At 36.2% G+C, this 70,838-nt stretch overlaps 3 protein-coding genes across 7 annotated transcripts; 2 read left to right on the top strand and 1 right to left on the bottom strand.

Annotated features, from left to right (window-relative positions):
- The first annotated feature begins 16,223 nt into the window (after positions 1–16,223).
- On the top strand, positions 16,224–18,929 carry LOC145771129 (integumentary mucin A.1-like). The gene is made up of 4 exons (XM_082582867.1): positions 16,224–16,365; positions 16,747–16,905; positions 17,794–17,955; positions 18,811–18,929. The coding sequence occupies exons 1-4, from the start codon at positions 16,224–16,226 to the stop codon at positions 18,927–18,929; spliced, it is 582 nt and encodes a 193-aa protein (XP_082438993.1).
- A 651-nt stretch (positions 18,930–19,580) lies between these two features.
- Positions 19,581–49,677, bottom strand: LOC145771368 (polypyrimidine tract-binding protein 1-like). Of its 5 annotated transcripts, none has more exons than XM_082583124.1 (16): positions 49,504–49,604; positions 38,658–38,735; positions 27,994–28,053; positions 27,698–27,826; positions 27,396–27,554; positions 26,756–26,921; positions 26,432–26,490; positions 25,931–26,108; positions 25,216–25,317; positions 24,719–24,825; positions 22,970–23,003; positions 22,516–22,608; positions 22,251–22,366; positions 21,865–22,040; positions 20,934–20,997; positions 19,581–20,810 (listed from the first exon to the last, which is right to left on the bottom strand). In XM_082583124.1, the coding sequence occupies exons 2-16, from the start codon at positions 38,682–38,684 to the stop codon at positions 20,742–20,744; spliced, it is 1,539 nt and encodes a 512-aa protein (XP_082439250.1). In that variant the 5' UTR covers positions 38,685–38,735; positions 49,504–49,604; the 3' UTR covers positions 19,581–20,741. The 5 variants fall into 5 exon arrangements, with proteins under 5 accessions (XP_082439250.1, XP_082439249.1, XP_082439252.1 ...); XM_082583123.1 differs by lacking the exon at positions 49,504–49,604 and adding an exon at positions 39,380–39,469; XM_082583126.1 differs by lacking the exon at positions 49,504–49,604 and adding an exon at positions 39,380–39,425 and having other exon boundaries at positions 27,698–27,779.
- Positions 49,678–54,078: 4,401 nt separating this feature from the next.
- On the top strand, positions 54,079–56,016 carry LOC145771128 (serine/threonine-protein phosphatase 2A 56 kDa regulatory subunit gamma isoform-like). The gene is made up of 2 exons (XM_082582866.1): positions 54,079–55,196; positions 55,669–56,016. The coding sequence occupies exons 1-2, from the start codon at positions 54,231–54,233 to the stop codon at positions 56,014–56,016; spliced, it is 1,314 nt and encodes a 437-aa protein (XP_082438992.1). The 5' UTR covers positions 54,079–54,230.
- The last annotated feature ends 14,822 nt before the right edge of the window (positions 56,017–70,838 follow it).

The raw sequence follows: 70,838 nt of genomic DNA, 5'->3' as shown, positions 1-70,838 counted from the left end.
GAAACTGTTAATTGCAAGATATCTTTTGTGAAGCGAAGTGATAACACCACTCTTGCTTGGCGATGAATATTCTAATGAAACCGCTCGCCTCGCTATAAGTGCACAAAACAAGTGGCCTCGTTTATTAGACATTGTTAAAGAAGTCAAAAGTGTTGTGAAAAGAGCTTGGCCTAGCAGTAGCGTTGTTCGATTAATTTTGTTGCTGCGGAGTTCTAAGATAAATATTAACAACATGTAACGCTGGATACTGGGTACGAAATGCGTTCTTTTCTAGCATAAGAGTTAACCTACCTAAATTTTTATTAGTGCGGCCCACCACAGCTCTCCTGAATGCTAAAGTGGCCCGCATGCAAAAAAGGTTGGTGATCCCTGCTTTAGATTATGTCACCATTAACCATTTTCTCAAGTTTTAATGAGCGCAAACATTGTACACCTTTACTGTACGAGGTTGACAACAAGCGTGCCATGTGTAAGCGGTTAGGTTAATAAAATGTGATTGAAAGAGCAAAAAAGAGTTTCTAAAACGGAGAAAAAATGCAAGTTTTTTCTTTGGTTTTGGGGACTATGTGAGCTGTACGGAGTACGTATACCTACCCCTGAATCTGACGCAAGTTCAGTCGGTGAGGTTGACAGAAAAAAAATACTTCTAATTTAACTTATTCTTGGCACCCTTAAGCTGTTTTTTTTTCGGTCATTTATCGATTTTTTAGCAAAATGTCCGAAAAAATATATAGGCTAGTCAATTTGGTCAAAATGTCCCTTTCGAGATAAAACGTGACAACGTTGCTCAGCGAAACTTAATGTTGTAGCTAGCCAGAAAGTACAAATTTTGGTTTGTATCAGCTACTTGAAAGGAAATATTTTCATCAGAAAAAATGACCGAAATAAATAAAAAATGACCGAAAAAGCCTCAGCGAAAAAAAAAAACCAGCGTAAGAGATACTAACTTCAACCAAGCTCACTTAAAAACACTGACTGAAAGACGGCAAGTGAGCTTTAGCTTGCGCAGTAAAGTTTTATGGTGAAACACAATGTACGCAATCCTGTCCTCACTCTTTTAACACAAAGTTCATCTGCCCGGGCTTAGCATGCTGAGAGAACAGCGAGGTCCTTGAGTGGTTGGTTTTATGTCAAACATCAGCAAACAAAACTCAGCAACAACACGGTAATTTTACAACCAAACCAAAATAGCAATAAACAAATCAAAAATAGCAATCATTTTCGGCTGTACCTCTAGCCTTAGTCAAGCCATTGAAAAAAACTAGGTTCTACATTAAATAAAGTTTAAAAAAAAGTAACCTCTTTACCTTAATTACATCAAACTGTCCTTGCCTTAGCTCAGTGCTTCTTAACCTTTTCTGACTCCAGCACCCCTGTAAACAGGCCTGACTAGTCTAGCACCCCCTAACTATCGTTAACATACAACTACTACAGTGCCGACCAAAAGTTTAGTAGAGGCCGAAATTTTGACATGCCTTCAGATCGCTGGCAATATATTTTGTAACGAAGTCTCTTGTTGTTTAACAAACTGTGCAGTTGTTTTAACGAAGTTGATTGAGGATTTGGTATTTGACTTTCATTCACCAACAGAAATTCAATTATAACCATACGTAAGTGAATCAACTATCTTAAAACAACAACGCGTTGGGCTCGCAGTCGAGAGCCTGCATGTTCGACTCCAGCCACCCGCACTTGCTGTTGTTTCTCTGGGCAAGAAACTTTATGATAATTGCCTCTACCCAGTGACCGATTTCGAGTAATGGGTAGACTAGCAAATTTAAGTCATAAGTAGAGTAGACAACCGGAAACAGACATTGCAGTCGGCTGCAGCGTGGGTCAGGTGTACGTCGGAAGGCGTACACCGATGCATAGCGCTCAAGTCCGCTTTCCCGCAATGCAGGATAAAGATAATAAAACAAACAAAAAACAAACACAGTTTGTTAGGCGACAGAAGAATATACCGCCAGTGATCAAAAAGCATGTCAAAACTCAAAATTTCGGCGCCGCCATTAAACCTTGGCCTGCATGCAATATTAAAAGGAAAGCAATGTACAAATTGATCATTTTGTTTATTCTTCAAAACTACTGTCGTCATTGGTAGTAGGCCTATAAGAAATAGGAAAACCCAAGAATAGTGAAAGACATTGGACAAACTTAAGCATACTTAAGTTACCCAGCTGGGTAACTAGTTACGCATGTATCAATGTGATTTCTGTTGTTGCTTATGTGTGACCAATTTCTCTATTCGAGGCTTCGTGTTGGTCAAAGTCACTCTCATATCGTGGAGCAAGGCGGTTCCAGACAATTGTTTTGATTTGGAGCATGATGGAGAACGCCTTTTCACACAGGTAAGTAGTCGGAAATTGAACGATCAATTCCAATGCTGCTCTGTGCCAATCCAGGATATACTGTCAACTGATCACACCAAAAATCAACAAGCGGAAGGACGAAATGTTGTCCGACAACTCTGATTTACCAGCATGTCAATCAGCTCCTCCTTTAGCCTATTATCATCACTCATGTCTGCCAAGAAGGGCTGCTGTATCCATTCTGGATATGAGTGATTTCTGGTAATGTATTTTGCCATGGTGGTTTCTAGAAGTGAGAGGTGAGCAACAATATTACAACAAAGCACCCACCAGGTAAGTTCACACAAACTACTCAGGATCAACTTGCATTCATGACTGGTAGATGACTACAATAACAGCAAACCATGTAGGCTACTTTGAAACAGGAATCATTGATATGACAACTGCTGATACTGGTAGAAAGACGAAAAAATGCAGAAAAGTAAAATGGCATTTATGCATTTAGCACCCCCTACAGTCTATTCCAGCACCCCCAAGGGGTGCTAGCACCCCCGGTTAAGAAACGCTGCCTTAGCTTCTGATTCAAATTAAACCAAGATACTGACTAATTGTTGTTTTAATGCACAACATATCAGCTTATGATACATAAAAGTCTGTGGTGGAACCAGGGCCACATGACTGCAGGAATGACATCATAGACTAGAGAAAATCATACTCATAGGGCTAGGCATAGCGTGAGAACCTTTCAATCTGATTGATGTAATTTGTGTAAAATACGGGAACTTCTGTCAACAAGCATTGTTTTTTTTCCACTTAGGTATGCTGAGTGGACACACCATTAACCCGCCTCTTCTGTCAACAGAAGGTGACAAATACTAAGCTGGTGTCACAGTACATGAATTAACATTGAATTTATCTTCATCTTTCGCTAAATTGACAACATCAATCAAATACCAAAGATAAATTGATTACAACATAATGACCTAACAGGTCTGTCGCTGACCTTTGATAAGCACAAGCAGAACCGTTTGCATTGATAGTACTTTCTGGTTACTCAGTTTTCAATAATAAATAAGATTTATTTTTCAAAAAAATGTGAACAATTGATTTTCTCATTGACAGGTAAGTTGTGAAAAGGGAAGAAATATCTTCCGATAGATGTCAAACCCACAACGACGCTATAATAAATATAAACGACTCAGTTGCATGTCTTGTAATTCAAATAAATTTGAATAGGCCTGTATTCAGGGGCGCCGGAACGATTTTTGACTGGGGGGGGGGCAGGATTATGAAAAAAGGGAACTTTTTTTAAATTTTAAGATAAGTCATAACGATAATGCTGGGCAGTTCGTTAATCGTTTTTCCCCTATTAGCCATATAAATTGAAATGTGAGACAGATGAAGATAAATAAATGAAATATATTGAAATAGGTTGAACAAGAAGAAACGAAAGATAAATTTCACGTTCATAGCGTCACAATCTGCTGCAAAGTATAAAATGTGTCTACGGGATAATTTGTATAACCTACAGTATATAGACAAATATCAAACCAATCCAAAGTGCATTTTACGCACGTCGGTTGCTCGAATGAACTCATTTGCAACAGCTTCTAAGTTAATGGTCTCCATCACCTGTTTGTGAATAGTCGCAAACATTCAGTTGTTTAAATTGTTGTCTGTCATTTTGGTACGAAGGCACATTTTTACTCGCCTCATGGTGCTAAAACTGCGTTCAGCATTCACCTTTCCTAATTTGACCCTATACCTTAACGGCTTACTTACACTTTTCCTTCTAAAAAATTTTAACTTCTATGTACTCACACTTTTTGCTATGCTAAGACGTTTATAGGCTACCATTCCTTAACTTTCCTACAATTCCCTATCACTCAGATCTTTTTTTCTAACTAAAACCAAGACCACGAGAAACATTTTCTTTTCTCATAAGTCTGCTATCAACAATATCCCGGCCATCTGGCCCTAACTTTGGTCCTATGCAATGCAAAACGGTCGTTCGTGGTGCCTCGAATCATTGGTGTTTGATTTTCACAGCTGGTGGTAACATCAAAGTTGTGACAAAACCGTCTTTGAAGAAGCATAGGAGTGGTAGACTTTCAATAAATTACGTTTGTGACCTACACAATAGCTTATTCTCGAGTACTGTAATGACACAACAGCTACATACCGGTATACAAATAAGAATGGCACGGAAGGGCATCATGTAATCTACTGTGATGTAGAATATTGTGTGTGAATATTATTTTGAGGCAAAAATGAAAGATTGTAATTAAGCTAAAAGCGAATAGCAGAAATTGTTATATTGAACAATTTGCAGTAGCTCACATGACTTTAAAAGGGCACCATTGCTCCCCTTGCCCCCATCCAGAGAAAATTTGAGGGCAGGGGGGCGATCGCCCCCCCCCCCCCTGCCCCCCCGCTTCCGGCGCCCCTGCCTGTATTAGATCAAACTGATTCGCACGAAAATAAATTTATTGTAAGCAAATCGTTTAGCAAACAACAGCTTTTCGACGCCAGATAAATATGGAAAGCTTTTGTAAACAATTTGAATTCCCATTTACCATCATTATGACATCACTATCAGCTGAATACAGGGAACGCTGAGAAGCACACCATTGAAAATTGCTGAGTCATTTCTGATAGTGGTGGTCAAGTCCAGGGGAACAGATTTTAGCCTGCTGTCCGGGAGGCAAATTTTTTTTCCCACGAGATTTCTGTCTCGTTGATTCTAGTCACTCTAAAAGTAAGATTTTCCGAAAGTGTTTTGAGAGATTGGTTGATTCAGATTGCGAAATAACTATTTGCCAATGAAATTCTGCAATGATAATAAAATATAAGCTTTCTCTAACCCTACTTTAAATGAAAAGCTCTTGTGCACCGCAAAATTTAATTTATAGAAAAAAAAAGTTTGAATTCGACGGGCGTCGAACCCTCGTTCGTCGAACCCTCGTTCTCACGATCACTACGCAGAGGATAAAACCACTGAACCAACCGTGCCAACGAGAAAATGTTGCTATCACACGATTTTATTACAAACTTTTACCAAAATATATAAATGAGACAGAAATCTCGTGGGAAAAAAAATTTCGCGACATCTACGAAATGTATGTAAGCCTATAAGTTGTTCAAGTCACTGGCGGATCCAGGAGGGGATTGGGATGACTGCAAGGTCGGATTAATGTAGTCATAGTCATACACATCATAGTGTTTAGTTGAAATCGCCCCTAGCCCAAAGCTACTCGCTGAAACCGCCCCTGATTCAAGTACAGTATAGACAAGTTGCCACTCGAAAACTTTAGAAAGGCCGGTTGTTACATCGTTTTTACATTGATTCAACGTCTGCTATGAACAACAGCAAAAAGTAAGGTTCCACCCAGCAAACCAGTCCTTTTGTACATTCATTCAACGTCTGTAGGCGTTGAATCAATGTAAAAAAAGACTAATTTGCTGGCTGGGGCAGGTTTTGGCGTATCCACAACATCTTAATGTAAATAATGTTTCATTAAACGATTTAGGGTCACACTTGGTTTACAATTTTGGTAGAGAAGTGATTGTTTTTAACCATAGACAAATAAAACCTAACAACCAGATGGCTTTTAACATAATAACATAAAAATAAACTAAAAATTACAAACGTTTTCGGCCATACTCATGTTAGCCCTTTTCAAGTAGGCTAGCCTACTGATTGATGTTCTTCATAAATTGAAATTACAGAACTGATCTACATACACAAAAAAAAATCGAAAAAAGAAACTTGGTTTAATCGAACATTTTACAAGGTTATTGTCAAGTTTTAGCAAGACAACATACTCGAAATTACACCGCGCTTCATCATTACTTACTTTTTAACTTGTTAAATTACCTTTTCATATGTTTAAGTTTTATAATTCAAAATTTCCTCGTTTACATTCTTTTAAAATCGAAGATAGTTAGCTATCAAAACAAAGACATATTTTCAGCTTTGCAAGGAACTTTATGAATAAGTGATAAATTGTCAACAATTGGATGCTAATACAGTGATATGCTATCTTTTTCTCGACTGCATTTTTGCAATTTTATGAGTTTTCTTTCATTGAGGAAACACTTGCAGAGATTTCTTTATTTATCAAAACCATACAGAATGGCCTAATGATGCAACCAACTTCCGGTTGGAAAGTGTTTTACCAACAAGAAACAATAATAGATGGCTTTGATAAATAGTAAACAATGATGGATAAGAGGAAACGATTAAGACGATCGTTTTATTGATGCAAGCTTTCCGTATAATAAAAACAAATAATCTAAACTAATCTTCATGAAAAGGAACCCCTCAACTGGGCAACGTTTTCATGAAAGAAAAAAAAGGCTCTCTCATCTTTTGTAGAATTAAATTGGTTTGTTAGTGTCCTAGCTTTGACTTTGAGTCTTGGTGGAGTTGGCTACTACCATGTACGTAGTCCTAGAGGCTATGATCGTGTTGCTTTGTTTAAAAAACAACATGGTAACGCAGAAACAATGTTGGATGGCAGCCTACTACAAAGCGCTCAATGTGGTCAGAACATTGAAAAAGTGCGGTTGGGAAGGACTTAGCTGCAGTCTGGAGACAATAAATCATCATTATCATTTCGCTACCACATACATAACAACGAGTTGTTTGAAATAAAACAATCAAAATACAATTTGTGTTCACATCTTTCAAAGTTTGCATAAGATTTCACGTTCATTATTCAAAAAGCCAAGGCCTCATACTTTAAATAAAAGCAGAAAAATATGAGCAGCTGTGGACACACATGTCACGTTACAGTACAATTGAATTCTAAAGCAGTCAAAGATACAGTTGCAGCCAAATATTGTCAAATGCAGTAATGAAATGGTTTTAATAATGAAATGATTTCCTCTATCTTTTCTAACCAAGGTTTTTCAGCAACTATATTTTTCAATGGAGTATTACTTACCAATTGTATGTACATTTTTATCCAACTTTCCCTAACTGCACCACAGTAGAAAGAACACGATTTAAACTATTCTTACACCTGGAATCGAACCGATACATCTCAGAGCCGAATGCGTTGACGCTAACGAATTGGCTGTTGCGCCAGTGCCAAGAATATTGTTGGCTACTTCGTGAAAAACATTCTTTTTGTCGCAACTGCAAATGACTTTCCAGGCAGCAAATGAACACCGCCTACAGACGTTGAATCAATGCAAAAAATAACTGATTTACTGGCTGGTTTTTGCAGCTAGGTCAACAAACATAAATGGATTGCTTGCCTTATCATATTCCTTCAGTGACACAGGTACTATCTGCAGTAGGCTACTTTCACCTTTGATTCTGAGAGTAGGCTAAACCCTTGAAGCAAATTCAAAAAGCTTAGCCTTACTGCTTTCTGAGAACTGATAGCAAACATTCATAAACAAAATACTATTAGTTCTTTGAGCAGCACCGCTTGCAACAGTCGCATGAAATGGCAATGCACCATCTTGGCACTTCATGATCGATAGTTTAATTCTTCTGCAGGCTGCTTGACCATTCACGCTTTTTCTCGCTAAACTGTCTGGTGGCTCTTGCTGAATACACTTTTTATGAACGTGGCTTATGAATAATTTTTGAACGGTTGGTTATGGTGAAATTGCTACAACATTCTTATGAAGAAACTATTTCAACTTCACTGTCCATTTTGCAAAATGCAGCAACCGTGTTTGTTCAAACACAAAGCAACGACAGGTGTCAATTTACCTTCTCATAGTTTAAATACAGTAACTCGTTGTATTTATGTCCAAAAATACGTTGAAGTTATTTGCTTGAGCAGCAATGCTATTGAACTTATTTCTAATTTCTATTATTGTGCAACATACGGAAAATAACAACTCTTTACAAGTCTACAGCAGATGTTTATTAACATATTTCGTGTGCTACATTTTGCTGAGTTTCTCTTCTAGCCCAGACAAACTAAACTCTCAAATTACTGGTTGCAAAACGCCACTCGTGGGAGAATGCAGAAAAATGTAAATTAATCCTACTTGCTGTGACCACCCAGATGAAGAAGTTATGCTTAAAAAGAAAGCAAAAACTTGCTAAATTTTTGGAGTCGTTTGATAACAGTGTAGTGTTGTTTCAAGATTTGAATAAATTCTTATCGGTTGTTTATTTTTGTAAAATCATTTTCACAAAAGCCAATTCAGTTCAATTGCTGTAATTATTGTGTTCTTATCCAAGCATATATCCGGACGTTATCTTTGAAGGTAACTTTGAAGTCAACTCCATTTGTCTGCCCCGTTAGCTCAGTGATTATGCGCCCGGCTCAAGATCACGTGGCGCTGGTTCGACTCTTGGGGTGTGCGCTTGAGCAATGCACTTCAGGACTGCTCTTCATTCAGTGGCACATAGTGAATGGAATAATTCCCTGGCAACAACACTTCAGCAATCGGAAAACTTCACTCTGGCAATCTCGGTAACCGGCCCTGCGTCAAGAGCCTGTACATTGTACAAGTATGCGAAACTACCAGGAATACCAACCTATCAAGGCTTTGTCAGTCCGAGGATAAAGATTCAAAACCAACCAACCAAGACATAAATAATTGAACTCGAAGCCTAGTAAAGCGATCTTCATCACCTTCAAGGAATTGATGGAACGTCCACTCAATTGCCTGCTCTTAGTGGTGATGAAGCAGAGATTTCTTCCATTTACAGCAAGTCGACTTCAATTGACTGAAGAACTTGCATACTATCAATGCATGACTTTTGTAGCGTCCCTTGAGTGATGAGAGAGGTCCAATGACGTCTTTACCTTTATCACATTATCGTGTGCTTATATTTTGACAATGTTCTGCAATTGAGCTCAGTTGCTTAAACGCCTGACTTCACAAACGAAGAAACTTCAGATCAAGCAGCGCTGGCTCGACTCTTGGGTAGTGCGCTTGAGCAACGGATGTCAAGAACAGCTCTCTATTCTGCGGCACCAAGTGGATGGGATAACCCACACATGAACCGGTAACTTCACTCTGCCAATGTCAGTGACCTGGCCTGCGTTAGTGGGTCAAAGCCTCTACAAGATTGCAAAACTGCCAGAATTAAGCTTGAAATGAATTTTTTTTAGTCCGAAACTAAAGAATTCTCGTATCACCCAGATCGAGTAGGAAAGGAAGATAGCCTATAATAATGTGTTTTGTAACGAAATTAAAACGCTCATCATTGCTCTGAACATTGATCGTTCTCTAGCGCCACCTGCCGCTTATTCTTTGTGACATTGTCTGAAAGAACTAGATGGCCAACAAAGCATTCAGCTCATTATGCGGAAGCAGCTGTCTACCTGGAAGTTTGCACAAGACAGAGTACTCAGCACTCACTAACACAATGAGCAACTGATGAACCTCATGGGTGAAACACGTGTCTATCGCTGTCAATTCTTGCAAAAATCGGCTGCTGAGAAAAGTATTCATTTGAATTTATTTATATCTGTCGAAATGCAAAAGAGAAAAATGTAGAAACAACAGCGCAGTAATTACAATAATAATGGAACAAACATTAATGAAATAAAACTTAAAAAAACATACAACGTTTAAAAACGTGCATACAATGTAGACCAAACGTTTTAGGTCTACATGAACGCATGTTTAGCCCGATCAGCTGATCTAACGTTGCAAGTGAAGTGATGCAGCTATTGTTTGAAACAATCAGCCAATCAGCTCTCCTAACGTTGTCAGAATTAGCTCAATGGTGCGCGAACAGATTTTTTTTCTTTTTCTTTTTGAACCTTGCGATATAAAACTTTCAGGATTAAGCTTTCGAAACAGCTTTCTCAGTCTGATAATAAACATTTCCACAGTTAATCAATGAACCAAATATGACGTCATAGATTGAGCTTGATGGCCTGAGGTTCAACTATCAACAAAAGCAGCTTTTTCTTACCGCTGATAAGTGTAGTTTGAACTGTAAGTGTAATAACTTGCGTTCACTCTTCAGCAGAAGAAAAGTAAGTCTATGTTCATATCTCGAAAACAATCTAAGCAGAGCTTTTGGCCCAAGTTGTCAACTTTTGATTTGCTGTTTGTCACATTATTTTTTACCGCAAAATCAAACTGGAATAGCTGAACATATTTGGACATCTTGTAATGATGCTGATCAGTCATTTAAACGTTGACATAGACAAGAAAAATGGGGTCTACTTCTATTATGAGCAAGCAGATACTTTTCAAACTGCCAATATTGGAGATGTTCCTTTTTGCAACATACGCCATTAAAAAATTATGGTTTCATTCAAGAAGCCCATAAATACAATACTGGATTTCCTCATCTCCATAAATACGTAATTTAATCCTCGACTATACGTGGATCACGTGTTTAACGATTTTATACAACTATGAATTGCTTGTGTGCGTAAATGGCTGAAACAAGGCATCTAAAAGCAATTGAGAAATGAGCATGAAAGTACGATGATGCATTAATAGAGAAGCGTAGACTCTGTTCACTCTGAGATGACGCCCAACCGTACAGTTGCAACTGTTGCAATCGAATAACCAACGTTTCGGTTGGTCAGAGCTTGATTTCGATTACAGCAAGCCGAAGCTAGATAATGGTATAATAATAATGATAAGGTGGTTTTATGTTTGCTGGCAGCCGATTGTAGCAAGACTTGACAGCGATAGACACTGGCGGTAAACACTGGTGTCTATCGCTGTCTACTCTTGGTCCAATCGATAAACGCTCGACCGGTGAACGTTGACCAATTTTATGTGTTTCATTTTGTTGTAGTTTTTATCAAGCGACAAACGCGCTGAACATAGTTAGAGGTGTCAACTCTCCTGTAATCTGGAAAAACCTAGTAAGTCTGTTGAACACAAATTTGAGAAATCAAAGGTTTTTCTAGAGCATTATACATCACTCACATGACTTGCTAGGTTCTTTCAGTTGAAAATCTGTTACTGTCCACGGTCAGACAGTTAGTGAACTGTCCCCAACTGTCTACTGTCATGACCACGGTCTGTCACTAGGATTTTCGTCGTCAACTGTCAGCCACCTGTCATTTGCAAGGATGCAAGGATTATGGCTGTTCGAGGTTCAGACGTACTTGATGGAGATTGATGGTAAGAAAGATGCACGATTCGACCCACTGGAGTGGTGGCGCTCTAATCGTAACAGATATCCAAATGTGGCTCGTACATCGCGAAAATGGCTATCGGTTTCTAGGACATCTACGCCAAGTCAGCGAGTATTTTCAATTTGTGGAATAGTAAATACTGCTAAACGTTCCCGCATACTTGGAGAATCAACTGAGAGCCAAGTATTCGTGTATAACAACTACTCGCAATGTTTAGATCTAAAGATATAATTAATGACAATTGAACGACAGTTGGACCGTTGCTACCACTGACGCTTCAACTGTCTGACCGACCGTGGAGGCTTCTGCCTGACCGTTGACACCTCTAGACATGTGGTCACAGCGGTAAACCATAATCTCTTCGTGGGAAAATTGTAACATAAGATTCCCGGTTCCGTTCGTCTGTATGTAATGACCGAAAGAAACACTCTTTTGAAAGCGTCTATTCAACATTGAATTTCTGTAAAATTAGCCACCTGGCTGTCGAAATTGGAGTGCAACACCGTACACCACTAAAAACTTGTCACTACAACAAACTACTAGAAGACGGAATTTTCGTCCAGCTGGCAAGCACTAAGCAAACAGTTAAATATGCGACCAACTTTCAAGCAACCATTTTACGAATGACTAGAATAAATTACGATATCTCAAACTCACGTACGCAGTTACTGTGACGTAATAGTGAAACATTGTGAAGCAATTCTCAACAGGTGTGATACAAGTCTTACGAACGATGGTGCAATCTTGGCTCATTTTTTAGGAAAAATTCCATGACGTAATACGCTAAGATTCAGTAGACCTGAACGGTTTATATGACGTTTGATTTGGTGAACCATTGTCGGGAACAACATGATATTTATACACAGGCTGAAAGTCGAACTATTGTCATTTGTTTTTTGCTACTCCTTATTGCATTCAGCAAACAATAGGCGTGAAAGGAACGAAAACTTGAATACGAAAACTAAGCCCAGTTGTAAGACCGTTAATTACGGTTAACATACCGGTAGCAAGTTTTAATATTTTCGTGAACTTGAAGCTAAAGTCTTTTGCGTATGTTTCGGTTTGGATAGAGAAACTTTTAAAGAAACTCGGCCATTACCTGGAAGCACTTTATTGAACTCGTTTAGAAGGTTCTAAAGTGTTCAACAACGTTCACGAAATCAACAGCGAGTAGTCACGTGACCTAAAGCAATCTGTATAAAAAGCATTTTCCTTCTGACGTCATGATGCTTTTGCAAGTTCCTTGGAAACAAAATGCAATCTTGCTAGCAAGTTAGCTGGTAGCTGTAGCGGATCTAGAAAGAATTTTAAGGGACACCAGAAATCAGCCAAATGAAAAAATGTTTAAGATAAAAGAACAAAAGCCAAACTAGTTTAAGGTATGTAGAACTCTAGAAAAAGAAGCAGTGGGTCTGGGAGTTTCTATTCAAATAAAATTGACAAATTTTTCCTTTTCTTGGTTGCTTTTTGAGTATGTTTGCTCCGAAATTGCTTCTTGTTTGATACAAACACTTTGAATTTAACCGTAATCTTAAGTTTGAGTTTAACCGTTGAGTTTAACCCACTTTGAGTTTAACCGTTGAGTACGGCACTACGGCAACCTTCGCTAACCAGAGGAAGGTGGGGACTGTTCCAACAAAGATGTAGGCCTACTATGCATTTTTTGCCAGTTTCTTAACTTCACGCAGTTGAATGAAGGATTTTTTACATACAAAAATAGCATTAATCTCATATTTGGAAGAGCTTGCGACCAAGTTTCTTTCTTTTAAATCTGTTACTGACTTCAAATACGTAGATGCCGTGAGTTGCTTGTTAATGAAAATAATAATTAAATGCTTGTTTTTATGTGGCGCTGTAGGCCTATCTGTCGCAGAATGCGTTGCTCTTTAGGGCTTTGCAAATCAGACGCTGTCAAATCAGAAGTCAGAAAAAATAAATTTGCCACTGAAAATGATTACAGTACGTCCTTTTCTCGTTTTTGATTTGGACAGGCACATGATCAAGTGTCTCCCCTGAATCCGTGACCAGTTGGCAGAGATATAATTAGAAACGCTTTTATTTCAGACATATCAAAATTAGATATTTTGTGTGTTCTAGGACGGATTTACTGATGAAAGTTCTAGGTAGCTTAGAGAAAAGTCAGCATTTAAATTAAATGCTCGTATCAACAAAATGTAAGAGAAAAGCTGAAAACAGGGGCGCCGGAACGATGTTTGACTGGGGGGGGGGCAAGATTATGAAAAAAAGGGCACTTTTGTTGTTGAAAGGCCAATTTTTTTTAAGTTTTAAGATAAGCTATAGCGATAATGCTCATCTATCTGCTCACTATCGAGTAATGATAAGCGTCCGGTATACAAAGAAGGGCATCATGTTATGCTATAATGATGTAACCTACTGTGTTGCAAAATTTTGTGCCGTGAATATTATTTTGAGGCAAAAATGAAAGATTATTATTAAGTTAGACTAAAAGCGAGCAGCAGAAATTGTTATACTGGTATTGCAAAATGTGCAGTAGCTTACATGACCTTAAAAGGGCACCATTGCCCCCCCTGCCCTCCATCCACAGAAAAACTGAGGGCAGGGGGGCATCCACCCCCCTGCCCCCCGCTTCCGGCGCCCCTGGCTGAAAACTTACCATATCTCACTTGAAACAGGTGTCATGGTAAACACAAATAAACTGGTAACGACTAGAACATCACACAACTAAGGCGAAAAAGCCATGTCCATTGAGTCCTGTCTTTGTCATGAGTTACCAAGGGGGGTAGGGGTACTTATATACCAGTCCGAGGTATACAAGTCCCCTTCCACCCCCCTTGGTAACTCATGACAAAGACAGGACTCAAGCTGCGTGGCTCTTTCGCCTTAGTTGTGTGATGTTCTAGTCGTTACCAAATAAATTAGGCATCATTCTTCAGCATTGGCTACGCATGAAGAATAAGTTTTTGTGAAAAAGTTGCAAAAGACACTCGACTATGTAGCCTGTTAGAAGTGCCATTGGCATTAGACATAATGAAAGCTGCTGTGAAAGTAGCCTACTATTAGATCAACTAAAAAACTTTGCGAATGGATATTTTGCTGAGGTGTTTGAATCTCATGTTCTTTACCTTTACAGATCACAAGATGCTAAGATTGTTAATCATTGTTCAATGCATCTACTTGAGGCTTATTATTTCGTATTATGTTAATCCCTTCAATTATTACAGAGTTCTATCAAGTGAGTGAGTATTTCTCAAATTTGAAACAATTGGTGTAGGCCGACTGTAGGTGATATGGTAAATCACGGTAAGACATTCAGTAGCCAGGCCAGCACCAATGCTTGAAAACCTCTACACAAGTACGCGAAACTACTAGCATCAGCCTAAGCTTCCATACAGGCTTTCTCAGTTTGAAAATAAAGATTTTCACAACCTATCAGTCGGCTAGCTTGAAACAAAATTGAAAGTTTACAAATCTAATACCTGTTTTTGTAAGGGTCCGATTGAGATACCGCCCTTTGAACGTTTGGTAAAATGCGTGATTTCAATGTTATATTTGTGGCGGTCAAAACACGATTGATCTTCAATCTTGTAGGTCAAAAACATAGAGTCATGATGAATAAGTTATAGCTTACAGCCGGGAAAGGATTAAAATTTGTTAAGAGTACCGGTAACAAAGTTGTAGAAAAATTTAGACAATTGGAATCATTTAGGTGCCGTAAAAAAGTAAAATAAGACAACATAGTCTGTTACAAAAATTACAGAAACTTAATGTCTGTAACTGTTTCGATTTCTCGTGGACACGCTGAGCTATTGATGCAGTTTCGAGTAATGAAAACGGCAGCGCGATGTTTTGCTTGTTGCTTAGAAACTATAGCCAGTATTGTACGCGTCATTGAAATAAATTGACGGCGTCAGCGTCAGCGCAAATTGCCTAAAAACTTTACGGCGTAAAGTACTGCGTAAGCTCTTAAAGAAATTGACGGCGTCAGCGTCAGCGCTAATTTCTAGCGCTATTTTTTTCCAGCGTCTCATAAAACGGAAATATTTCAACCAAGTTTAGGCTAACAATAGCTATAAATAAAGAGCAGGTATTATGTTTTGAAGCTGTATTGTAATTAGCTGCTTAGCCTATTAGTTATTTCCTTGCAGAAAAACAAGCATTTCAAAACGATTGTCTAACAATCTGCTGTGTTTGGGACGCATATTGTCCTTTCTAAGTGAAAACATGCGTTCCACAGCAGCGCTGGCTGGTATTGGTGTGTTGTATTTCAAAAACAAGTTGAAAACGTTTACTCGTAAAGGTATCACTGTTTCAAGCGTGCTGTGATAGTTTAGCGTGCATAAATCTTTTAACGAGGTTCACTGCACCAACATCGCTCTTTTCAGGGGCATAGAGCATTTGAAATAAAGTATCTTCAACGTCCGCGATGCCATTCATGGATTTTTCGCTTTCTTTCTCTGATCCCTCGTTCTCAATACATGGGTGATCACCATTTGGCGGACTTCTTCCCCGTGTATTCCAGGGAGCCATTCCAACCAACGCGAAATCGGGTAATTCGGATGAGTCGCGCTGGCCAGAATACATTGTGAAAGTCTTATTGTGAAACGAGATTTTCCATGAAAACAAAAAATGACGCATAGCGCTTGACGTTTAAAATCGGCAAAATAGTTGACGGCGCTATCACTTCCGTCAACTGAAAAATAAATTGACGGCGCTAGCCTCAGCGTCAACAAAAAGTTGACGCCGTCAAATGACGCCGTCAAATTGACGGCGTCAACGTACAACACTGACTATAGCCTACCATTCGCTAAGTGCCGCTGGATAGAGAGTTATCCCTTTGAATATGTGTGACAATCGCAAAGTGTACATAAAGAGAATAATTCCGTATCTTTCTAGTGATTCCTTTATACCGCTGGGTGTTCCATCTATTCCCTGTACCATCGGAGTAGATGGAGAGTTTGAAAAGCGCAACACATTACTTGCAAGTAGTAGCTTTGACAGGGAGGGGACCAGAAAGTAGGCTAATTTTTGGGACCAGGCCTGGCGTGATTTTTAGAGGATGTAAACTTTCTAAGAGGCCCGAAAACTTGAACACCCCACCACGTATTCTTTGGATTTGGTGCCTGTTTCTTCGAAGAGTCTTGATTTGGGGCCCGAAGATCTGTGATTGGGACCGACCAAAAATATTTTTTCAACGGCTGTGCTTGTAAGCAATTCTGAATCCATTCATACCATAAAACTCGGTAACCAAGCGGCCAAGCCTGTCGAGTGTGACGGCTACGATTGTGCTGTAAGCTACGTTATGGAGCATATATTCTTACTTTTTAGTACAGAAAAAATATTAATCTACTATTTCCGGCTTTCAGAATGCCAACCTTACCAATGCTCAGTCCCCGTACACGAACGAAGAGATTGTTCGCCTGGTGAAGTATCACGTGACCAATGCTTGGCGCTAGGCTGCTGCTTTGATAATTCCAAGTTCAACACAGTCTGGTGTTTTCATCCACTTGGAGTACCAAGGAATGGTATGGTGATATAAAGTGTGCATGCTATAGCCTAATCACTAAACTTGTTTCAAGAAGTATCTGCTACTATGGTTGCCAAGTCGCAGTTCACCATCTCACTTTGCATTTTTAATATAGGGCCCAAGCCTGGATGCACAAGCAGTAGAAACCCATCTCCAGGGCGTTGATTCTAGTCTAGGCTATCATTAGTATACTCCGTCTACCTACGTAGTATAGCTTAAGTTACCGGTAGCCTACGTTCGCCTACCTCATTAAGCATCTAACAAATTTTCATAAACATACCGTATTGATTTTCGGCTCCAGGTCTTTGATGGCTTTATTATAGATCACTTCATATGCCCCATATGCATAAACGTCATTGGAACAACGGCGGCATTCCATATAATGTAAACCAGTCCGTATCGGAACACAAGGTCCTTGAGAAGATAATTTGGGCCCGGTAGGCCTACCAATGAGATTGTCGGGTTCCAATTCAAGATACCCACAAAAAACGCACTAACCGTACATCCAAAGAATACGCGGTGTTTTTTCAAACTCTCGGCCCCCTTGGAGAGGTTTCGATCCATTAAAATCATGGCGAGCCCGGGCCCAAAAGTAGGCTACCGCTTGGACCATCTTGTTAACGTCACAACGCCACTGTCTGAACAGTCGATATCTGAATGACATTGGAAAGCTAAAAGCGTTCTTTAAACTACGGTATACTGTATGTCTTGGATATATGGGTAGGCTATAAAGATGAACCTGGCTGATTTTCAGTGTTTTTCTAAGTTTTAAAATAACATGTTTAAACTTTTTTTAATTAAAAATATAAACTAATTGATTGATTAAAGGACAAGTTTGTGCGGATTTCCTTTCTGGTAATTAGTAACTTAAAGACATTGATTTTAGGCAAGTGTCCACATCCAGAATGCCAAGTTGTTCCCGATCAACGAGAGCCGTGTTATCTTCCACAACCGAGCCACAGAAAGTTTAACTCAAGGAGATGTGTGAAAGACGGATGCTGCTACGAAGAGGATTCATATGGTGCTCCAATGTGCTTCAAACGAAAAGGCAAATTTACAAAAGCTCATAGGCTATTACAAAAGTTAAAATACGTATTGCTGTATAAAGTGAACTAAAAGAAAGCACGAATATATTTTTCAAACAATAGAAATTGCATGCCAGCTAAGCTGATATTTCCAGTGTGCTGCAAAAACAATAAATTTCAGGAATTTTTTAAGCATTAAAAAAGATGCAGACTAGTCATGCTTTGCGTTGGTGGCATAAGTCTGTAACATAGACGACAGAAATACCTAAAAATAGAACTCTTTTACCAATTGGTTCAGATGCCCAGAATTTCCTCTTCTGGAATGGTAGCCTATAACTTGATGATCGAGGAGTGCGCCTCCACAGAAGTTAATTCTTGCTTCAGTTCCGTTTATAGCCACAATCACTCAAGATAATTATGTAGCAGCGGTTCTAAAATTGGACGCCGCAAGGTTTTGAAAGTTTTAAGTTTCTGAAAGACGCCGTCAGCAATAAAAGTTTTGGAACCACTACTCTGCAGATAGAAACAGAGTAGGCTACACTAGAGATTGTAAATCATAGGAATGCGAAACTACATCCGCAACACTACAAGGGTTACGTTTTTTTTATTATTTACTAAATAATGTAGGCTACTTTTTATAGGTTATATAAGAAGAGTGAAGTTTGTTTTAAAGTGATTAAGGTTTTTAGTTGATAGCAAGCCAGCAGCAAAGCGTAAAAAATGTCAAATTGACCCTTCTAATGTTGGCGGAACAACGGAGTTGCGCGTCCCGTAATGTACTGTCCCTAAGAGTACACCAACTGAATTTCAAACATAAATGAACGTTTCTTGATCAGTTAAGCTTTCCGTTTCAAAGTCAGTGTTTTCATTTATTTCAGTTTACGCGATAGGCTTCCCTGGACTCCACGTATTATTCTCACAACTACTCATGAAACGCTGTAGCGGAGTAGAACCTTCCAGAAGGAAGTCATGCGCCCGAAACAAGTATGATGGATGATTTATTTGAAACTTCTAGTTTTTTGCTTGATGCTAAAAGATAGTTGAACTAAGCCTATAGAAGAAGTGTTCATTTAGCAACAGAACCTGTGTTTTCCTGTTGTTGACGGTCTAAGATATGTTTAGATTAGCCTAATGGAAAATATAGTTTCGGATGCGGAACTTTGTTTTTTACCAACTTGAAATCCCGAGGAATGATACTTCAATCTTGAGGGAAACTATATTAAAACAATCTTACTCAACTTTGTCAGTAAAGTTACATTCCTTGTCAATCATTCTGCTTATAGTACAGAAAAAATTATTTTCTTCCAATGTTAGACTAAAAGTAGTGATTACCAAGAATAGATAGATGCTAGCAAAGATTAAGATATTCAACTGTTAACATTACTTTTTTAAGCGTAAATTCTTCAGCAGCGCATGCCATTTTTATATCACTTTCTTTTCAGGGATCAATGCATGCGCTTCCACTGTTGCTGGCTGGACGTTGTCTTGGAAGGACCGCAGTGTTTTTATCCTCTCAAGTACAGACTTTAGTGAGGGTCAAATGATTCCAGAATCAGCGTACATTCTTAAAAACTTTTGCAATTAATGATATTTGAACATGTTGGCGTTGGAATTATGGTTAACCTTTTGGGGTGCTGCACACTGAGAATGGGCTCACCATGTTTGAGTTTTATTGGAAAGATATACAATGAGAAATAACAATCACACAATGTGCGAAATTTGCAATACAAATAAAACTACTACAAGACGATGAAAGAAAAACTAGCAACTGCTTGATGAAATAGACGGGCATTTAATGAATTTTCTAGACTGGACATTTGTCTTAAAAACAGAACAAAAAAGCATTAGTTTCAGATAAATGTAACGTATTGCAACAATTTATCAAAAAAAGTAACAAAGACTGTTGTACGAAGCTGCCCTAGATTGAAACTCTGATGCGAGTCGTTGTTTAAAGTGTGCCACCAAGATCAAGAGAGAATCCCTTGCAAATAATATAAAAAAGAAAACATGAACCTTTGTGACATTGAACCTGAAAAAAATAGGGGTAAGAAACATTTCCAAAACAGTTAATAAAACTACAATGAGAAGGAAAGGGAATGTATGTACAATTGTGCAAACCCAGATAACAAAGTTACCCATTTTTACATCGTTTCAACGTCTAGTGACGTTGGAACGACAAAAATGGCAACTTTGCTGGCTAGGTTAATATCAACGTACCTAGATAGCAAAATTTGCCATTTCTACATTGATACAGTTTGCAGACGTTGAGGCAATGTAAAAATGACGGATTTTGTTGTCTGGGTATCTGTTTCACGTTAGAATAACGCAAATCAAACACACCAAGCACAAAGGCAGCTGCAAAGAAAAAGCTTCTTGAAACAATGACGTAGATACTTTGAGTGCTCAGACAGAACCTGGTAAGTTGCATAAGAATCTCTTGCGAAATTAATGAAATAACGGTTCTACAATCTTATACAAACAAAGTAGATTTCTTTGTCGCAAATCTTAAATTATGAATCGTAATTTTTTAATTTCACAAGCAAAGCATGAGGCCATGATTAAAAAAAGATTTAGCTGAATTGATAAAAGAACGATTTGCAAAAGTTAAATTGACAGGAAGATCATCAAGTAAGATAAAAAAAAAATCTATCTATTGTTGTGCAAGAGAATAAAGTAGCAAACTGTTTAAGGTTATATTATAAGAATCTGACCTTCAAACGTAATATGAAACAAAAAACAGTGTGTATGATAGTGCACAAAATACCGCAAAAATGCATAAAAAAACTTCCGTCAGACGGCAGTAGAGAACTCAAATGTGTCCCTTCGAAAAAGAGACTCTGAGGTGGTTTGTCTCACTGAGCTTGAAGTTGTGTAAGACCTGAAAACGAGTATAAAAGTGTAAAGCATCAATTTAGAAGTCTATTCAATTTTTTTTAAGTAGCGAGAAATTGACTCTTCCAGTTACAATGAAGAAAAACAATCATTAAAACAGAAAACTTACCACAAGGCATTTGACAGCTTCTTCAATTGATGATAATTTCACTAAGGCCATCTTACGGTCTTTGCTACATAAACAAAAAGATACACGTTATTACAACGTAAAACTGACGTTTTTCATTCGAAGTGTGGTGGGTTTACAAATACAAAACAAGACTAAAAAACTCTTATAGAAAAAACATGATGATGTCACAAATGTGACGTGGACGAAACTCATTTGAGGAGCTTGATTCGTCAGTGAAAGACGATGAGAAAAAACAATGCATAGAATTTTCGGAACAAAACCAAACTTTCTCTCGAAATGTTTTCGTGTTTTGAGCAATGCAAGGCCTAACAGTATTGATGAGATAGTCAATCTTCGAAGGACATAGCGAACGATAAGAATAGAGCAATTTTTTATTTAGGCTTTCGATTCGCTAATTGAGTTTCGAAATACAGCCAAAAAATATATAGTTAAATATAAAACACCGAAAATGTCAAACTACAAAGCAGCTTAGGCGTTTTTTTCGTCAGCGCGCAAGTTATGATGAGTTCTATTTTAAACGAAACGTTTACTCAAAACGAAATGAAAAGTCGTAAAAAAAACGAATATGCAGTACAAATGTGCAATCTCATAAACTTGAAAATAATGACCCAGCCTATGCATATAAAAAGAAATCACTGAACATACGTTGCAGCAGAGGGTGATTAATCAAGTTTCGTGTATGAAAAAGTTTAACAGCCGAAAAAAAGTCGCAAGCAGAGGTTTGACTCATCTTGATATAAATATCAATCGCATCACGCAAACCAGTTTTGCTAGCCTTTGAAAAAAAGTCATATTATTTTTTTTTATGTAGGGATGTTTTTTAACTTCAAAGCTTGGAAGGACAAAGATTTGAAGCGTTTGAGGACTACTGTGATGAAACAATAAAACCTCAACTTCCAATCAAGCTTACGCAAAGAACTTGAATCCGTGAACGGTTCCATGCTGACTGAAGGTCTCTTTGAGGAAATCCTCACTGATTTCAGGAGGAATATTTGAAAGATGCAGAACTTCTGACGGGGGAAAGATGTTCTGAAAGTTCTTGGAGCCAGGCTTCTTGAACCGATGAAGAGGAGAGTTTGTGTAATCCTGGAAGAACAGTATCCATAAAGTTGAGGAGAAACCTCATTTTCTTCAATTTAAAGGAACAGTGAATAAAAAATTCAAAGCACTGATTTCTTGAATGAATTGTTTTATCATGGAAACAGTTATTAATAAACATCAATTAAGTGAGGATGTCTTACAGATCGCTATCTTAAATCTTTATCATACGTCTGGATGATGACTGGTGGACTATACCTGGGTCAGCTTGGCCATCTCTTGGTCCTCTCTGGGCATCTGGACTTGATTGTGACGTGACAGTATGATCTGCATAGGCCGACCAAACAGGTTCACTCCGTGGAGGAACTTTATCACTGAAAGATTCAATTTGTAATGTAAACGATAAATGACGTCGTAAACATGGAAAAGAAAATATTTTATTTCACTACTTCGTCTAAAAAAACTGCAGAACAAGTTTAGAATTTTACTTCAAGTGATTTCATCTATATTTGAAGAAGCCTACCTATTTGTGCTTGATTGTGGTCAGCCATCTGAACCAAAGCATTGCTTTTCTTTTGGTAAAGGATTTTGACACGTATCACGTCGCCGTATACGCCTGTTGCAAAATTGAGTTAAAGAAAGAATTGAGAGGGATGCACAGGGACAAGATAGACTATACAACTGAGCTGGAAAACTTAACAGTCAAGAAAATACTACAAAGATCGTGATAAAAACTTTTTTCTACAGACCATTAGCTTTAGTTTACACTATGTGATGGCATAATGCAATTAAAATGAGTTAAAACGTTTCGAAAATATATTAATCAGAATTAAATAAATTACTTGCAAACATGAGAAAGATTTTCAGTAAGGTTTTAAGGCTACATCGAAGTCGGTTTTACGTTAAAAATCGTCTAAGTATAAAAAGAAGGCATAAGTTAAGATATAAAGAGCAAAAATAAAAGAATCAGAACATACCGAATAGCACGAAAAGAGACTGAGGCGTGACCATCTTGCGAGAGAAGAAAATCAGCAGCACAGCAGAAGAGGACAATTACACGATGAAGGCAGATGAAAAATATTCGAAAAATAAAAGTTGAAAAATTGCATTAGTTTGATCATGTATGTTTGTTTATTCATTTTTCAAGCATTCATCGTGAATCATCGAAGAGGCAGCAGAGATTGTTGTTGAGGTGAAGAAGGTTGGAAGCGGTGAGCCGAGGCAGTCGCAAAACATAAATTAAAAAGAAGAAAGACTTGAAATTAGGAACGCCGCTAGACGATACTGCAGAGCAAATGCACTTTTTAATTTCGTTAGCTGGAGAAGAACGTTATTTTTGCGTTGTGGTTGTTGTTAACAACGTCGATTCGACATAAAAATAACGTCAAAAATGTAAGAATCTGAACTAAAAAAAATAAAAAAAGGAACAAAAAAAAGAATACAAATGAATGTGTCCAGACAGTAAAATCCGCCATTTCAAAAAGCACTGTGCAATTCCGCAGATGTTAAATCAACGTAAAATTGGACAATTTTACTGTCTGGAATTTTTATATAACGATGCATCCATTGTTGACACGAGTTGCTTTCCGCGTCTTACAATGCAGACAGTCGCAACTTCAAACAAACAAAATAAAAAGAACTGAAAGAAAGTTGAGAATTTGAGCACATTACAATCAACTATCTTTCTTCGTCATAGAAGGACGGTTTACACATTCCCACATTAGAGTAAAATCATAAATGTTCAAGTTTCCAAGATAGAGCTTGGGTAGAAAGTCTGTTTTGTTGAAACATAAGCACACGAAGCCCAGCAACGTAATCAAATTTACCATATATAAGTTTATTACAAGATCAAGTATACTGCACATGTTTTTTTGGATCCTAAATCCAAAGATGACCAGAAGAAAACGATTTTAGCAACTTCTGTGAAATACCATTTTTGAAAAAAGATTCGGTAAGATTTTCAATACATTTAGCTAAAAATTTTAAAATTTTAAGATCATGTCTGAGTATCAAACCAAGATTTTGGACGCTTTGCAAATAAAACGCAATAATCCACCTTCAAACAGACAATTGTATGCTTGCGACTCGTCTTTTTTGCTCTGTGTATTTTAAAATTAGTTTTTTGCACTTTGCCTATCTGTACGTACCACATCATGTGATCTATCCAACACGGTTAATGCAGCAGTTTTTGTTTTTTTTCTGTTGATAAATTTAATATTTAACCATTGTATTTTTCTAGAAATAAAAGTACTATTATGTCCGAAGAGAATATCTTGTAATGTCTAAAATGTTCGTAATTTGTTTCTATATAGTTTTTTTTTGACCTCTGTAAATATTACTGTAATAAACTTAAATATGTTCAATTTGATTACGCTGCTGGGCTTCGTGTGCCTATGGTTCCCAATTGATGGCTTTCAATTAGAATAAATTGACTGAAGATGGCAAACAAAATCTCTCAAAATGCCAATTCCGGCAAAGAAAAGCAAGCGTCATACTTTTTTGGTGCAAACCGTCCTTAATTAAAGAGCAGCTACTTTTTTTTTAGGATATTTTCAACGACGGGCCATGCGTGAAAGAATAAAAATAAACACTATTGCAAAATAATAAGAATTGTAAATAAACTAATTCATAAAATCACACAAAAAGCAAAATGAGAAAAGCAAAGAATGAAAGGAATAAATAAAAAAACATTGATGATATAAAAGGAAAATCAAACGATGCTTTACCTGTTCGTCTAAGTTTGATACGTGCAAAACGGAATTCTGCGCACCAACCAACTGCGCAGCCAGTTGTGCAGCAATATTGCTTTGCAAGCCAGGGTGGCCGTACGGATCTACAAGTAAAGCTCTCTTTAACTGGCAAATACAGCATAAGAGCCCTTCTGTTACACAGGACAAAAGGTTAGCTACCCACAATCTAATAACTTCCCATCTATGCAGCCCAATTGAACAGTAACCCATTTATACAAAACGAAGACCTTCAAACGAAGACCAATGAACGCAATGACCACTTTCGAATTTCAAATTGAAAATTTTGAAGTACAGCAGTAGAATTTTTTTAAAGGCGGACTAATGCTAGACCACCTGACTGAACGTTTAGCACGTCACTGGTGCATCTTTAATACAATCCAAGCGTAGCAATGCAGAAGAATTACCACTTAAAAGCGAAGTCGGATTTCTATGCGGTTCCAAAGAATATTTGTTTTCACATTCTCTTGACTTACTGTGAGCGGCTTGAGACGTAAAAGTAGCCAGTTGTGTTTGCTGTAGAGCGGCAGCTAAGGCGGCCTGGTTGGTGATGGGGGAGGGCATGAGACCAGCAGCACCTGGGGGAGGAGCATGGAGTTTGAAATAATGATACTTTATTTCTACTTTAATGTAAGTTGAAAGTAGAGTATATGAAAAAATCTTAAAATATTTTCCACAAATATAAATTTTACTTGACAAAATGTCACATTCATTGATTTAACGTTTAAAGACATCTTGTACTATTAGAAACGGAATGATTACAAAATGTTGGAGAAGTTGAAACGACCATGAAAACACCCATAAAACCCAGTTGAAACGCTCGTAATGTCAAATAATCTTCTTACGACTTCACATATCTTACTTTAGGTTTAATCATGTTTTTTAAGAAGTTAAAGGGAAATCTTTCACTTTGATTGCTTAATCACCCTTTCGTACATACTTCGTTATACTTTATATTACATCAGTTCAATACTGTAACATTCTCACATGCAAACGAAAAGCATTTTATAGCCGTTGTAGATTATTTCAATTATACCTTTTCGAAAAAATGATATAACACTGCAGTGATAAAATGATATATATGAAAAAATTATACAACACATAACCTACACACACAAAAAATGATACAAATTTAGAATACCAAAGAATATTCGCTTTTAATAACAAAATACGCATTTGACCTAATCCTACCTGACAGGACACCTTGTAGGGGGTTGCCTCCGAACAACGGTGTTTCCCCATTTGGGAGATCGTTTCTAGTGTAGTCTCTGCTTTTGTCGTTGTTGAATTTCACATTGAGTGATGTTAGTTTACTGTACTCTATTCTCAACGTGCAACAAGCATTGTAAATGTTTTGCCCGTCCAGAGACTGAATAATAAATTTTGTTGGAATGCAAAAGATTTCTTCAAAATTGCTTTAAATTTTATTCTTCAAAATTGCATTGACGCAACAAAGAATTGCATTTATAGCTAGATTTACTGTTGACAAAACAACAAAGCTGACACGATGGCTTTCACACTGGCATCATTGATACATTGCTTTACTAAAACTATAATTTTTCTTCGTGGGTCATACCTGCTCCAGGTTCAAGCCTTCAAGCTACATATGTAAGTGAAAAAAAAAACGCTAAATCTAATTTGGTTGAAATTACATTAAAGCATATTATTATTTTACAAGAAATGACAAGGTACCAGCTTAGCTGTTTGTGATTGCATTTGGTCTCCCATCTGGATCAGAGCTTGGAATTGATCTGTAAAAAGAATCAAATTTTAACTGAATGCTGAAAGGCAAAAATATATGAAAAAACAGCCATATCAGTCTTAATTGGGAAGGAAATAAGCAAATATGTTAATTTATGAAAAAATTAAAGTAAATAATAACAAAAGCGAGCTTTGTTTGAAAAACAACTTACACCTAGACCTGAGAAAAGTTACAAATTAAAAATAAAGTTATTTGCACTCTTTCAAGAAGTGTAGTTTGCACAAGAAAACAAGCACAAAGCTTGTCCAACGCACTGTTTTTGGTGAAAGTAATAATTTTCAGGACAGTTCCAAATCGTGAGAAGATTGTATGAAGCACATCCAGGGTGATTGGGTAATGGAGGTTTTCAACGATCGCCCTCAGCACGTGGTTGGCGCCTCCTTCGCTCTGCTGCATTGCCTGAAGAACCGCTTGGGCTTTCTGCGGGATGAATGCTCTGTCAGATCTCGAAAACTTCTGTTTTTGTCTTGATTCACGATTAATGTTCTTACCACCGCAAATGATAACTTTATGAAGAAAAATTTTGTAACCATTCTTCTAAACTAACAGTCGATTGCTGGTTGAAGTGGGAACTTAAAATAACAAAAAATGTTTAATCCATCAATGCTCAATAATCTAACAGGAACTGGCAAAATTTCAACATAAAACGAAGTGTTTTGCAGGCAGTTTGAAAAGTGAGGCCATTCTAATTACGAAATCAATCATGCCTGAATTGCTGGCTAGGATTTTGTGATTCAAAACTTTCACTAACAAAACTACAAAAAGATTCACGTAAAATCTATTAAATAACTAAAAAAATCAATCAAACAACGTAAATTGAACTACGTTTGCTTCAATTCTGAAAAAAAATTGTAAAGATTCAATAGAGAAGTAGATCTTCAATAATGTTCCCACCAGCTGGTTGGGGGAGCTATCTGTCTTCAACTCCTTGTGGTTTGAGAACTGGATGTAAATGATCCTCTGGCGGATGCTTGGAGGATTAATCTCACTGGAAGCTACCATCTGATGAGCAGCATCTTCATCTTCCATCTCTAAAAATGCTTGATTCTTGCCCTGAAAATAGAAATTTGTTAAAAGGAGCAAAAATCCGCAACGATTTGTTAAAAGACGAGAGGCAACACTGATACTTTTCAAATGATATAATTCGTCGACGAACCGATTCCATGTAAGGAAGAGTTGCACTACAACAGGCTTACTTTGAGCATGAGGATGTTGGTCACTCTTCCGTAATTCATTCCCAACTGAATGACCTCTGACTCGGTGACGTCATTGGGCAAGCTGCGCAAGTGAACTACCTTAGACAACACGCCGGGTTCGAATTTGAGCTAGAAATAAAAAAAAAAACTAAAAAAAAACACATTATTGGCTGAACAAGCTGCATAATCTACACACACAAACTTGTAGATCCGTGGTACAAAACAGAAAAACACGCAGCACAACGCACCTAATAAGTGTACAGAAAAAAGACAATAGTAAGTAAACAACATGTTACCTTCTTTGCACCATTGTCAATGGAGCCGCTTGGGTTAGAGTAGGCGTCATCGCTGTTCCTCTGAAACAAAAACAAAGGACTAATGTTGCTGGCTGTGTAAAGCCTTTGGAGACAAACTTACGCCCTGCAAGTATGCATTGCGCAATGCATACAGTTTTCGTGCAAACTCAAGAGATGCAGCCGCTTACAAAAATTTTCAAACTTCAATTAAATGTAAGGTTGCGATAGAATCGACAGAAGGAACAACTCACAACACGGCGAACCAAGTGAAATAATTGGCAACAATGTAACAAACATATTGGAAGTTATTTATGGATTGGCAAAGTGTTGAACAGGCCTCTGCCTCTCCCAGAGACGAGGACTCTACGTAGCGTACCCAAAGCCAAGTGTGACATGAACCACAACAATAACATATTACGGAGCATTTTCCGACGTACTGCGCTATTCACTGAAACTTTATTGCGGGGGCTATTCAGCAAATTGAAAACATTAATGCTTCTTTTCAAGTAACAAAATTTACCTTAAAAGTTCATTTTTTGCTAAAAAAAACTTAAACATCAGTTATGTGTGAACATAAGACTACAAGAGTAAAACCGAAAAAAAAAACTTTCAAAATTTTTTCAAGTCACAAACTGAACGTCAATGCACAGGAACGGGTGTCACTGTGCAATGACTTATTACTGCAAGGCCAAGAAACAATTCACACATACGCAGGTTCAAATCTTAAACAAATTAATGCCGTGAAGTCACAGTTTATTCGATGTCGAATCATGTTGAACCAACGTCTTGTTCTAACTAACGCCTAAATATTATTCCACCCAAGAAAGAAGATACAGTTAAGGACATGGATGACCGGGCCTCAATAGTTGTGGAACTGAAATTCCGGCGCTCAACGACTGGTTTGGTGGTTGGGATTAGACTTCTCATGGTACAGAATTCACTATTCATAAATTTTACGTTGAATAAATGTTATTTGACTACAATAGTGTCGGATTTTTTTTGCGTTAAAAAGCGCTTAGCTTTTCTTAGTTTTACCTTAAAAAGCGAATGAATTTGGTTTTGTTTGCACAAATTTAAAAAACAAACACAAACTGACTTAAATGGTGGATTCGATATCCAAGAATTGACTCGCAGTGAAAGAAAGAATATGGCCAAATATGTCATAATATAAAAGAAGATATTAAAAAGTTCGGTTCTGTCGGGCAATCCAAAATGGTAAAATCCATCCTTTTTACATTAGCTCAATGTCTGCAAACCATAAATTAAAGACGGGTTTTGCTAATTGGACGAGGTCGATATTTATGCACCATACCCTACAATTAAACTACAATGTGCTGTCTGATCCATTAAACTGTGATAAAACCTGTATACAAATTATGTTATTATCGGCTTGTTAATACTTCAATAGCTGGCTGCTATTGACATGAGAACATAACAAGTAGACAAACTCGCTCAAAGTTGTAATTGTTGGGTACACCGTAAGATAGCCACCAATCAAAGGTGTACGAGGCGTCACTCAGTCTCATGAGAAGATCAGTGATGTTTCATTAAAATTACGGAGAAACGCAGTGTGAGAATAAGCCGTGTTCATTAAGCAAGATACAGAACGAACCTAATGTTTTGGGAAAATTTGAGACCTTTTTATACAAATTTAAAACTTTTTTGTGCCACAGTAAAGTTTTATAAAGTTCCTTATGAAACGAAAACAATTCAAAAGTTTAGCACAAAATTAATGAAAACCAACTTGTTTTTTAATCGACATAATGTAGTTTACAAACAAAGATAATTACCAAAGCTTCTAGACTTCATAAAGACATGAGTAGAAAATTAAAAAAAGAAATTCCGTTAGCAATAATCCTCTAGTATTGATACACATGACAACTTCAGTCAGCACATAGTTCGATATAGCAATGACCCATGAGGGAAACTGGACACAGCCATTCAATATCTGTGACATTTCGTAAATTATTAATGATTGGCAGGTCTTAATTCAAATTCTTCGCTGTTGAAACAGATCAATGTCCTTTAGACCTATAGTGTTGCAAACAAACACGAATAGGGTTCTTTGTGAATTCTATTTGTAGCAGATTTTCATGCCTTACCTTAGTCGCGGTGGAGTAAACTGGGACCTGGGGCTTAAATCCTGGGGGTGGGGGACTAAAAATCATCTGAGGGGGGACCTGGGTCTGACCGGGGAAACATACGGCCGAAGGCTGGGGCAAAGTTGGAAGGGTGACCTGCTGGACGGCGGAGGGGTGGCCAGCAATTGGTAAGAACACAACAGACATGTTTGGTCGATTACTTCGATGAATGCGACAACTTCTTATGTATACAAAATTTTAACTTCTAAAGAACTAAAATGCAGTGTTGATGAATATGTAGCAATATTATTTTACAACCTCATTGGTAGCACTGTAAAAGCACATTACGAACAAAATCCTCATATTGTATACACAGCAGCATGCTCAGGAGCGGTGTCGAACCCACGTCCTTTCGAGCATCGCACAGATATTCTTACCACTCGGCTAAGCAGCCGAAATAAGTTGGAATGAAACTCAAAAATAGTTGGCGTTTTTAGCACTTGCGTAAAATTAAAACGATATCGCCAGACAGCAAAAATCCGTCATTTTTACATTGATTCAACGTCTGCGGATATTGACTCAATGTAAAAATGACAGATTTTGCTGTCTGGGTCGCAGACTACTTAAATTAATAACAGACAAGGTTACACACCAATTTTCCAGCAATAAACTGAATTAAAAGTATTCAGCTCAATATATAAACTGAACTTGTTATTTCTGCACGAAGAGTTTTCGACTATGGCTGTTAAAGCTATCAACCTGTCCCAAACTTTGAAAATCCATCTCATATAAATTAAAACTAAAGTTAAAGCTTTGCGTTTATTTAACGTCTATCAACGTAAAAAATTACCATTTTTGTCAGATCAAGTGTGACCGCCCAAGAAACAAAATGTGTCATTTTAACTTTTTGAGACGCTGAATCAGTGTAAAAACGACAGACTTTGTTGCACATGCCCTTGACGCGCCATGTCCACTAAAAAACTCTCCTGTGAACACTGCTAGATTTATTCTGAGCTGTCGCAATGCTGATCCAAACGAATGCACGGGTCCTCTACTAACCACTTTAATAGACAAGTATAAAACAAATTACTTTGAATATTTTTACAGCTTACAGGGTGCCTTGCAGATACATTTTTACAACAAAAAACAAACACCGTATGTTGTGCTTGCCATTCAAGTTGGTTTCTCTGCACAAAACCCTTGATTTCTCCATTATAAAATATCAAAATCATCTACAATATTATGCTACCTTCTTGTGTCAAAATTTGACTACACAAAAAATATTCTCAACAGTTCATTATTTCAGCATTCCTTCACGCTTGATTAACCAGCCGTGACGGCGCGAAATAACCAAGCCGAAGTTTGTAAAGGTGAAAATTAAGTGAAAGCTTTCCCATACAGCAAACCAGTCCTTTTTTGTTAATTTAATATTAGCAAACGTTGAATTAATGCAAAAAGGACTGACTTGCTGGTTGAGTTAGACGGGTACACAAGGCAAGGCAGGCCGGGTAAGCTCTGCGCATGGTCTGCGTCAAAACACAACTCTAAACGCTGGTGCTCCTGTTGTTTATTGACTCGATAGATCCTAGGCTATAAAACGTTTCTTCCAGTTAAAAAGCAAATACCTCGCCCAATAAGCCAACTGTTTGGTGCACGAGATATATCACCTGCTTCGGTTTACTCTCCACGACAAAAATTTTGAGTCGTCAAACCAATTTATTGCTGAATCAACGTTTAAGGTCGTCTTTGTGTTTCCAATGAATTTTTTTAATTTCTTTTTTGTCTTTTCATTTTGCTTGACATTTCTATCGACTATAACGTGAATTTGGAATAATTGTTAGAAATTCTAAGCAAACGTTTTTTTCAGCGCCTGAAGTTCAATGTGGATGAAAATCCCACAAAAAAAAACAATAACCTGTGACTGCCATCCTGTTCCTAGGTTATGTGTTGCCACACTGTTCCTGTTCGGTCTTAGTCTGACGGTAGTGTACTGGACAAACATCGCACTGCAACTTGGTTAATACGCAAAGGCATTTTACTTTTCTACGTTCAACAAATAAAAAAGAAATCGATTTTCTTCAAATTTTTTTCAACCCATCTTATCTTCTGGTAATGACCAGTTAAAGAATTAACTCAACGAGAAATAATTCGTCACATTTAATTGATTGGAAATTAATTGCTATGTACCGGGTAGCCCACGGCATAGCTGTATTTTCTTGTCAGAAAAAATTGACCACTGGACAAATTATTCACTTGATTCGTGGGAAATTAAAATTACAAGGCAAGATGGTAGAACTTTTTGTAAAGTTAACAACTTTTGCGATTTCAAGAATTAAAATTTGCAGTTAACTAACGTTTTTGTGACCGCTGAGCATTCCAACAAAAAGTTGCCCGTTTGCAATGTTTTAACAGCTCTAGCCAGACATTAAAGTAATGGAAAACAAGCAACATTTGGTTGCGGAAGCGTGCAAATGATTTACACAAAATCGTTCCATTGTTTTGTGACAATAAATTATTTTACGTAGCCTAAGTTAAGTTTCTGAAACAGAATCTTTCTGCCTAGTGGAACGTTTGCGTAAAACGAAAAACTGTGTTCAGATAATGTCTCCAGTGAATATTATAAAGCGATTTCGTTTCTCCAAGGATGTTAATTTTCGTTTAATAACACGTTTTCTGATAATAAACAAACACAGATGTTTTTTTCAAAATTGCCACACATCAATACCACTTCGCTAATGCAACTTTTTGTAAGCGCAAAACCTGAATCATAGTCTATCTAAGGATTCTAAGCCTACAATGTTTTTTTTTTTCTTCTAAATGCTGTAAGAACAGTTGAATGCATCTAACCACCTAACTTTAGCCTAGCACTAATTACATTTTTGCCATGATTGAACGCAGACTAAATTAAGTAAACACGCATTAGCACAATTAATTTGATGAGCGTCATTTCAATAAAACGGATTATCATATTTCTTTGTGGCGAAGCATTCTTTAGAACCAAGCAACGCAGGAAAGGTTTTCCATGACTTATAAACTGTATTTGTTTAAATCTGAAGACAGCATTTCAACACATCTTCGAATCCAATAGAATCTTAGGAGCTCGTTTGTATTTTTAGCAGTGCGATGCTACCGGTAGTCTTGCAATAACATTGAAAAAGCTTGGCTTAAGTCGCTGAGAGTTAAAGTCTGCGATTTACATTAGTTTATCATCGCAAAACGTTGAATCAGCATTAAACTTGTGGTTTCTCAATTGAAAACGTCGTTTAAAACTAGTATTGACTCTTTGTTTAGAACTTTAGACAAACAAAGAAATTACTGGACGACTAGAAAACGTAGTCCCCAACAATCCATTTTGTTGATGACATTTTTTGCTTTTGTTGCATCGAACAGACATTGAAACGACATAAAAACATAAAAAATAGAAATTGTTTTAATTTATGGCAACAGTTGTTAAATATACCGAAGGCACCGTAAGCGGTGTAATAACGTCTCGAGAACAAATAAAAATTTTGTTTAGAAACCAAACACAGAAACCAATTCCTTTGTATCGCAATATGTTCAAGAACAAGATCAATCCAAGCCATCTGTGGACAAGAGGAAGTTGAACACAATAAAATCGGGAATTTTTTAGTTTTTCCTCTAATCAGCAATGGCACACTTTATATGGGTAATGCAATATCACAATACTTTAAATTCTTTCGATTTTACGTTTTATTTGCTTATAGCAATGGCGAACCTAAACACATTATATTACACCACTAACCCCAATCGGCAAATTACTTTGGTCCAAACTTAAATGCATAGGAATGTTGCAAATCAATGACTAAACGATTTACGTCATCGACTTGATAGTGCGTCACTACGAGGCTTCGTAACACCCAGGGGCCTACAAACAAGCTAAACATTTTGAGGTTGAAATTGCACTTATCTCAGCAGTTTTGGCTGTATAAAATAAAAAAAAAATTTTGAAAAGCTTTATGGCGAAATAAAACCCTTTGCATTGAGGGAGCAGACAGCGGTTCACTCAACTCAAGATAAAAACTGCGTCTGCAAACGTTTGAATTTTCAACCGAATTATAACTTACAAATTCGAAACCACAATAAGTTAGAGTCAAATCTACATATCGGTTGTCTTATATTCAACGACTCCTAGAAAAAATACTATTTTGGTTGCTAGGCTTTCTTAAACTTCACTTTTGACTGAAATGGTCTACCGTCCTCATTTTAGCGTTTTCTTTCCTAAAGCAGTATCGTAAATGGGATGTATTCACCCAAGCGATATATTTTAACTGCGAGCGTATCCGTTTTGAACTCAAGACGGCCTTAGTAGTGGTATGTAGCCAATATAGAGGAAGGAGATGCCGTAAGTTTTTTCTTTCTAAATCATAGGTGCTTGTTAAGTGGAGCGATATCAGGTTGGTAAGACCAAATTACGTGTTTGGAGATCTTTTTTTTTCTACCCGAGTGGCAATGAATGGGAACGATGACCAAAATGAGATGTTCGGTATTTTGGGCCTTCGTTACGCGTGATGGCTTCTGTTAAAAACCGATGTCAAGAAGCTGGAAACAAGCTTGCGCACGCTAGATTGGTACTCTGCTGAGCATGCAATGGGTCAAAGGTTGGCGTGACAAAAAACTTTTTCTATTTGATTGATGTTTAGTGGAGTCTATACAAAACGGAACTTGAAGTTGACAAAACAACGACATGCAGGACATTTCCCAGGAAGATTGGTGGCGGACACGTAACCCAATTTGATGTTACTTATCAATTTCCTTTTATAAACGAAAAGAAACCAAATATCAACGTAACAAAAGAATGGTGCATTGTCACTGTTTATCAAATATTTACAGAAGATTTCTACAACCTTGACAGCAATCTTTATTTCTAGGTTGTAAAATCCACGTCTGAATACATTTATCTGACGTTTCTAGGCATCATATCAACAAAAAGGACACAACTTTTAAACATAGACACACACATTAGACAACAAATTCCGTTTTACAATAGCTTTTAAAACATCAATTTTTCAGCTAAAACCAAAAAGGCAAATACTACTACTGCCACCACCGCAAAGCGAGATATGTCTGCCCAAAAATGTTCACTGAGTTAATGAAAAATGTCCTTCTCCGACGGCATTTCGCTTTAACTTAACACCCCAAAATCCGTCATTTTTACATTGTGCCTGCAGACATTGAATCAATGTAAAAATGACGGATTTGACTGTCTGGCACACAAGTCACTCTAGCCAACACCTTGTGTAATTGAAGGAAACCAGTGTAAACTATTTGAGAGAATACACGACACCAATTAAAGCGTTCGCCAGTAATTAAAAGATTTGAAGCTGAGTAGTTTTATTAAAATGTTAGATACGGTGTTTGGATTGCTGAGTTATTGAACGAAATCGGATAAACAAAACTTTGATGTACAAATTAGTCGGCGGGATGTATCATATCGAGATCGCAAACTTTTACAGAAGCACTGACTTAGCGGTATTGCGTCGGGGTTATGATCGATAGAATACCAGTTCGAATCCTCACCTCTCCATTCTTTTAAACAAAAAAACACGGTCTCACTTGCACAGTGGCTCGGAACCGCAGAGAAAATAAGACAATGTAACACGATAATGATTTTCTAAAAAGAAAGCAATATTGCTGCTCTTCTATGAACAGATACGATCGTCAACAAAGTAATTGTGTTCAATGACATTATTTAAACCAAGCTCGATGAACACACAATCCATTGGCTGCTGCGCCTGGATGCAACAGCGTGATCTGCGGCGGCCTCAAACGCAAGGAGAAGATTTAAACCAAGAACTAAACATGATACTAATGCTTTTCATGTAAGTAGCTTTTCTGACGACAGCCATTGTGCAACGCCAAAAACAATTAAGTTTGTTTTGAAGCCGCAGAAGTCATGTGCGCACTGCGCATGTACGCTACTTGCAATGATTAAATAAACTCATGTGAACAAGTTCATATAATTTTTAATGTTACTGTGAAGCACCCGGACGAGATACTGCTTGACTGCTACGCCAAGCAGGCAAACATGAAGTTCCAAACACTATATGAAACAATAAAAAGGTTGTAACGCACAACCTAGCGGATAAGCTACAGAGAGATCGTGGTCACTTCGTGACGCTCTTATAAGGCATGTGGCTACAATGCAAGTTTAATGCCTCTCCAGGCAAACAGCTCAAGAAAGTTTTAAACTATGAAAATACCAAAGCAAAACCGACATGATACAAACGAATGCTGACTGCTGGTATGAACTCAAGTGTCGAAAAAGTCCGCTATTAGCTAGTAAGGGATAGCGGTTTTATTGAATAGCAGCATACAGAAGGATTGTTTAAAACAAAGGATGTATTGTGGAAACAAACGTCTTTGCATAGAAAGGTATTTCGCAACAAAATTAAAAGAAAGATTTTTGCGTCGTAAAGAAATGCCTTGAGAAATACATTGATTTCACCGCAACCCCGATCCACTGAACACAAAAAAATGAAAATCATCTGTCTTGCATTCGGCATTCAAGGTGTTTGAGCTTCTGGAACTATTCTTTGATCACCCCACGTTGATAACGTTTCCCGGGTTAAATTGAACGGCTACATAGCCTAGTGGTGAGAGCCCTGGACCGACTTTCGAAGGGCGTTTGTTCAACACCGCTTAATTGTGTCTTTAGCAAGACACTTAAAGGCATGCCTGAAGGTGGACATGAAGATTAGCTTCCTTGCCTTCTCGTCCACTTAATCTAAATCGTCGAATACCGGACGTAAGCCTGAATACGACGACTATGAGGCAGCCAAGCTCAGTTGATATTAGTTGTCATGTTGATGTAAGTTGGAATTATCAAAGGCAAGTTTCGCATTCTATTAGATTGCATCTTACAGTAAAGTTACAAATAATAAAAGGAGCTAAAATATGTTATTTGCTTTACGATGTCCAGAACAATAAGATATAGTCAGTTAACAAAATCAGTCGTTTTTGAGTTGAATCCATGTCTGGTGACGTTAAAGCAATGTAAAAAATCAATCTTCTATTAAACCGGGATAGCATTTTTTTGAACCATTGTCACAAATCTTTCTCAATTTCTTGGTCAAAGCAATAAATAATGCATTGCGCTCGACTAGTCGACTGCTGTCAGTTTTATATCGCAAGGAAATAATACATATAATATACACTACAGGCAAGGTCTCTGCATTAAACAACCATATAAAAAGTGAAAAAATATTGACAGAAAATTAACATTTTAAAACTACAACAAGATGATTTGATGAATTTACTTTTGTATACCGTACTTTAAGTCTTCAAGATATACATAACTTTGGTTGACACAAGTATTGACATGAATGCGTTCATTAATCTGCACAGTTTTTAAAAAAACAGAAAAAAAAACTTATGTGAAACATTGTCAGTCAAAATTACGAATGCAATTATTATTCATTAAACTACTTACAACTGCATAGGCTACCCTTATTACACCCAATCTGCTAATCGTAAAGATCCAGAATGTATGTCTTTGAAACTCTCTATCAAAATACGTTAAACGTGTTTTTAACTGTGTAGTTCAGTGTAGCAATTGTAGTTTACACTTTAATCAATGCAAATGCACCGAAAATGGACATGCACTTACATTTGAAGTGCTGTGGGCAGTGCTGAAAAACTGCCTAGTATCATATAAATATCTCCACAACAAGTCATCACAGCACAATTTAATGAAGCTTTGTAATTTTATTTTTGATTTCACAGCCTTTTGATAATCTTCAAGTAAATGTGACTCATATTTTCATCCATTTATCTGTATTAAGTCAAGGCTGCCAACAAAATGTTAGTTTTGATCCGTACAAAGCTAATGTTGGAAAATAAGTAAAGACAACACTTCACATGACATCTCACTTAATATACGGTACTGCACATAAATGCAATTATTTTCAATCACCAATTCCGTCCCATTATCTTACCGCAACCATACACACAATGCACTGTAGAACTACGACAAACTCATTTACGGAAAGTTTCAGATTAACAAGATCAGAAAATCGCTATTGAATGTGATCAACACCGAAATTTGTCACTCAAAAAAGTCTTTCATATATTATACGTAGGGAGATAACGGTCATGAACTGTTTCACGCACGAGTACAAAATAATTGGCACGGCAAGAAGAACACAATAAACATAACCAGGTCAGAGACTTTAAACAACCGGCCTGCCACATCCCGCAGTGGCGGGAAGCGGCGTGATTTTGGGGTGGCTATGCAGTATGCACCCAGGAAGGAAAGTCCACCAGCTTAGGTCACGGGGCCAGACTGGGGAGTCTAGGTACCAGTGGAAGGAAGGTGTGAATCGAAAATTTTATGCGACATGTCCGCAAAATTTAGAATGGCGGGGCTGGCCAGGGAGACAGGCTTAGTTTTCCCCCAATGCAAAAAGATTGGCCCACGACAGGCCATGTGGCCCGTCGTATGGGGTGACTGGTACTGACAGTAGTTTTATATAGCCGACAGTGCCCATGTCCCCATCAGGTGACCATAACACAGGTACATTTGACTCCTATACTGGTGATCATTACTTCACATGAGCTACCAACCTTCGTGCCATTGAATGAATTCAACATGCTCAAATGACTTCTCTTTGTCTGAATTCTTGTGGAATTTTTTAGAAGTGCCTAAAATAAATATATTTGAGCAATATAGAAGATATATATACAGAATTAAACAAAGCTTTCAACCTGGGTGCACAAGTTTTGGATATAAAGAAAACTGAAGAGAATCACAAGCTTTTACAGCAAATTTCCTTTTTTTATGTAAAGTTAAAGTCGCAACAAAAGTTACACTTGCCATAGAAATTTTGCTATAAAGAGTCAAGAGTTTTTAAACATACAAAACTAAGCTAAACATTGGTCAAGCTAATATACTGACACGGTAGTTGTGTTACACATTTAAGCATATAAAAAAGCATCAAAATAATGGTGCAAATTTTTTCAGTGTAGCTCTTCCTCTTTTAGCTGACACAACAAAATAAGCATATACTGTACAACAAGGATGTAAACTCAATAGATTTTAATCAACTTCAGAAGGTATTTGCTACAAGTCTTGGCTCTATTATTTTTTGTCAATGTCTAACGTTCAACAAAATGCAAAGTTTTCTGGATTATGTTTAGACGGCAATTGTAAATATCTATTTTTTAGCACCATAGACACATGCAAACTCTTAATTTACATAAACTCAGGGAACTATATCTGCTGCAGTGCAGAGAATGTTTAATATAATAAATGACAACAATAAATAATAACAAAAACAATTTCTCACCCAAAAAGAAGGTTGAGCCACAACTGTGATCCAATCCTTGCCAAATAAAATTCATGCACAACTATATATTTTTTACTTGCACCAAACTTAAAAGGCAATCAAAAATGCATTAACAGTCAATATAGACCAAGCACCGATATAAAATACAAGTATAAGAGTCTGATATGCAATATGCATTGAATTAAAGAGGAGCATAATTGGCTCTTTTTTTCAAATCCAACTTTAGCCCTGGTTTTAGAATACAACAGGAGATTCTAAGACCTCTGAAAAAAAAAACTTTGAAAGTTCCGTCCAAAACCCGAAATATTTTTCCAGAAAGTAAAAGAAATAGTCCAGAAATATTCATGAATAATAAGAAAAAACAAAAAGCTTGTGAAAGTTTCAAAATGGATTTTAAGTGCATATGGTTAGGCTTATATTTATTGCATTGGGTAATTTAGCCAGCTCAATACAAATTCGAAACTAAAACTTCATAAATCAACTTTTCAAAATTTTAAATTTACCAATGATCCAAATGGATGCGTAATGCTATCAATACTAGTAAAAAAAGTAGAGAGGAGGCACTAAATTAATAAATTCATGTGTACTGTGAAGCTTTTGCCACAAAAGTCTGGATTCGTTAGTGACTAGCCGACATAATTATCTAGCCTATCTTTTTAAAGAAGATTTAAATTTCTGCTGTTGTAAGAATGATAAGTGTACTTAAGAAGCCATACATGCAAAAGCTATACAATACCCTTGGATCAATCTAATATGGTAACCTATTCTCTATTTCTCCAATACAGAATATCTGTATTTTCGCTTTTGCGCATAGTCAATTAGTCATGCACTGATGCACACAGATCGAAAAACTGTTTACAGTAGCAAATAATATTTAAACTTTAAATGTCACAATGATTGATGTCAATGCAATACAAGGCAATCTGACGCAAAAATTGATTTTCAGGGTAGGCTGGAGATGTTTGGATGAAAATTTCAAATTTTATTTCCAGAGGTCTTAGAATGTACTGCTGTATCCTAAAATCAGGGCTAAAATTCAAATTATCCCCCCTCCTAATGGAATGTACAAGTATCCATACCGTATGTACTCAATATTATTCTGATCTGTTTTTTTTTTTTATGAGACTTTTCGGTAATTTGTCCGAAATGACTTGAAAACATTTGGTCAATTTTATTTATTTTGGTCATTTTTAGTCATATAGTCAATTGACTGCTTTATTTGCAACTGCTGCAAACAATTTCTGGATTAGTCAATTGACTATATATATATTTTTTCGGACATTTTGACCAAATTGACTATATTTTTTTCGGACATTTTGCTAAAAAATTGGTCAATGACCGATAAATTACCGAGAAAAAAAAACCAAGACTCTGATTGGCACTGCCATTGAATCTTGTGCTTTCATATGTGGCTACTTGGCTAACATACTTATACGTGGCATAACTATGTGCTCACAGCTTTACATCTGTGTATTGCGGTACTATCTGCATGTAGCTACTGTATATGACGGGTGCAACCTAATTCGTACCATGAACAATTCGTACCATCAGTTCGTACCTTGAATAGATTGAGAGAAAAAATTAAAAAAAGCTGAAGTCGCTAATCGCAGTTTCCGCAAACATTTTAAAAGAGTTAGGGTATCAGAGTATCGGTATCCGCAAACAAACAAACTGAAAAGATCGAGAGAAAAAAATAGAACATCGCTGATCGCAGTTTCAGTTTTTCCGCAAACATTTTAAAATTTCCGGTAATGATCCTAAGAGTATGCCGAAGTCGCTGATTGCAGTTTCTGCAAACATTTTAAAAGGGTTAGGGTTGATCGTAGTTTTCGCAAACATTTTAAAAGGGTTAGGGTGTTTCCGCAAACAAACAAACTGAAAAGATCGAGAGAAAAAATAGAACATCGTTGATCGCAGTTTCCGTTTTTCCGCAAACATTTTAAAATTTTCGGTAATGATCCGAAGAGTTTGCCGAAGTCGCTGATCGCAGTTTCCGCAAACATTTAAAAAAGGTTAGGGGTTAGGGTTGATCGGAGTTTCTGCAAACATTTTAAAATTTCTGGTAATGATCCTAAGAGTTTTTGTTTGTTTGCAGAAACTGCAATCAGCGACTTCGGCTTTTTTTAATTTTTTTTTTCGATCTTTTCAAGGTACGAACTGACGTACGAATTAGGTTGCATGGCGTATTTGACTACTTGTGGTTTGGATCATTGTGATCTATCACACAGGCCTTGCCATTTTCCAACGTACGAATTGTAAGCCAATAAAATTTCGATTTTGAACTTTGAAGCTAAATTTACTTTATACCCTTTGAAACAATAGTTTTGAAAGTCTAAAGCAGTGCTTCTTAAACTTTAGTTTTGTTCACCCCTAGCATCTATCTCCATATTTTATTCACCCTTGTCTCATGATATGATAAAACTATCTTGTCTATGTAGACTATAACAGCACAAAATGACTTAAGTTGTTTCGATTTTTGTTAAGATCAACTCAAGCTATGTTTTACCATTGCAAATCTACAATTTCTCGAGTCCACAGATAAAAAGCTACAAAAGCACAAAACACAGTCACCAAATTTTTGTACTTATACACTCAGTGCAAACCAACTTCACCATCACTATAAGCAAAAAAAACACCAAAAAACAACAGTTCAGTAGTCGGTTTACTGCAGAAAATTGTTTACTAGTGACTTGGTGTTTTTTGCTGAAACTTTTCGATCATTTGTCCGAAATGACTAGAAAAAATTCGGTCATTTTTTATTTATTTTGGTCATTTTTTCTGAAAATATTTCCTTTTAAGTAGCTGATACAAACCAAAATTTGCTAGCTACAACATTACGTTTCGCTGAGAAACGTTGTCGTGTTCCTCAGCGAAACTTTGAAACAGCGTTGTCGTGTCATTTTGACCGAATTGACTATATATTTTTTCGGATATTTTGACCGAATTGACTATATATTTTTTTCGGACGTTTTGCTAAAGACCGAAAAAAAACCAGCGAGTGACTAGGATGCTCCTGAACTTTCGCAACTAGTTTTTCAAATCGTGGATGAATTAGTCATTCTACTAATGCCAGTCTCATCGATGAGTCCACACATTTTAGTGCATTTCTCATTTTAGTTTTCAGTTCTACTAGGCATGAAAATCCTTTTTCTGACAAGGCATGTAGTGTAGTAGCCTAGGCATGAGCACCAATTTCTGTAAGGCTTTTAAAGCAATCGTCTTATACTCAGGGGATTCGAGCAAGCTGACCCAATAATAATGTTCATTTCGGGCATCACCTAGACCAGGCAGGCCTCGAAATTCCGGCGGTCATGGCGGACATGACCTCCGGAATGACCTCGAATGTCTGCCGAAGCCGACTCATTAGTCGCTCATAAATGACCGCCGCAAAATTCTTGACAAAAATAGAGCTAATGCAGAAAAAATATATTTTTAATTGGAATTGTTACAATTGTTTGTTTAGCGCGAACAAATACGGAGCTGAAACAATAATAGTACAGGCAATTGCTTTAAAGATCACATTAGAGTGGCGTAGTTAACGAGCTGATGGCAAAAGTAGTCATTTTGACATCATTTCAACGCCTTGCAATGTTGCCTTGAAATAAAGTTGTCTGAACTTTTCGGCAGGATATGTATTAGGGTGTTGCAGGCGCCCCATGAAATTTAAATCTTGGTTTCACCATGCTTACCTTTTTTGTGGTACAGTGTTTAGATTAGTAGATCACAAATATGAAGTTTCATAAATTTTCATCGACGTTTACCTCCACCGCTGAGGCCATTTTGAGGCCCACTTTTTGAAATTTTTCATGTATTTTGCCACTAGAGGGCAGTGTATAAGTTTTGCAATATTGGGGTATATTTAAAGGATGCCCTATGATGTTCTGAATTGTTTAAAAAAAAATTGAAAAAATGGGATAAGTATATCCTAAAATATTCAAGTTTTGTCACTAATTTTTTGCACAATACTGCCCCTAGTGGTGAAATAAAAAGTTAAAATATCTTGAAAACTACTCATCATATTGTTATGGAACTTGCATGCACCCCCCCATTTTCATGGGTAAGGAATTTGATTTCAGCAATATTTTTGCAAAATATTACCACTAGAGGGCGGTAGTTCTAATTTTGAACTATTTTCCTGTGAAAAGGCGATATTGTTGCATTTCTTGAGCTGTGCTTCTGAAGAATACCATTTCATGGCTTATGCACAACAAAATTTATTCAATTGTAAAGAAACTGCATGCATACCTGTACTATATCAATAAATCCAAACAGGCAATGTGAGTCTTAGTTAACACAATTTCCGCAAAGGCAGTTTTGTGTTGATAATTGACGTTTTCTAAGATTTGGTATCTTTCTTCAATCCTCCTCCACCACTTGAATATAGTTTTGCAGATTTTTTTCTTGTTTTGCTACATGAAGAAAGTCGGATACCAGTTTTACCCTTCTCTCTGCTGTGTCATTACAGACTCTGAGTGCACTTATGATACCATTAGCAGAAGCATTGCCATCATCTATTTCCCACTCTTTCGGGTGTTTGACATGAAAAGTTGTTGAAATGTGCAAAAGTTTAAAAAACATTTTGCTGCTGGCATTTGCATAGGAGCACAATGACAATGAGTTATCATTAACAATGTCTGGCAGCTCTGGCTTACCGTATCCATTACCAAACCTGTTTGTAACCTGGCCATGGAAACTTGCATTTAAATGCAGCAGAGTTCTAGCCAAAGCTTCCTTTTCATCCATAGTGACTTGTTCGAATGTTTGTCCCATAGAGCTAATGGGATCAGCTCCCCAGTTACATACCATGTGTGCCTACCTAAAGCTTTTAAAGCAGCAATACTGATAGTTTTGTCTACTGCATCATAGCTTTTGATATTACTTACCAGTTGCAAATCTTCTCGGGGTGCTGATGCAGCAATTGGACAGTTGAACCACCATCCATTAAATTAATACAAAAGCACAAAGGTCAACAAATCACTCTAATTTTTGTATTTGTGACTTGAAAATGATTCCTTGCGGTAGAAAGTCTTACAGCATAACTATCTTATAGCAATAGAGCTGCTTTCCCATCCACCTTGCTCGATGGACTGTACCACATTTCATGAAGTTGTACTGTCCACTGTTGATTCCAATCTACACCGTCATTAGGTCTAAAAGTTCTTTGTAATCACCCATCTGATAATTTTGCATATCTCTCTCAAACTTTATGTGCTTACACTTTTCTGCTTTGAGTTGTTACAAATTCTCCCAAATCTTGAGGATTTTTGGTGTGCTGTACAGCTGCAGCATGTGGGGTTGCATTGAATCCTTTGTTCCGGAATCTTTCGAATAGTTCAATGCCTGGAGATCTTGACGTTTCGACTTACAGGGCTTCCCACACATGAGAAAGTATAACTTCTCCAATATGTTTTCTGCATGCTAGGCAGAGAAGTGGTTTGTCTAGCTTTACTTGAAAAAAAATGCATGCAGCAGAGAGATGGCTTGAAAAAAGTTTTTGGGTGTTGTTGTTTTAAATTTTTCTTTTTTTTAAGGCCATTTCTCTGCTGCATGCATTTCTCTCTGCTGTCCATCGAGCAAGGTGGATGGGAAAGCAGCTCTATTGCTATGAGATAGTAATGCTGCAAGACTTTCTACCGCAAGGAATCATTTTCAAGTCACAAATACAAAACATAGTGTGATTTGTTGACCTTTGCAGTTTTGTATTTAATGGATGGTGGTTCAACTGTCCAATTGCTGCATCAGCACCCCGAGAAGATTTGCAACTGGTAAGTGACATCAAAAGCTATGCTGCAGTAGACAAAATTATCAGTATTGCTGCTTTAAAAGCTTTAGGTAGGCACACATGGTATGTAACTGGGGAGCTGATCCCCTTAGTTCTATGGGACAAACAAGTCACTATTGATGAAAAGGAAGCTTTGGCTGGAACTCTGCTGCGTTTAAATGCAAGTTTCCATGGCCAGGTTACAAACAGGTTTGGTAATGGATACGGTAAGCCAGAGCTGCCAGACATTGTTAATGGTAACTCACTGTCATTGTGCTCCTATGCAAATGCCAGCAGCAAAATGTTATTTGAACTTTTGCACATTTCAACAACTTTTCTTGTCAAACACCCAAAAAAGTGGGAAATAGATGATGGCTATGTTTCTGCTAATGGTATCATAAGTGCCCTCAGAATCTGTAATGATTCAGCAGAGAGAGGGGTAAAAGTGGTATCCGACTTTCTTCATGTAGCAAAACAAGAAAAAAATCTGCAAAACTATATTCAAGTGGTGGAGGAGAATCGAAGAAAGATACCAAATCTTAGAAAACGTCATTTATCAACACAATGAAGATGCACAACTGCCTTTGCGGAAATTGTGTTAACTAAGACTTACATTGCCTGTTTGGATTTATTGATATAGTACATGCATGGTAACGCTCTGGGTGCACCCCTGGCATTCTCATCACAACTATCAAAAAAAGGCAAATGACATTTATCGGGCATGTCTACCGCAAACGCGGAATTGAACACTCGGCAATGATGGGGCGATTTCCTAGTCAGAGGCACCGAGGACGTCCACGTTTGGAAATCTTCAAAAATCTTTCAACATGGACAAACCAAAATTTTGAAAACCTAATTAGAAGTATGGACAATCGATCGTTGTGGAGACTCACGGTAGCCGACGCCTTATTCAGGCATGGCCGATGATGATGACATGCATGCATGCAGTTTCTTTACAATTGAATAAATTTTGTTGTGCATAAACCATGAAATTGTATTCTTCAGAAGCACAGCTCAAGAAATGCAACAATATCGCGTTTTCACAGGAAAATAGTTCAAAATTAGAACTACCGCCCTCTAGTGGTAATATTTTGCAAAAATATTGCTGAAATCAAACTCCTTACCCATGAAAATGGGGGGGTGCATGCAAGTTCCATAACAATATGATGAGTAGTTTTCAAGATATTTTAACTTTTCTTTTTACCACTAGGGGCAGTATTGTGCAAAAAATTAGTGACAAAACTTGAATATTTTAGGATATACTTATCCCATTTTTTCAATTTTTTTTTAAACAATTCAGAACATCATAGAGCATCTTTTAAATATACCCCAATATTGCAAAACTTATACACTGCCCTCTAGTGGCAAAATACATGAAAAATTTCAAAAAGTGGGCCTCAAAATGGCCTCGGCGGTGGAGGTAAACGTCGATGAAAATTTATGAAACTTCATATTTGTGATCTACTGAGCTAAACACAGTACCACAAAAAAGGTAGCCTAAGCAAAATCCGAGAGGGTCGGGGCGCCTGCAACACCCTAATACAGGGGCGGGCAACTTCTCCAGTCGGCGGGCCTGATATGGAAAAATGAAGTACTTGGCGGGCCGGATTTATGAATCGCTACATTAATCGCGTATTTATCTACCTAGACAAGGAATAAATCGTATTTAATGTAATGTAAACTTTAAGTTTAAAGCATAGAGACCAAAAACAGTATTTAATGAATTTATTAACAATTAATGTAATGTACTTCAATGGCTGCTGAAGTCAATGAGACATCTGTGGTCGATCAAATTTACCGTTCTCTGGCTGCATGTCGGACATAGAAACCCTCAATAAAGACTGCACGTGAACATCAGTGAGATTGGATCGCAACTTTGTCTCTGTTCCTGGTCGAAAATGTTTGCTCGCAAATGTATGTAGACCCGAACAGAGCAAGTAGTTTCATGGCCATCTTTCTCAGGTTGGCAAGCTTGGACTCATTCAGTGACGCATAAACTTTATCAATGCCGTTAGATTGGGATATCTCTTTCAGGGTAGAGTCACACTGCAAATCAATCAATTCCAGCTGTACGGCATCCGGCACCTTTTCAAACTCAGGTGCAAAGGGTGATGACAAGATATCAAACTCAGCAGAAAGTTTCTGAAAGTCTGCAAAACGACGACCAAATTCATTGCCTAGTGCAGATGTCATATTGGTGTACTTCTCAATTGTCATCATCTGGAGTGCCATAGTTTCGAGTGTTGGAAAGTGCGTTGCGATATTCTCATTGAGCTGGCGATAAAACAGTTTTAGCTTCACCCTGAATGCCTTCATTGTTGAGTACATTTCGTGAGCAAAAGTGCCCTTCTCTTGAAGTGGTGTTCAATTCTTACAAAAGACAAAGAAAAAGAATGGAAGGGCCCGTTTATGACAGAACATGACATGCTGGTCACTCGACTAAATACCGAAAACAAAGAATCAAAGAACATAAAGAATAATAATAATTGTCACTATTATTTGACGTAGTAAGCAAGCAGTGGGGTATTGCGGCAGAGTGTGGCCGCGGGCCATTATCATTTAAAGACCGGAAACTGTCTGCGGGCCGCTCAAAATCCCGTCGCGGGCCGGATCCGGCCCGCGGGCCGTATGTTGCCCGTCCCTGCCCTAATATGTACTCTAATTTTAACAATGAGGATTATTGCGTTACATTGATTGTTTGTTAAAAAGAAACGTCACAGAGAAGCAAGTCTCAGCTGGGTTCCGCACGTGCTTAGGCGAATGTGGCAACCTTATTCACGCTGATACTGATAGAAATAGAAGTTCTGCACAGAAGGGAGGGTGTTAGACTAACACTATTGTGTTAGTTAGTTAACACTAACACTATTGAGGGCTAACACTATTGAGTCACTAATGCGCATTTGTCTGGACAGTCCTAACATGGAGATTTACGATCCCGCGCCGGCAGTAATCACTTGGCACAACGATTCTATAACGCAAAAACCACGGAATAAATGATCGGAGTTGCTTTTGTAACAAGGAAATTTGGACAAGAAAAACTGTCATTAACGCACTGATTTATTTGCAAGCAAAAAATATGTCCGGTTGAGATATTAAATGTCCGCTGAAAGGGCCAGTCCGGTAGGACATGCTTGACCGTCAGAAAAAAGTACAAATTTCGAGGCCTGCCAGGGGTCACCAAACTACGGCCCGGAACTGGCCAGCGAACTGAGGAAAACACTAAAAGGCGGAAACGCGGAATTAAGCCGAAATAACTTTAGAATTAAAACAGTCATAGTATTTAATGATCTCACAATTGCTTCTAAATAATATCTTTCAACGATATTTCAACATAAGAAAATGTTTGGTATTGAGTTGTGGCTAACAATCGCATTTCCGCCTTTTTCCTATTTCAATAAATTCCATTAAATTTCAAAATTTACTCCAATAACTGTGGAATTAAAACAGGCAAAGTATTCAACGACCTCACAATTGCTTCTAGACAATATCTTTCAATGATATTTCAACATAAAAGTAGGTTCGGTGGTGAGTTGTTGTTAAAAATCGCATTTCCGCCTTTTTCCATGTTGCAACATTTCATTCTTTCATGATGAAGTTATCGCTATGTTAAACAATATGGACGCCAAGATCGTAATTCCGCGTTTTCTACATCGGCATTAAATCGCTACTTTTGCGGACAATACGCCATTTCAAGCCCGGCTTATTTCCGCGTTCCGCATTTCCGCCTTTTAATGTTGCCCGCAAACTGATTTCATTCGGCCTGCCACGTGCTGCGGAAATAACAGCTGCACTACAACTGTTAATAAAAAAAGTTACCAAACTTTTTGTAACGGACTGACGTTGCTGTTTATCATTAGGCCACCACAAATGGGGACAGCCTAGGCCAAATTTGGAAAGATGTAATGTTTCTTTAAAGAGCAAGATGCCCTGAAGAAGAGGATAAGGATAACAGAAGAGAATAACTTTTTCAGCAACCTTTCAATTTTCATCACAACTTTGCTACCGTATTCCACCGCTGACTTTGTTATTTATTGTGCTCAATTCAAGTCATTTGCATCCGGCCCGCAGCCGTTAATCTCGCAGCAATCCGGCCCTCAGAGAAAAAATTTTGGAGACCCCTGACCTAGACAATGGTGACCTATGGTGAAGCTAACGTGCTTCGAAGATGTCGGTTGGTTTCGCTTTCAAGAACACTTCACGTGTAATAGTCTAAAAAAGACTAAAGCATCAAACAATTAGTTTTTGAAATTTTTAAAAGAATCAAACAATAAAAAATATTGAAATTTATAAAAAAAAACAATTAGCCTAGTTTTGATTAAAAAATGAAAAACTTGGGATTAATTTTGTTTTTGGAAATTCTCACCTGTTCACTGAACTGGTTGAACACCCAGAATATCCGCCCTGTTCGCAAGCTATCATCCACTTCTGACGGTTCAGCCTTATTCACCCCTTTTGGTTGGTTCACCCCAGGGATATCTAAAGAAGGGGATACGAAGGCTCAGAGCGATTGCCTTATTCTCATGAAACTAGAAGGGCGGTAGTTGGTACCGCGTTAAACATGCGGTTCTTTTTTAAACTGTAGAAAGTTTTGTAGTGCAGCTGGTACACTCAGCTACACAAGACAGTTAGCAAGTGTTATGTAGAACATATTTAAAGAATACTTGTTTGAAAAGACAGTTAAAAGATCACCAGTTAGCTGTTTTTTTTTGACAAAACCTTTGCAGTTGGCTAGGTGTAAAGCAAGTACACGGGTAGTTGAATTAACAAGTAATTATGAGCATTCATTGAATATCCATACCTGGTGATAATAGTGCAATGCAGGTTGTCATAACAAAGTTCATTAGGTAAATTACTATACTGTAGTTGCCAATTGTTATTTTACCATAAACAGAGATTATTTAAGATAAATAGAAGCCCTTCGATTGTCAGACGTAATAAAAGCCTTCGTATCCCCTTGTCTAGATATCCCTGGTTCACCCCTGCAAAAATTTTATTCACCCTGGGGTGAACCATTCACCTGTTTAAGAAACACTGGTCTAAAGTGCCGCAGTATGATGACATTCACTAAATCTCAAATCACAACAAATCTCTGCAATTTTACGTTAAAAATGACAAAACTTTTTCCATTACCAGTGTTGCCAGACGCTTTTGGATTTCTAGCACAAGTGCCAAATTTAGTTCGTTACTGAATTTGTATGGAACAATAGCACAAATGGTAGCCTATTTGATTGATGGAAATATATCATATTCATATTATATGTTGATTCTTTCAGAGTTTCATCCAAGGACATTTCACTTTATTTTGGCATAACTAACGCTTAATGATATAATAGACAGCAACAGATCGCTGATTCGAGATTTTTAAACTTCTTTAAACATGAATCCCTAACAATATTTGTTTGGTTTGCTCAAACCTGTTTTGCAACTTGAAATGAACAGGTTAAGAAAATTTAAGTCCTCTTATTTTTGTACAACTGAAATACCGAAAATAAACTAGGAATTAAAAATTCTTCTCTAAGTGAGCCAAGTGGGTTCGGTTGAGAACCACTGACCAGTGCCGTAGCCCGTAGCCCTATGCAGACTATGCTATAGGCCTACTCACTGTCATTGAATATATTGTAAACATATCTCAAGGACTTAAAGTCCCTAGTGATGATCAAGCGCATTTGCACTAAGCCAATTTACTGTTAATGTTACGATTTCTATCACATTAGACACCTCCAGTGACTTAACAACGATATTTTCTTGGTGTAAAATGCAGTAGTAGGCTACTACATCACAAAGCAGTGGCGGAAACGAAGAATGGCAACAAAAAAGTAGCTGTTCAGGAAATTCAAATGAAAACGAACAAATTAGAAAGTGATATGAAAACGACAGTTTGTGGAAATGAGTTCTCACAGGCTTCCGAAGATTGCTTTTCGCTCAGGTTTTTCTCTATGAGCTGTGTCATGAGTTTTTTGACATCGACAGTGTTCAAAATGTTTTGGTGGACATGCATCAACGCAAGACGAGTAGGCTAAGTCTTTTTTGTGTCATTGAGCTTCTCAACCACGTTTTCAGGCGCCATGAAGCAGAAAAAGAACGTTTTGATGATGCAGCTGAAACCGGGAGGCAATGGCAGAGCTCCACAACTTTTCACGTTTCTTTGAAAAGATCTAGTCTTCCAGGGTTTAGTTGCGATAGTATCTCAGCAACCTTTTTAACGGAGTTTGCGGTTTTTCCACTTACAACATCGCTGAGCAATGTAAGTTCCGTTTTTAGGTGATCTTTTCTGATGGCATCAGGTAAGTTGATCTCAGTATCAGATCCTTCCTTACCGTTTTCACAGCTCAGAAGGGTCTTCTCTCTGTTGGCTGCTGTAAGCAGATCCACTTGGTCGAATCTTTGATCAAGCTCAGCTTGAACAAAATCAAGGGTTTCGATGTATTGCCGTTTCCACGCTCCTTCTCCCGCAGACGACAAAGCATCTGATTCCTCTGTGTTTCGAAATCTTGCTAGAGTTTTGCTCACTTGGGGATTCTTTGGCGTCTTTAGGTTATTGGCAGACGCAAAGACATTCGCTGCTTCCACAAGCATGGAAACAGATTAATCTTTTCTGAGATTTTTGATCCGTTTGTGGTAAATGGTGATGATCCAAAGATGAAGAAGCAGAGATCTTTTTGTTTTGGAGCTGTCTTGCGACGGCTTCTGCAAACTGAAAAACTTCACCGCTGCAGGTAATCGCAAAATAAAGCCACAGCATGCGTAGCCTACTTATTTTACCAAGCTGAATATCTTTGCACGAGCGTCTCCTTTCATTGCACTATCTTCTGTCACGTGGGTCAGACATTGCAACAGCCAAACAGGGTAGGGTAGCACTTAACAACATGAGCGAAGGCAGAAGCACGAACGCACCAACGAGTAGGAAACAAACCCAGCAAATTGCAGGCAACTTCATCGGAACCAAAAAGCGACATGAATAAAGATTTACGTTTAGACGATCGATTCACGAATTACAACTGCAACACCGTGAACGAAGTTTAAGGCATCTGCAATAAGCCTCACCTCCTTTACAACGTCTTGTAAAATCAAATCAAGAGCATGATTACTGCAGTGAATGTATAACGATCCAGGACATAATGCTTTAAGTTCAGCCCGCACTCCGTTATAACAACCAGTCTTGCTGTTTTATGCTGCAAAGTGGATATTGCAGAATGATGTCCAATAAACGATGGACCGCCGTGTTACTGTTAGTAAGGAGGGTGGCTGGTAGTGTGGTACCGCTACTGCGAGGTATTATAGCTCCCTGTGATTGACGACTCTTATTGTGAATGATGAGTGCGACCACGAGTAACAGGAACTCGATTCATCGTAGCAATTATTGCTGGAATAATTTTCTGAAAATATGTTATGTACGGTACCTTAAATTTTCAGATTTTTCTAGGGGGGGCTGAAGCAATTTTAGAAAATTTCAGGGCGGGGCTGAATTATCTCTAGGGGGGCTGAAGCCCCTTGAGCACCCCTACTTCCCGCGCCCTTGTCACAGAAATAAGATTATCTTCTTCACGCCATCTTTTAACGAGTCCACGAAGACCTTGATTCTTCCCGAACATGAAAGGACATTTATCTGTTGAAACTGAACACAGCTTTGACTTGAGCGAAATTCACAAAGTAGCCTACATATCTCTTTTGTTGCGACGCAAATGATGGAACGCAAAGTGAGAAATTGCTTGCAAATCTTAAATTTTGCCGTAACTTCCCTGATAAACACAGCTAGCCTAATTGTTCTGTATCCGTAGCGCGGAAAAACGTTATTATAAGGCATTTTCTTTACTAGCACGTAAGTTACAATGTGGCAACCATGTATTCCCACCATTTTGGGCTGTTCTTTTAGGGCAAATAATATTTTTGGCTGCATCGATGAGAGCCGCAAGAAGAATAGTTGAGGCCGCGGTTGAGAATCACTGATTTAGACGATGAGTAGACCGGAATTTTTGTTTGATTTGTCATCATTATCATCTTCAATTCAGTCAATTTCGACTCTCTGTGATTCTTTTAGCTATCTTCCTCACAGCCTCCTCCAGCTTTTCCATTCATGCCCATTCCGCTGTCACTCGTCACTGTACCGAGCCATCTCGTTTTGGAACGACCTTTTTCTCTTCCTCTACTGACCAAACCAAGCAAGGTAGGCTATCTTTTTCCAGTGATAGGTATGGCTATGTGGCCAAAATATAAAACTTTCTGCTTGGCGAATTTAATTTAAATACTTTTGTTGTTCAAGAAACACGCTGTATAGCTATCCTTCAACACTATAGTTCAAAAACGTCAATATCTTTTGTGTCTGTTTTGTTCATTGTCCATGATTTGCATCCGGAAGTTGTAATTGAAAATATAATAAGCTACTTTTGATCAGCTTCTGTTTTGTTTCAAGTTAAATATCTTGCCCGTCCAAATGCTATTTATTTCAACCAATGCATTTCTTCTCAGGAATATTATTCTCTTTATTTGCTTGGGATTATGCCTCAATAAAGCTTTTCCAGTCTGAGGATAAAGATAAAATCAATCAATCAATTATATTGATATTGTTTTAATTTTTGCTGTCGGTAATTATTGCCGATCACTTGATTGCACTGTGTGACCGTAAACAACACCATTTTCTTTCGTCAATGTTGACTAAGGCATTGCACAAAAGCGTTTCCTTTCCACCACAGCCTGTGTGAAACGGTCCACTCGTGGACTTAACACAATTTGACTTTAGGGTAGTTGCTTACAACACAATCGGTAAAACTTTCGCTTTCGCTGTAAGCCTGTATTGTAACACTAAGATCAGTTTTGAATGTATGGGCTGCAAGCTTGCACGTAATATGCAACTTTTTGATGACACGTAATACGTCATAATGGTCTACTAAACATAGAAAATGAAAATTGTTGATTTAACTTTCATACGAAAAATATATGATGAACATCTTTTAAAAAGATGGTTTGTTCAATTCAGTGGAGTTGCAGTAACATATAGAAATGTCATGTGGTGTCATCGAAAGGTCATTCAAAGCAGAAACCAAAGAAGGTTTTGGTTAGATTTTGGCTTTTAGCTTTAGAGAAGAGAACACAATGAATGAAGATGACACCAGTCAAAATTTTGCTCCACTGCCTTTACTGTTATATGCTAAACCATCAGCACGATTGGAACTATTCGCCAAAAAGATACGTTTCTGTTGCCAGATCTGCAATTTCAATGAACCTGGAGCGGACTTGAAAAAGAAAGAACTGAAGGCAATCTACCTTAATGAATGTGTTGATTTTGTCAAGGAAAGAAAAGGAATTTTAATAGAGCCAATTTATGCAATGACGTTTGCATTGTTTGCCCATAACGTGTTTCGAACGCTTCCTCCACACAAAAAGATGTACGATCCAGATGAAGATGAAGCTGTACAAGATCCAAGTTGGGTGCATTTGCAACTGGTCTATGCTTATTTTATAACGGTTTTAGAATCGCCAGATTTTCAACCAAGCAAGGCAAAGCGGTTTTTAGACCACCACTTTGTTGCACGATTGATCGACATGTTTGCTAGTGATGATGAAAGTGAAAGAGAGAGTCTAAAGACTACTTTACACAGAATCTATGCAAAGTTTTTAGGTTTGAGATCATATATCAGAAAAGAGATCAATAACAAATGTTTAGATTTAATCTACGAAGATTTGTATTTCCCAGGCATCACAGAGATTTTGGAAGTAATAGGAAGCGTTATTAACGGATTTGCGTGCCCAATTAAGCAAGAACACATTCAGTTTTTGTACCAGATACTTCTCCCTTTGCACTCTCTTCCAAAGCTTCAACATTTTCATGCTCAACTCGTATACTGCGTCGTACAATATATTCAAAAGGAGCCTACACTTGCTGAAGATTTTGTAAAAAAAATTTTGAAACGATGGCCAAAGACAACAAGTTCAAAGGAAGTATTGTTTTTGGACGAGTTGGAAGAGTTAATAGATATCATTCAACCATCAGAATTTTTGAAAGTTCAACAATTGGTGTTCATCCAAGTAGCTAGATGCATAGGCAGTGAACAATCCCAGGTAGGCTAATATTTTGTTTATTATAATTTCCTGGTCTTAAAGATCGCCTATTTACATTTATTTAACTAAGTAGCCTCACTTCTATTTAGTTCTTTAAAGCTAAAACATTTTTTTCGTTTGAATGCAAAACAACTTGGTTCAGTAATTTTGCTTTGTTTAAAAAACAAAAGTCAAATCGTTTCGCTATGAATTTTGTTTTGTTTCAACCGAATATTCGTTCTTCTGATATCTTTTCATCTTAAATTTTTTTAAAGAACTTTAGGCCCAATTTGGTAATAATTAGGCTACAATTTTGTAATTATTACTAAATTGGGCATAACATTCATTAAAAGAAATTAAGGTGAAAAGGAATCAGAAGAACGAATTTTCTGTTGAAACAAAACAAGTTTGAAACTCATCTTTTAAACAAAGTTTTCGGTAATTATTACTGAGAAGTTGTTTCTTTGACACAGGTATTTTATCAATTTGTTAGGTCGCCGAAAGAGCTCTCTTATTCTGGGAGAACGAATACATCGTGAGCTTGCTGGAAGCCAGCGCTTCACAATTGTTTCCTATTCTTCTTCCAAGCCTAATCGACGCGTCAAATCTTCATTGGAACAAAGGTGTTCTCACGATGGCTGCCAATGTCCTAAAGAATTTTATGTCAAGTAATCAGAAAGTGTTCGACCACGTGGTGAAAATTGTCAAGACCAAAAAACTTGAAAAAGAGACAAAAAAAGTTGAGCTGGCAAAGAAGTGGCGAGAGATGGAAATCAATGCCAAAAGCAACAGTCAGTATCGTTTGTACGCTAATAAAAACCCTGGAACATCGGGCTCTTAATTTATATGTCAATACGTTTATGGGTCACCCAGATCTTACAAATCTGGGTAAAAGTACCACACTTAAAAAAAAAACTTGGAAACACGTTGATACAGCAAAAAATACGGTAGCCACTTTAACAAGTCGAAATTCTGCCACTGAAATTGACTAGAATGAAACCGCCAACCAATCACAAGCTACGGTTCAAGTGACTTAAAAAATGGCGAAAAGAAGATGATAGAAAGTAAATTAAGTGATGGATTTTTTGTCAGCTGGTTGGCTTAGGGGTTAGGGCTAGAAAGTAATCATTTCATTGATGCGGCTTCGATTTCCACTACTGCTATTGTTCTTTTTCTTCTGTAATTACCAAATAAAGTTCAAAACAAGCAGCCTAACTCTCTGGATGAGTGCTAGAAGGATCACAATTGGACGGTAGCCTCTTACAACATGTTCTGATTGGTTGGCGGTTGCATTGTAGTCATTCGCAGTGGCAGAATTTTGACTTGTTAAAGTGGCTACCAAAAAATACATTCTATAAACTATTGGGCAATTAATAAGCTACTTAAGCTACACTTTTCTAGTCAGTCAACGATCTTTGTCTAAAAGGGTAGGTATCGTGTGGCAAATTGACTTCAAGTTATAGCCTAGCCAGTAGCTAGGCTGTTCGCTGTGGCAAATCGTGTGAGTTCCATCATGAAAAACACGTTATAAAAATAATTTTTCTTCGGAAAAATAGTAGCCTACTAGTTCAGGCCCTTAGAGGCAAAAATGAGCATCTTTAGGCTAAACGTGTTACACGTTGTTTTTTTGCTTTTTTTTGTAGTTGATGAATCTAACTTCAATTTTAGTGGGTGCCGCAACTTTTTGGGTCACGTGATCACCCCCAAATCGGGGATTCCCCCAAGTCAATTTTGAGCTCTTTTCACGGCATTTTTATGCAATTAGATACGTTATTTTTTTACATTTGGACTGACTGCCACTACAAAATACACGAGATAAAAATCACACAAAATTATGTTATTAATGACGTCATTGTGACGTCATGTATTAATTTTTTGCTTGTTTTTTTCTTATTGTAGTCGCTTGTTTGTTGTTGGTGTTACTTGTTTGGTTACAATAAGTTACCAATGGTTTTTCAACTGATTTGATTAGTATTGAGTGTCAGTACTAACATATTCAAAATCTTAAGAAATCCAACTTCCGGAAAGTGGTTATTTTCAAGTTAGCTTCCAAGATGGCCGCCAAACCATTGAACAAAACAGTAAATTGACCATAACTCGGTCATCATATGACCAAAACATGTAGTTTTGGTGTCTATATCTAGGTTTTTCTACCCTGTGAAGTCAATGAGACTGTTCTCAGAATTGTTGAATTATCTGATAGCCTATAAATTCAATATGGCCATCCAAGATGGCCGCCAAACCATTAAAATAACAGTAACTTGACCATAACTCGGTCATCCTATGACCAAAACATGTAGTTTTGGTGTCTATATCTAGGTTTTTATACCCTGTAAAGTCAATGAAACCGTTCTCAGATTTATTAATTCATCTGATAGCCTATAAATTCAATATGGCAATCCAAGATGGCCGCTAAACCATTAAAATAACATAGTAAATTGACCATAACTAGGTCATCATAAGACCAAAACATGTAGTTTTGGTGTCTATATCTAGGTTTTTATACCTTGTGAAGTCAATGAGACCATTCTCAGAATTGTTGAATTATCTGATAGCCTATAAATTCAATATGGCAAACCAAGATGGCCGCCAAACCATTAAAATAACAGTAAATTGACCATAACTAGGTTATCATATGACCAAAACGTGTAGTTTTGGTGTCTATATCTAGGTTTTTATACCTTGTGAAGTCAATGAGACCATTCTCAGAATTGTTAAATTATCTGATAGCCTATAAATTCAATATGGCAATCCAAGATGGCTGCCAAAACAATTAAAAATGTACAATAAGAATGTATTGTTTATTAATAAACCCGGTAAATTTCTATATATATTTGGGTTAACTGAGCAGGCATAAAGAGCTCATACGATGTGGTCATGTAGACTCTTGACATAATCAGCGTAAAGAAAGCAAATGGATCAAGTATTACTAATGCTCATCGCTGTCGCTCTCGATGTCATCGTCTGTAATTATGTGATTGCTGTATGGACACATGAACCACTTTGGCATGGTCCACATCCAGCATGGTATGGTAGCACATATCTCCGGCAACTACAGTGAGGTGAACACGATTCGCAATTGCAGTGATCATTTTCAGTAGGTTGTTCGGGGCAGCTTTTATGTCCGTCATGATTGGAACCATCTGATTATTGTCTACTTTCCATCCCCAGTCTAGAGCATCCATACCATCGTCAGTAGCCTACCCATCCTGACCATAATCTGGTAGTAAACTCTGAGGCAGTGGAATTTGGTAAAGGATGATGTAGGTGGCAAACGTTCAGGGTGAACAAAGGATTTGGCTGTTTTAATTTTCTTGACCAATGTATTGTATCGCTGTGAGTAGTAAGTAAATGTTAGTTTCAACAAGTAAATGTAGTGACGCTAAGTAGTGACACCACAAGCACATTTGATTTTATACCACATTTATTTTTATACCACATTTATATAGTTATGAATATGAATGGTCTTGTAAATGTATTAACCCAAAGTGGTGACGCACATTTGATTTTATGTGAGAAAGGTGAATCGCAAAGTGCAAAGTCCGAAAGTGCTAAGTCCGAATTATGCGCAACAAGCACATTTGATTTTATGTCATAAAGAAGTAGTAAGTCAGAAAAAGGAATTATGAAATAATGAATTGAAAAATGAATCTTTCCTAGCAAAAACATAAGATGCAATCAACAGACATACGTCATCCAAGCATCAAAAAGTGGTAACGCTAAGTGGTGACGCTATAAATGGTCTTGTAAATGTATTAACCCAAAGTGGTGACGCACATTTGATTTTATGTGAGAAAGGTGAATCGCAAAGTGCAAAGTCCGAAAGTGCTAAGTCCGAATTATGCGCAACAAGCACATTTGATTTTATGTCATAAAGAAGTAGTAAGTCAGAAAAAGGAATTATGAAATAATGAATTGAAAAATGAATCTTTCCTAGCAAAAACATAAGATGCAATCAACAGACATACGTCATCCAAGCATCAAAAAGTGGTAACGCTAAGTGGTGACGCTATATCAAATGTAGTGACGATAAATGGTGACGGTTAACTCCGCACTAATTTTCTAAATTATAAAACAAAAATGTCTTATCACGAGCCTGAAAGAATGCATAGGCTACATAAGATTCACTTACATACCCTACACCGAATTGCATTGCTAAACCTGATTGTAACCATTTTTTTTTTGCAAACCTTCATTACATCATTTTTTTTAAACGCTTTACCAGGGAAACAACCTACAATATGTTTGCGGTTATTTAACGTCACATGATACCTTTGTGTCATCGCTTTTGTTTCATGATGCTGCGCATTGAATGTATTAATTGCGAAATCGTTTTAATTTCGTAGGCTTTCATAATTACCTTGCTTTAATTTCTTTCATTACAATTACACTATATACATTACATAAAGAGCTTGTAAATGATGTGATTTTAACTATTTTTTATCTTCGCTTCGAAGTACTGCCATAATTATTATTACAATTCAATACCTAAACAGTACACCTAAAGCATATACTTGAAGATCATAAAGGTTTATTAACGTTATTTGTGTAATGTTTCTTGCTCAACCAACATAAAAATATCAATCTCACAAAATAACTAATGTAGTGTTGTTGATTTAAATTGTAGATCTGTTGGTTCTAGGCATATAGAACATCACGATTTGAAATACCAACGCAAAATATATCAAAATCATGAACACAGTTATATTGCCAACATTAACAGACGGAGCAGAAACATAGTCATTCACAAAACAACAAACAAGAAATCTGGCCGCGGCGCAAAGGAACATGGAAAGAATAATATTAAACATAAATAGAAAAGACAAGATTAGAAATGAAGTCATCAGAAACAAAACTTGTATTAAAGATGTTATAGAAACAACAACAAACCTAAAGTGGCAACCACAGAATGGACACGAAGATATGCAAGAAGAACTAGAGCGAGACCAAAAAGAAGATGGCGAGATGCCATAGAAGAAAAGATTGGTATCACCTGGATGAGAACAGCAAAAGACAGAATGGTGTGGAAACATATGTGGAGGCCATCTGCCAGCAGTGGCATGACCGGTTGATGTTGATGATATATCAACGCATGTTTGTTCTTCTTCCCGTACAACACGTAGTGCGGGCCGATCGCGTTGAAGTTAGCAAACTGTCTGTATGGACCTAAAAATTATAGATCGGTTAATATGTAGGATTTAATTAAGATGATTTCATAAAAGTTTTGTTAACTTTTTATCGGTTTGGTTGTAGCCATGTTTTTTCGTAAAGCTGTTTGCTTGCAGGAATAGAGTTTTCACTGTTGATTCTGATGGATAGGTCTATTGGTTCGATTCCAGAGCTTTCCAAATGCTGGGTTTTGTTCACGCTGAATGTGTTATTTTGGTAAATCAATGAAGTTTCACTATTTTTTGGCTTGTATGGGTTAGTTAATTTCGTTATACTTTAATTCTTTTATTCAATGGTTTGCTTTTAGTTTAATGTAAAGTAATTAGTCAAAGGGGTGCTTAGTCGCTTATTAGTTAGTTATATGTATTATAATCTATGACTGGTTCAAAAGCTTAATAAATAATGCATTTTGGCATCTCCATTTCGGTTAATCTTCGTTTCGCTTTATGTTGGTTTCGTTAAACCTTTATTTCTTTAGGTCTACGTTTCGCTAAAACAGTGGTTTCAACTAAACCTTTATATAGTAACGTTTGAAAAATATAACTAACCTGGAAATTAAAGTTGTTGGTATGATGTCACTTAAAGCTTATAAGAATAATAGCTTTTTCAAAACAACGTTACTCTAAATTTGTTATTGTTTTTTTTGTGCAAATAAATTTTTATTTTAGATGATGCTAATTCCAGCTAAACAATCAACATTCCTTTTATGCAATAAGAACACCCAAATGAACAGCTATAGAACAAATTGTTGCAACATATACTTCTGCAATCTGACAACTAGAAAAAAAAATCAAAAGCTCTAACAGAATGCGAGCACAAATTTTGCAACATGCAAAGACACCTGATGATAAAAACACACAAACAAATCTTCGAACACAAATTTTAACGTTACAAATTATGCAAAAGAAACTTGTGATATTTTGTTGTATTTTCTTAAGCTTGTAAAAATAAAATTGCAATTTGTTGAAAATATTTTTTAAGTTTGTAAAAGAAAATTTAAGTTTGTGGCTTAAAATAATTTTTCAGGTGTATGTTTTCAGAGATAAACTTTCAGATTACAATTTGTTGAAACTATTTTTGTTATTTTCAGTTTGTAAGTTATGGAACTTAAAAGTTTGCAGCTAGTCAGTTAATTTTTGTTTTGATTTGTCAATCATACAACTTAAAAGTTTATAGTTTGTTAAAAAAAAATATTTTTAGTTGTTGGTTTTTACAAAGAAAGCTTTGTGATTTATTAAAATTATTTATTTTCATTTTTGCAAGTAACAGAACTAACTTTTTCAATTTCTTAAAATAATTTTAGAGTAAAAACTTTCAGTTTACAGTTTGTTGAAATAATTCTTTTATTTCTTTCAAGGATATTACATCTGCTTATTTATTTATTTGTTTAATTTTTATATGTTACACAATTCAGTTTGTAACGTTTTAGCATAGAAAACCAAGATGAGGTATTTCCAGCAACTTAAAGCACGCTTATGATTTTATATATTTATGAATATGAATGGACTTGTAAATGTATTAATCCTAAGTGGTGAAGCACATTTGATTTTATGTGAGAAGGGTAAATCGCAAAGTACAAAGTCCGAATTAAGTGAAGCGACATAATTGTGTAACCGGGTTCGCTTCATAATTCTCAGGATAGGATATTGATGAAAAGACACCTTATTATGAAATAATTAAAAAATGCTCATAACATATATGAAGTATAAAAAGGGTGGAATGAATGTTTTTTTTTTATGTGATAGTTTGGAAAACATGGAGAAACAAATCTCACCAATCTATGCGCCACAACCGTATGAATATAAACCATTGTATGAGGCTGAACAAGGCTTAGCTAACGAATCAAAACTTAAACGTGCTTCAGAAAAAGTTGTTGACATCGCCAGTACTTTCAATGTGAAGCATGAAATTGAATTTAATCCTCACTTAAGACGAGCTTCATTATCTGTTTGCGTCGGAAGAAAAGCGTTTCATCCTGAACAACTTTGCAAAGTCGCGAAAAAGCTAATTGTGAAACAACCGTTTTTTGCTTTTCCCTCCACGAAAAATATCTTACCAATTTTATACTGGAGCAAAGAAGAAGATTTAAATTATTGTTCTCATAGTCAGCATATCCAGCGTGTGAAAGAGGAGCTCCTACCTCAACAAATTGATTTGAATTTTACCAATGGGAAAGTTTACGCGCCAGCTGCCTATCTCTCGTATATTATCGATGGGAAAGTGAATGTGAAGGTTTATCATGAAGCGTGTCCCTTGCCAACTCCAGAAGATCAACACCAATTACAAGAAATCCTCAAATATTTAAAAGTCCTAAAGGATCAAACACCAGCGCTTTTCGACCTCAAAAACGTATTAAATTAGATTCGATTCTGTGATTGTTTTGAACCATTTGTCAATAAAATATGATTGAAACTGTGCTGTCTTGTTTCTTTTGTCAGTCAGCACGTAAGTTTTATTAAACAACAAGATTTCCAATAAAAAACACAGCAAAAATAAGTCGTAAAGCACATAGACACATACACAAATTATATTGATAATGGCAAAGTAGTGACAGCATCAGAACAGACGATACGTTTCACATAAAAATATGCCAATCCTTTTTTAGTTTGATGATATGTGTAAATTTTGTTTCTACATTCTGACAATTAGAAAAAAAAAAATCAAAAAACCTAACGCAAACTACATCACTAATTGTTGCCTAAACTTAAGACAAGCATGAAAAAATACAAATTCTAGCAGAATGCGAGCACAAATTTTGCAACACGTAATGACACCTGATGATAAAAACACACAAACAAATCTCCAAACACAGATTTTAACGTTAGAAATTATGCAAAAGAAACTTGCGATATTTTGTTGTAGTTTCTTAAGCTTGTAAAAATAAAATTGTAATTTCCTGAAAATATTTTTAGTTCGTAAAAGAAAATTTAAGTTTGTAACTTGAAATAATTTTTCATGTGCATGTTTTCAGAGCTAAACTTTCAGATTAAAATTTGTTGAAACTATTTTTTTTTATTTTCAGTTTGTAAGTTATGGAACTTATCAGTTTGTTAAATATTTTAGTTGTTGGTTTTTGCAATGAAAACTTTGTGATTTGTTAAAATTGTTGTTCAGTATGTAAACGAAAATTTAAGTTGTGATTTAAAATAATTTTTCGTGTGTATGCTATTAGAATATTTTTTTTTAATTTACAATTTGTCAAAACTACTTTATTATTTTGTACTGTAAAACAAAACTTAACTATTCTTTTTATTTAAAATAATTTTTCGTGTGTATTTTCTTTGAGCAAAACTTTCATCATGTTTCCTTATTTCACATTTATTAACTTTACAAAATTAAATGTGAATAATTATATATAATGTAAACTTGATATTTGATTTAACTTATAAATTAATTAAGATAATAATAACTCAAATTGATAGTTTTCTTGTACATAGTTTTGTTTGAAGCAAAAAATATTATGATAATGTTTAGTTTACAATAACTTATTACTACTTATTGCGAATTAATGTGAGTTACTCTTAGATTGATATTTTGTTTTCTTATTTCTAAAAAATAATACATCGGCTTATCTATTTTTTATATGATACACAATTCAGTTTGTAAAGTTTTTAGAGTAAAAAAAAAATCAAGTTAAAGTATTCCAGCAACCATATCGGGGTGCTTAAACGCATAAGATGTGGCTACTCAAAGCGCACTTATAATTTGCAAACTCTTCAAACACTTTCGATGTGTCACATTAAACTTTTAAATGGCAACACCATGTACTTAAGGTTTCACCTCCATTCTGTTCTGAAGTTTTTATTATTGAGCTGTTGGTTCTCTGATCGATCCCATGCTTCCATTTGTAAGAAGTATTAGTTGTCTTGTTAATACTGGGGTCACATTTTTTTTTTGACATTTTCAACCCACCTGTTAGTTTTGTTAAAAACAAGCATGGTTTACTTTGTAAATGCTAAAACTTTTATGCTGGTAGTTTTATCAAGCATATTAGGATATATTACAATTCATCTGGAAAGATAATGATTAGCTAAAACTTTCTGTTTTAAAGTAACAACAAAATATTCTATCTGACTCTTCCTTGTTTCTTCTCCATCTAAATTTGTTGTCTTATTATAAATCTCATGTACAAAATCGTGCCCAATGGACATCTATCAATGTCATCATACTTCTTCCACTAGATTTGTTCTATTGGCATGTATTATCGTACTTGTGATTGATGTTACACTAACGACAATTTATCAATCACCAAGCCAAGATAGTCAACAAAACAACATGTTTACAAAAACTATAATATTTATAGTATATATTCTTAAAGTTCATATAAATAGATATAATATATAATACTATATTCTATTTAAATATTTATAATATATTTTATATATATGTGTTAATAACATAAATAGGTATAATTTTGTAGGATAACCTAGTTATAATATGTTTTTTTAAACATGTTGTTTTGTTGACTATCTTGGCTTGGTGATTGATAAATTGTCGTTAGTGTAACATCAATCACAAGTACGATAATACATGCCAATAGAACAAATCTAGTGGAAGAAGTATGATGACATTGATAGATGTCCATTGGGCACGATTTTGTACATGAGATTTATAATAAGACAACAAATTTAGATGGAGAAGAAACAAGGAAGAGTCAGATAGAATATTTTGTTGTTACTTTAAAACAGAAAGTTTTAGCTAATCATTATCTTTCCAGATGAATTGTAATATATCCTAATATGCTTGATAAAACTACCAGCATAAAAGTTTTAGCATTTACAAAGTAAACCATGCTTGTTTTTAACAAAACTAACAGGTGGGTTGAAAATGTCAAAAAAAAAATGTGACCCCAGTATTAACAAGACAACTAATACTTCTTACAAATGGAAGCATGGGATCGATCAGAGAACCAACAGCTCAATAATAAAAACTTCAGAACAGAATGGAGGTGAAACCTTAAGTACATGGTGTTGCCATTTAAAAGTTTAATGTGACACATCGAAAGTGTTTGAAGAGTTTGCAAATTATAAGTGCGCTTTGAGTAGCCACATCTTATGCGTTTAAGCACCCCGATATGGTTGCTGGAATACTTTAACTTGATTTTTTTTTTACTCTAAAAACTTTACAAACTGAATTGTGTATCATATAAAAAATAGATAAGCCGATGTATTATTTTTTAGAAATAAGAAAACAAAATATCAATCTAAGAGTAACTCACATTAATTCGCAATAAGTAGTAATAAGTTATTGTAAACTAAACATTATCATAATATTTTTTGCTTCAAACAAAACTATGTACAAGAAAACTATCAATTTGAGTTATTATTATCTTAATTAATTTATAAGTTAAATCAAATATCAAGTTTACATTATATATAATTATTCACATTTAATTTTGTAAAGTTAATAAATGTGAAATAAGGAAACATGATGAAAGTTTTGCTCAAAGAAAATACACACGAAAAATTATTTTAAATAAAAAGAATAGTTAAGTTTTGTTTTACAGTACAAAATAATAAAGTAGTTTTGACAAATTGTAAATTAAAAAAAAATATTCTAATAGCATACACACGAAAAATTATTTTAAATCACAACTTAAATTTTCGTTTACATACTGAACAACAATTTTAACAAATCACAAAGTTTTCATTGCAAAAACCAACAACTAAAATATTTAACAAACTGATAAGTTCCATAACTTACAAACTGAAAATAAAAAAAAATAGTTTCAACAAATTTTAATCTGAAAGTTTAGCTCTGAAAACATGCACATGAAAAATTATTTCAAGTTACAAACTTAAATTTTCTTTTACGAACTAAAAATATTTTCAGGAAATTACAATTTTATTTTTACAAGCTTAAGAAACTACAACAAAATATCGCAAGTTTCTTTTGCATAATTTCTAACGTTAAAATCTGTGTTTGGAGATTTGTTTGTGTGTTTTTATCATCAGGTGTCATTACGTGTTGCAAAATTTGTGCTCGCATTCTGCTAGAATTTGTATTTTTTCATGCTTGTCTTAAGTTTAGGCAACAATTAGTGATGTAGTTTGCGTTAGGTTTTTTGATTTTTTTTTTTCTAATTGTCAGAATGTAGAAACAAAATTTACACATATCATCAAACTAAAAAAGGATTGGCATATTTTTATGTGAAACGTATCGTCTGTTCTGATGCTGTCACTACTTTGCCATTATCAATATAATTTGTGTATGTGTCTATGTGCTTTACGACTTATTTTTGCTGTGTTTTTTATTGGAAATCTTGTTGTTTAATAAAACTTACGTGCTGACTGACAAAAGAAACAAGACAGCACAGTTTCAATCATATTTTATTGACAAATGGTTCAAAACAATCACAGAATCGAATCTAATTTAATACGTTTTTGAGGTCGAAAAGCGCTGGTGTTTGATCCTTTAGGACTTTTAAATATTTGAGGATTTCTTGTAATTGGTGTTGATCTTCTGGAGTTGGCAAGGGACACGCTTCATGATAAACCTTCACATTCACTTTCCCATCGATAATATACGAGAGATAGGCAGCTGGCGCGTAAACTTTCCCATTGGTAAAATTCAAATCAATTTGTTGAGGTAGGAGCTCCTCTTTCACACGCTGGATATGCTGACTATGAGAACAATAATTTAAATCTTCTTCTTTGCTCCAGTATAAAATTGGTAAGATATTTTTCGTGGAGGGAAAAGCAAAAAACGGTTGTTTCACAATTAGCTTTTTCGCGACTTTGCAAAGTTGTTCAGGATGAAACGCTTTTCTTCCGACGCAAACAGATAATGAAGCTCGTCTTAAGTGAGGATTAAATTCAATTTCATGCTTCACATTGAAAGTACTGGCGATGTCAACAACTTTTTCTGAAGCACGTTTAAGTTTTGATTCGTTAGCTAAGCCTTGTTCAGCCTCATACAATGGTTTATATTCATACGGTTGTGGCGCATAGATTGGTGAGATTTGTTTCTCCATGTTTTCCAAACTATCACATAAAAAAAAAACATTCATTCCACCCTTTTTATACTTCATATATGTTATGAGCATTTTTTAATTATTTCATAATAAGGTGTCTTTTCATCAATATCCTATCCTGAGAATTATGAAGCGAACCCGGTTACACAATTATGTCGCTTCACTTAATTCGGACTTTGTACTTTGCGATTTACCCTTCTCACATAAAATCAAATGTGCTTCACCACTTAGGATTAATACATTTACAAGTCCATTCATATTCATAAATATATAAAATCATAAGCGTGCTTTAAGTTGCTGGAAATACCTCATCTTGGTTTTCTATGCTAAAACGTTACAAACTGAATTGTGTAACATATAAAAATTAAACAAATAAATAAGCAGATGTAATATCCTTGAAAGAAATAAAAGAATTATTTCAACAAACTGTAAACTGAAAGTTTTTACTCTAAAATTATTTTAAGAAATTGAAAAAGTTAGTTCTGTTACTTGCAAAAATGAAAATAAATAATTTTAATAAATCACAAAGCTTTCTTTGTAAAAACCAACAACTAAAAATATTTTTTTTTAACAAACTATAAACTTTTAAGTTGTATGATTGACAAATCAAAACAAAAATTAACTGACTAGCTGCAAACTTTTAAGTTCCATAACTTACAAACTGAAAATAACAAAAATAGTTTCAACAAATTGTAATCTGAAAGTTTATCTCTGAAAACATACACCTGAAAAATTATTTTAAGCCACAAACTTAAATTTTCTTTTACAAACTTAAAAAATATTTTCAACAAATTGCAATTTTATTTTTACAAGCTTAAGAAAATACAACAAAATATCACAAGTTTCTTTTGCATAATTTGTAACGTTAAAATTTGTGTTCGAAGATTTGTTTGTGTGTTTTTATCATCAGGTGTCTTTGCATGTTGCAAAATTTGTGCTCGCATTCTGTTAGAGCTTTTGATTTTTTTTTCTAGTTGTCAGATTGCAGAAGTATATGTTGCAACAATTTGTTCTATAGCTGTTCATTTGGGTGTTCTTATTGCATAAAAGGAATGTTGATTGTTTAGCTGGAATTAGCATCATCTAAAATAAAAATTTATTTGCACAAAAAAAACAATAACAAATTTAGAGTAACGTTGTTTTGAAAAAGCTATTATTCTTATAAGCTTTAAGTGACATCATACCAACAACTTTAATTTCCAGGTTAGTTATATTTTTCAAACGTTACTATATAAAGGTTTAGTTGAAACCACTGTTTTAGCGAAACGTAGACCTAAAGAAATAAAGGTTTAACGAAACCAACATAAAGCGAAACGAAGATTAACCGAAATGGAGATGCCAAAATGCATTATTTATTAAGCTTTTGAACCAGTCATAGATTATAATACATATAACTAACTAATAAGCGACTAAGCACCCCTTTGACTAATTACTTTACATTAAACTAAAAGCAAACCATTGAATAAAAGAATTAAAGTATAACGAAATTAACTAACCCATACAAGCCAAAAAATAGTGAAACTTCATTGATTTACCAAAATAACACATTCAGCGTGAACAAAACCCAGCATTTGGAAAGCTCTGGAATCGAACCAATAGACCTATCCATCAGAATCAACAGTGAAAACTCTATTCCTGCAAGCAAACAGCTTTACGAAAAAACATGGCTACAACCAAACCGATAAAAAGTTAACAAAACTTTTATGAAATCATCTTAATTAAATCCTACATATTAACCGATCTATAATTTTTAGGTCCATACAGACAGTTTGCTAACTTCAACGCGATCGGCCCGCACTACGTGTTGTACGGGAAGAAGAACAAACATGCGTTGATATATCATCAACATCAACCGGTCATGCCACTGCTGGCAGATGGCCTCCACATATGTTTCCACACCATTCTGTCTTTTGCTGTTCTCATCCAGGTGATACCAATCTTTTCTTCTATGGCATCTCGCCATCTTCTTTTTGGTCTCGCTCTAGTTCTTCTTGCATATCTTCGTGTCCATTCTGTGGTTGCCACTTTAGGTTTGTTGTTGTTTCTATAACATCTTTAATACAAGTTTTGTTTCTGATGACTTCATTTCTAATCTTGTCTTTTCTATTTATGTTTAATATTATTCTTTCCATGTTCCTTTGCGCCGCGGCCAGATTTCTTGTTTGTTGTTTTGTGAATGACTATGTTTCTGCTCCGTCTGTTAATGTTGGCAATATAACTGTGTTCATGATTTTGATATATTTTGCGTTGGTATTTCAAATCGTGATGTTCTATATGCCTAGAACCAACAGATCTACAATTTAAATCAACAACACTACATTAGTTATTTTGTGAGATTGATATTTTTATGTTGGTTGAGCAAGAAACATTACACAAATAACGTTAATAAACCTTTATGATCTTCAAGTATATGCTTTAGGTGTACTGTTTAGGTATTGAATTGTAATAATAATTATGGCAGTACTTCGAAGCGAAGATAAAAAATAGTTAAAATCACATCATTTACAAGCTCTTTATGTAATGTATATAGTGTAATTGTAATGAAAGAAATTAAAGCAAGGTAATTATGAAAGCCTACGAAATTAAAACGATTTCGCAATTAATACATTCAATGCGCAGCATCATGAAACAAAAGCGATGACACAAAGGTATCATGTGACGTTAAATAACCGCAAACATATTGTAGGTTGTTTCCCTGGTAAAGCGTTTAAAAAAAATGATGTAATGAAGGTTTGCAAAAAAAAAATGGTTACAATCAGGTTTAGCAATGCAATTCGGTGTAGGGTATGTAAGTGAATCTTATGTAGCCTATGCATTCTTTCAGGCTCGTGATAAGACATTTTTGTTTTATAATTTAGAAAATTAGTGCGGAGTTAACCGTCACCATTTATCGTCACTACATTTGATATAGCGTCACCACTTAGCGTTACCACTTTTTGATGCTTGGATGACGTATGTCTGTTGATTGCATCTTATGTTTTTGCTAGGAAAGATTCATTTTTCAATTCATTATTTCATAATTCCTTTTTCTGACTTACTACTTCTTTATGACATAAAATCAAATGTGCTTGTTGCGCATAATTCGGACTTAGCACTTTCGGACTTTGCACTTTGCGATTCACCTTTCTCACATAAAATCAAATGTGCGTCACCACTTTGGGTTAATACATTTACAAGACCATTTATAGCGTCACCACTTAGCGTTACCACTTTTTGATGCTTGGATGACGTATGTCTGTTGATTGCATCTTATGTTTTTGCTAGGAAAGATTCATTTTTCAATTCATTATTTCATAATTCCTTTTTCTGACTTACTACTTCTTTATGACATAAAATCAAATGTGCTTGTTGCGCATAATTCGGACTTAGCACTTTCGGACTTTGCACTTTGCGATTCACCTTTCTCACATAAAATCAAATGTGCGTCACCACTTTGGGTTAATACATTTACAAGACCATTCATATTCATAACTATATAAATGTGGTATAAAAATAAATGTGGTATAAAATCAAATGTGCTT

This window comes from Aplidium turbinatum, chromosome 5 (genome assembly GCF_918807975.1).
Source record: "Aplidium turbinatum chromosome 5, kaAplTurb1.1, whole genome shotgun sequence".
NCBI classification, from domain to species: domain Eukaryota; kingdom Metazoa; phylum Chordata; class Ascidiacea; order Aplousobranchia; family Polyclinidae; genus Aplidium; species Aplidium turbinatum.
Note: the sequence above shows the minus strand (reverse complement) of the source record. Positions and strands in the feature narration are given on the sequence as shown.

What these genes read in the sequence shown, in the direction of transcription:
- LOC145771129 (XM_082582867.1), top strand. Translation starts at nt 16,224, where the DNA reads ATGTGTGACAATCGCAAAGTGTACATAAAGAGAATAATTCCGTATCTT. An exon ending in GCGCAACACATTACTTGCAA is followed by an intron (nt 16,366 to 16,746) that starts GTAGTAGCTTTG and finishes TCCGGCTTTCAG; the next exon opens with AATGCCAACCTTACCAATGC. An exon ending in ACTTGGAGTACCAAGGAATG is followed by an intron (nt 16,906 to 17,793) that starts GTATGGTGATAT and finishes CATTGATTTTAG; the next exon opens with GCAAGTGTCCACATCCAGAA.
- LOC145771368 (XM_082583124.1), bottom strand. Translation starts at nt 38,684, where the DNA reads ATGTTGAATTCATTCAATGGCACGAAG. An exon ending in AATCACAAACAGCTAAGCTG is followed by an intron (nt 26,109 to 26,431) that starts GTACCTTGTCAT and finishes TTTATTATTCAG; the next exon opens with TCTCTGGACGGGCAAAACAT. An exon ending in TATCAAACTTAGACGAACAG is followed by an intron (nt 23,004 to 24,718) that starts GTAAAGCATCGT and finishes TTCTCTCGCAAG; the next exon opens with ATGGTCACGCCTCAGTCTCT.
- LOC145771128 (XM_082582866.1), top strand. Translation starts at nt 54,231, where the DNA reads ATGAATGAAGATGACACCAGTCAAAATTTTGCTCCACTGCCTTTACTG. An exon ending in TAGGCAGTGAACAATCCCAG is followed by an intron (nt 55,197 to 55,668) that starts GTAGGCTAATAT and finishes TCAATTTGTTAG; the next exon opens with GTCGCCGAAAGAGCTCTCTT.